Genomic DNA, 72089 nt, shown 5'->3' with positions numbered 1-72089 from the left:
CAGAGACCTCCAAAGCAGACATCCAAGCAACCCCTACCATGAAACAGTAGTCACGTAGCACATAGCTCACAAAGTCAGTGTGTCACACAGTCACAGCCCTTAAGGCTAAACAACACACCTAATACACTTGTAATAGGTGACTCTATTGTCAGACACACTGACGCCCCACTCACCAGGCTGAACAAGGAGAAGGTCACTGCAAGCTGCCTGTCGGGTGCCAGGATCCGCCACATAACATAAGCACTCAGGTCACTCCAAAGCAAGTACAAATATGACTCCGTCATTGTCCATGCTGGTGTGAATGACCTGAGACGTACCTCCCTGGACTACATGAAAAAAAGACATAGAGGAGCTCTTTGATCATGTAGCCCAGACCGGTATGACCCTGACCTTGAGTAGCATCTTACCCTCACCAAGAATGATGCCACAGTATAAAGACAAAATGATCAATTTTAACAATTGGCTAAAGTATTGGTGTCATTCAAAGGGGATGCAGTGTCTGTCAGCCTGGGATGACATGCTCGACAAGCCACGTTGCTTCGCTATGGACAGCTTGCACCTGTCACCCCTGGATTTTCAAATACAGGCAAAGGCTCTTGCCTCCCCCATAGTGCCTTTTTTAGGCAAGGCTCAAAAGACAAACCCATCTCCATAGACAACACAAAGTAAAAAAAAAACTAAGGGTAATGTTGCTCAACGCCAGAAGTCTAAACCTCAAGATGCACGCACTCGAGACTCTCCTCAGTATGGAGAATATCGATATCTGTGCAGTAACAGAAACCTGGTTCGAGGCTCCTGAGAGCACCCCAGCACTAACAGGTTATACTTCATACCATGCTTTCGGGCCCCAAAACTTGGACCGAACCACAAAAGGAGGGGGAGTAACCATATTTATCAAAGATACCCACACCTCCAGGTTAGTGGCACTGCACAAAGCATCAGAGACCATCCATGTGCAATTAACAGCGGGTAAAACTGCCTTTCAGTTTGTAGCCTGCTACAGATCACCCTCCCAAACACAGGAACCTCACTCGGCTTTCCTGAGAACACTGGAGAATATGAAGGTTTCTCCAAACACCATTATGTTGGGTGACTTCAACTACCCAAACATTGATTGGGAAAACTACTGAAGCCCAAACACCCTCGCTCAATGGTTCCTAGAATTTATAAATTCAAATGATATGGAACAATTGGTCACCACTCCCACAAGAGGGGAAAAGATATTGGATCTGGTCATCACCAACATGGGGTCTCTATGTTCCACACCAGAGGTATACCCCTCATTGGTAAGATCAGACCATAAACTAATCTCACTGGACATCCATATTCCGTCCCCACTCCTAGCCAAGGAAACCACGGTGAAGAACATCTCAAAAGCAAACTTCACACTTCTCAAAACCGAGGTGGAATCCTTCAAAGCCCCCGGGCCAGTGGAAAATACGGCCCAAAATGCAGAATCCTTTACAAAAGCATTCTATGGACACCTACAGGAATGCATGGAGCATGCTATCCCAAATAAAACCAAGACTCACACCTCCAAAGGCAGGAGACCTGTCTGGTGGACCCCGGCCATAAATAAGCTATACAACAGAAGGAGAAAGCTATTACATAATAGAGTAAAATCCCAAAAAGGGAAGGCGTCTCTGATCAGTACTAGCAAAAAACTACGATCCCTCATAAAATCATCTAAGGCCAGCTTCAAAAGAAAAATTGCACAAGACACTAAACATAATCACAAGGCCTTCTTTAGTTATGTCAGAAACCTGGGAGGCAACTCCCAGATATGCTCTGAGTTAGTGCAAAATGACAAAAAATACACTGAACCCACAGACATTGCCAACATCCTGGCAGAAAGGTTCAGTGCAAACTTCTCCCCCCTTCCCCCCCAAAAGAGCAAATGTCTATCCCAACAGAGTGTAGCCTTCCTGAGATCACAGATGCACAGGTGAGAGCTGCCCTCTCCAAAGCAAAAAACACAGCATCAATGGGACCAGATGGTGTCCCGGGCTGCATCTTAGACAAGCTCAAAGAAGAACTAAACACTCATATAAAGTCTCTGTTCAGTCTCAGCCTTACTACAGGATATGTACCCAAGGAATGGCGTACAGCAACAGTGGTACCACTCCACAAAGGTGGTGCCATAACAGACCCCGGACACTATCGCCCTATAAGCCTGACTAGCCTGGTCTGCAAAGCTATGGAATGTATCATCATGGAAATCATAAACAAAGACATTGGGTAGGATCCAGTGTCTGGAGGTTCCCAATTTGGCTTTAAGAGCAGATCTTGCCTCTTGAACCTGGTCGACTTCTTTGAAACAGTTACCAAAGCCATAGATGAAGAGAAGGTAGTCCACACAGCCTACCTGGACCTCGCAAAAGCCTTCGACACAATACCCCACTCGGGCATCATAAATAAGCTCACCAGCTTAAATATCAACCCCTATGTCACAAGATGGGTTGCAAACTGGCTCAGTGATAGAACCCACATGGTCAGAATAGCAGGTGCCATGTCAGACTCTAAACCAGTTACAAGTGGCTTCCCACAAGGCTCAGTCCTGGGACCTCTCTTGTTCGATATATATTTCTCAGAGGTACAGGCTAACACGGGTGGACTGTGGCTGACCAAGTTCGCAGATGACAGCAAACTGGGTGCCATAATCGACTCTCCGGCTGACACAAGCATCCTCCAAAAGGGTCTCACAGAGTCGGATAACTGGTGCCAGAGCCATGGCCTAAAGCTAAATGCCAAAAAGTGCATAGTCATCCCCTTTGGGAAAAACAAAGTGCCCACAAATTACCACATAGGTGGTAATCCATTAAGTACGGAAGAAGTAATTAGGGACTTGGGGACCCAAGTAGATAGCAATCTCTCCTTTGACAATCACGTTGCCAAAGTGGTTAGAAAGACCTTCTATATAGCCCACCTTATCATGAAAGGATTCACATCTAGATCAAGAGAGGTCATTGTGCCCCTCTACTCATCACTTATCAGGCCCATAATTGAATACAATGCCCCATTTGGGATGTACCTTACCCGACATCTGCAGCAACTGGAAAGACCCCAAAAGTTCCTCACCAAGAGGATCAAGGGGCTCAAACAGATGCCTATGCAGCTCGGCTCAAGAAACTCCAGCTCTACTCAGTTGTGTACCGCCTACTCAGAGGCGATCTGTATCTGACATATAAAGCCATGTCCAGCCCAGAATTAATGGACATGCTTCACCTCAGTAAATCCAAATCCCTTAGAGCTACACGCTCCAGGGACTTGAACCTCAGCACAGAAATAAATAGGACATGCTGGAGGGACAGATTCATATCCCAGAGGCTCCCCTCACTCTGGAACAAAATTCCAATCCATGTTAGGCAGAGCCCCTCACTGACCCTCTTCAAGAGAAATCTTGACGAGTGGATGGGAGATCGTAAGTTTACCCCTGGGATCTCTTCTGTGTCCCTGCTTGACAGAGGTACAGTAAACTAACCTTAAAAGGGCTACCTTCTGTGACCTACTATACAGAGGCACAGTCAACTAATCTAAAATGGTGGCAAAAGCCAAACACACTCTGGCTAGGCTTATAAATGCCCTAGGGCACATAGCCTAGTATGAACCTATGAACCTATATAGTGGTACCAGCTGAAACAAGGGAAGACCCTAAGTGCTTAAAACATAAACTTAGAGAAATGTGTAACCCCCAAATGAATATTACAATGGAAAGGCACTTGTTTTACAAGGGATCAAAAGTCTGTTGAGACTTTTGCAGCATATATATCAGCCTTATTTCTCAAGGCTAAAATGTGTAAATTTGGTGATTTTAGAGATGAGTTGATAAAGGACAGGCTTGTGTGTAGTATTAATAATGACACAGTGAGAAAGATTTTGCTTTGAGACAGTGATATGACATTAAACAAGGCCATTGAGATTTGTCAGATATATAAGTTTACAGAAAAGCACACAAGTAAGCTTACAAATGAGAATTGCAGTGGGAGGCACAGTGTAAAGTTCACATTGATAGTATGCAGCACGTGGTTAAAAGAAATAGGCCCAAGCACATGGAAGCTACTGCAGGTCCTGTAACAGTCCCTGGGAAACCCCGAGTCTTTCCAGCAAATTCCAGAGCATGCTCACTGAAGCATAAGGGTGAGTCAGCAAAGTCGAAACATGTGCCCCCACCCATCTTCATAGTTAACTGTCGTAATTGTGGTGATAATCATGAAACCAAAAGAGAAAAGTGCTTAGCTTTTGATCAGCAGTGTCATTCTTGCAATAAGTGGACTCAATTCAAAAGATTTTGTAAATCAAATAAGGCACATTCTTTTATTAAAAGAGGGCATTCCAAGAGGCAAGTTGATCAATTAGAAAGCTGCGACACTACTTCTTATGTTGATGGTGTGTCTGTGCTTGGTGAAACAGTCACTGCAGTAGATTTGTGGGCAAAGAATGAAGTCTTTTGTACTGTTTGGATTAATGGAAGTCCCATAGAACTCAAAGTAGATACTAGCTCAAAGTGCAATGTTATGTCAGCAGAAACATCTGCTAGAGTAAAAGCTATAGAACAGCTTGATTTGACAAAGTGTGTGAAGCTTGTTACTTATGGTGGCGAAGAGATTCATACTGAAGGCTCAGTAGTGTTTTAATGTTACTCTGCTGGGAACAGCTATGACTTGCAGTTTTACATAGTCAAGAGACACATGAAGTCATTATTAGGCCTCAGAGACAGTTTGAAAATGGGACTGCTTTCACTTAATAAAGAAGTCCACCATGTAAGCCTGAATGACAACAGCTCAAATTTCATTCAAACTACTTTTTTCTGAGTATGCTGATATTTTTGCAAACAATCTAGGCAAACTGCCAGTTGTGTACTCTATGAAGTTAGACCCAGAGGTCAGCCCAGTTGTCAGACCAACATGGAAAGTTCCAGTAGCTGTGCAGAACAGAGTCAAAGTCGAGCTAGACAAAATGGTACAGCTAGGAGTAATTTGGCCAGTAGATGAACCTACTGAATGGGTAGCCTCCATGGTAGTAGCTCATAAGAAAAGCACAGATATCAGAATATGTATTGATCCAGGAGATTTGAACAAACCCATTAAAAAGGCCTCATCATTCAATGTGCACAGTCGAAGTTGCTGCTCTCATGCCAAACACCACTATTTTTTCTGTCTTAGATGCAAAATGTTCATTTTGGCAAATTTTGATTGATTGAAAATCTTCATTGTTAACCACATTCGGTAGACCATCTGGAAGATACAGATTTCTGAGAATGCTATTTGGAATAAATTCTGACAGTGAAGTCTTTCAGCATGTGACAGAGCAAATATTTTCTTGTTATCCCTCTGCTATTATAGTAGATGATATTCTAGAAGGAGGGAATGTTGAAGTCAAACATGACAGAAACCTCAAGAAAGTTATTGAAAGGGCACTTGAAGTGAATTTTAAGCTGAATGCTCAGAAGTGCAGATTTAGACTATGAGAAGTTACTTATGTTGGTCACTTATTTACCAGCTCAGGTTTATGACCATATCCTTCAAAGTAAACAGCAATTCTCGATATGCCAGCTCCAGACAATGTTCAAGCTCTACAGTGTTTTCTTGGCATGGTCAATTATCTAGGCAAGTTCATTCCAGATTTAAGCCAATTTCAGCACCGCTAAGAGAGCTGGCATGCAAAGATATTATTTGTCCATGGTCAAAACAGCACCAAAGAGTATTTGATGTCCTGAAATAGAAAATTGCTAACCCACCAACTCTCAGCTACTGTGATGTTCACAAACCAATTACTCTTTCCTGTGATTTTTCCAAGTTTGGTCTAGGTGCAATCATTCTTCAGAGGGTAGACCAGTAGCCTATGCATTGAGAACTCTTACCCAGGCTGGCAATTGTGTTTGCATGTTTGAAGTTTCATGATTATATTTATGGTCAACCTATCCAGATCAAAACTGACCATCAACCTTTAGTTACTATTTTGAGAAAGCCTATGCATACAGTTCCAGCTAGATTGCAACATATGATGCTCAAATTGCAGAAGAACAATATCAGTCTTGTTTATGCAAAAGGCAGACTTTATCTTGCTGATATCTTATCCAGATCTCCCAGAAAAAAACACAGAACAGGATAACAATGAGCAACCTGATTTTGAGGCCACAAAAGTGAGAATTTTTTATTCCACATGTCTCAATGAGCTCAGAACTCACACCGTTTCAGATCCAGTTCTCCAGAAGCTAAACCTCTTTATCAGTTGAGGATGATCTTCAAAGCAATCTTGTTTACTGGTAGAAGTGCAACCATATTTTCCATACAGAGATGAGATTTTGTCAGACAATGGTAGCATCATGAAAGGTCCTAAAGTGACTATTTCAAAGTCGTGCAACAAGAGTATATTAAGATCTTGCATCATGGCCACCCAGGAACTGATTCTACCAAAAGAAGGATGAAAGGTCTAGTATTTTGGCCTTCTATGTCAAGAGATATTGAGAAAGTACTTTCATCTTGTTTGGTGGTGCTGCGGTAGCGTTGCTGCCTCAGTAAGACGCTGTCTGGTTCGATTCTCAGTTAGAGCGTCTTCTGCGTGGAGACATGCATGAATGGGCGTACCTTCGTTGAAGGTCGTACGTCAGGGCTGGCAACTCGGTACGTAAAAATCAACTGCCAATCATTAGCGGACCAGAGTTCCGCTGTGGCGACCCCTAACCGGGAAAAGCCGAAAGAAGACACACACACACTTACATCTTGTTCAGTATGTAATAGTACAAAGCCACATCAGCAGAAAGAACCACTTCAGTTTAGCCAGATTTCTGAATTACCTTGGTTGACAGTAGCCATAGATATTTTCCAGAAAGAATGGTCAACATTACTTGGTGTTACGATTTAACAACACAATTTAACATTACTTGGTGTTAGTAGACTCTTGTTCAAATTGGTGTGAGATTGACTTACTTCCCAACCTAACTTCCAGTACTGTCATTACTAAGTTGAAGTGACATTTTTTCTGTCCATGGTAGTCCACATAGAGTTATTTCTGACAATGGTGCACAGTTTACAAGTCAGCAGTTTAAGAAATTTGCAGAAGGGTGGGACTTTGTTCATATTACGAGTAGTCCTGAATACCCCCAGTCAAACAGCTTGGCTGAAAGTGCACTTCAAAGTCCAAAACAGTTGTTAGAGAAGTCCAGACATGACAATACCAATGTTTTCTAAACTTGTTAAATCTCAGAAACATTCTTTGTGTTAAACATCTTGAGTCAACTGTCCAGAGACTTATGTCGAGAAAAATCAGAACCACATTACCAATCAGTAGTAATTTATTGCTTCCATGTGCTAAAAACAACAAAGCAGTAGAAGCCTATCTGTTGAAGAAGCTTTTGTCCCAGAAGTCTCATTATGATAAAAACAGCAAACTGCTCCATTCTTTACAAAAAAGGGGAGATAGTGAGGATGCAGACATTAAAAGGTTTTGATTGCACTGGATTTGTGAAAAGTTTGTGTCTAGAGCCGAGGTTGTACATTGTGGAATCACAAGGAATAGAATTCAGACAAAATTGGAAGCATTTGTTACCAGCGTCCGAACCAGTGTTACAGCATCTTACCTGTGACTCTAGTTCTCAGTGTAACTTGTCCAATATTCCTGTAACAGAGAAAATTCTGTCAGTAATCCCCATTCCTGAGAAAATCCCTGAGATTCCTAAAGCAGAACATTCCCAGTGACTGTCCCTATTGCTAAACCCAGTCCTAACTATTGTGCCACAAGATCAGGTCTCATCTCGAAACCTAGTTCCAGATACATGGCAACCTGGACATGACTGTTGTTTTTCTTTATTACTGTTTGTATAAACTGCATGCATATTCAAATGTCATTAACTATATGAGACAGCTCAGTAAAGAGGGAGGATGTAGTTCAGTATGTGTGATACACCTTTAAGAAGCTTTCCAGTGAGCCAGCATGTGCATATAAGTACTGAGCACGTGCAAGCAAGAGTGCCATTTTGAGTGAGCAGCCAGAGTGAGAGCATGCAAGTATGCAGTCTGTCAGTTAGTTTAACTTCAATGTTCCTGCCATCCATCCTGATGTATTTGTATACAATAAACTACTTAAACAAACAACTCAAGCCTCATTGTCTTAATGCAGATAAGACGAGTGACTTATTGCACCTGTTTGTGAAGTATGTTGTGTGTTGTGATCCAGATATTACAGATATGTTGCATGTTGCTCAACTGCGGAAACATTTTGATTATGATATGATAGTATACTGCCTTCAGATGTGTAGTTTGTCAGGCTGCATTAACTAGTGTATGCATGGTAGCTAGAACTACACACAAGTCACAACTGCTTTACACTCCCATCACATATAAAAAAGTGAAACTGTGCATGCAGCAGTTGTCACATATTTGTTGTGATTACACCTCCTAAGGGCTTACCATCATGGGTGGTCGTCCTTTCACACATACCTAATTAAAGGCATACACTGACATTAGTAAACACACATCCCCGATGTTAATAGATTGCCTCTGCATAACTTGTATGTTTTAGGATTTCCATATTAGTATATTTATTATGATGTATCCCACATCTCCAATGTACTTGCATCCTCATCTGTTGTAGCTATACATCTGTACCATTATATTGCAGAATAATCTGCAAGTAATATTCTGTTCAAAGTGACAGTTCTGTTTCTATGACAGGTCATTGAGGATTGTGCTACATACAGATTTGGGATGTATTAACTATCTCAGTACCTAAGATTCCTAACATGCATGTTGCTACCACAATTGTTAGTATAGTTTTCACTATTATTTCTTATATGGGAGTTATGTCCAAGGGTGTTCCTTATTTTTCTCAACTGATCCACAATCTATGGTCATTTCCCATTACTTCTGCATTTTCCCTTCAGTACATAGAAGGCATGGGAATTTGTAAACTTGTGTTACCTGAATGTCTGTTCAAACATCACAGCTGAGTCATTTGGAATATTTACTACCTGTATTTTCTCTCCCAGTATACATGACAGTAAGTTAGATAAGATATGTGGGAGAGAAAAGGTACGGGGGGGGGGGTTAGAGAATGTTTATAGGTAAAGAGCATGTAACCAGGAGACGCTAAATTAAAGGATGTCATTAAGAATTATATTGTGTGGGTGGATATTTGTGGCATTTTGGAGGATGAATTTTAATGGGATTGAAGGAGTTGAGTTATTATCCTGGTGAAGGGTATGAATATGACCATGATTTCATTACATATTGCTTAAGATGTTTAAAGGTTAAGAGGTGGCGTTCCAAATTATAGATACATAGGTGGAGTAGGAGTCACCTGATGAGTTATTAGATTTTGTGACTAGCTTACTCTAAACCATACCGAGATCCTCAGTATTTACCAGTTTTCAGGGCAAAATAATGAGGTGCCACAAATTCCCAAGTGGCCTCCGTCATTCCAGAATTTCCCATTTTTTTTAATTCCCCCCTTCTGAAGTTGTCGCTGATGTCATTGCGCATGGGGGTATGCACGATGACATCAGCTTCGTGAGGCAGACTGCCAGCCAGTCAGAATTCATCTGAGTGTTTACTTCAGCTCACATACGTTGATCTGTTGAACTTAGTGAGCGGGATTTTTTAATTTTCTTCTGACTCTTGCACTCCTAGTCTCCCAGTCCCAGGAATCCAGAGTCCGAACCCAGAGTAGCTAGGAACCAGGAAAGACAAGTCACTCAAGGTGCAGAGGATGAGAAAATTTATCTCCATTCCGGCGACTCGATTTCCTCCTCCAGCAGTTGAACGAAAAAAAAAAACGTTATCGGTACACAATTTTCTAAAGCTTAATGGTCATGTTGTTTTGTGTACATTTCCACTTTCCTCCCCAAAATGTATTTACTTATTTAACTGGGTGGCTGTCAAATACAATGAGAGCTTTTCAATCACGGTCCAAACCACATGCCGTTATAAAGCTAGACAGTCAACTCTCAGCCTGTGTACATACTGTTACAAAATTCAAAGACAGGCTAAAGTGGGGAAATGTGTAGAGTCCATAATAAGGGCACAGTTTAACAGATGCTTAATGATTTTGCTAAAATATATTTTTCAAGAAATTTAGTTATTTTACATTTTACAGTTAATGTAGCAGTAGACTGTGTTTATAGTGCAATTGAGAATTCTACTCTTTTGGTGTATTAATTAATGGTCTCAGAAAGGGGATATGTTTTATTTAGAATGTTTAACTTGCTGTTGCCCATTACTTAGTACATCATTTGGGGAAAAAAACTTTTTAAATCTTAAGTTTGTCTTTTAGAAATCAACAGTGCTTGTCACCCAGAGATAAGTTTTACTTTCACAACCAAATATTAATAAACAGCCACACTTTATTCAATGCGTGCACCATTTTGAGCTATGAATTCTGCAGTTTCAAGCCATACTGAACACTGTCATTCAGGAAAATTCAAAAGTAAAAGTGTTTTGGACCCTAGTTGTAGCATCAACTTTGTTTACACTGAACTCTGATGTTTATTTTCTTCAAAAGTAGTAGTAAGGAATATATAGTATCTTTTGGGGTGCAAGACGGTTCAGATCTTAAAAATGTGGAACAAATGCATTTTGAAGGAACCTCTCGATTAATTTTTCCTTCAGAAATGGAAATTTCAAAAGATTCAAATACAGCTTTTAATTCCATCTGTTTACAACCACCTTGACTCCAGGTCTGGTCTAAGGATAACAACCCGCCCCCTTTGTTAGTCTAAAATTACAGCTCCACCTTCTGAAGTGTCCTGTGTATTGAGCTTTATTTTCTGTCATTATATTAGAGCGGCTGGAGAAGATGGTATTAAAAGGTTTTAGTTGTGCTATGCTACTTAGATGTTTGGTTTAGAGACGTGTGATTGAAGGGTGCTTCATACTTGGAAAAAAATAGTTCTTTATACTTAGACTACTAATGCTGTTCCTGTTCCATTTGTTTTGTAACCATTTCCGAAATTATGACCAATTGTTTGGGAGCATAGCATACCTCTGAATTTCTTTGTTCGAGTCGAGGACAAAGGCTAAAAATCAGGGAGAAATTAAATATTCCTCTGATTAATTTCAGAAATTAATTTAAACAATGTGTTTTGCATCAACATCATTTTCTGGAGAGTAAGAAGCATGAAACTGATCTTCAATGTCTGACATTACTGACTGACTTTAGTTGCCAGTTATTTTATTTATTTAGTTTGTTTACCAGGGTAGTAAACTGATCACAGTTGAGTGGCACACAGATGCAGTTATCACACTTCACAAGGGGGGATCCGCCTTGGATCCTGGGAACTACCGTCCCATCAGTCTGACTAGCCTGATCTGCAAGGGCATGGAATGCATTATCATGGAACATAAACAAAGACATTGGCAACCTTCAAACACTGGACCCTACCCAGTTTGGGTTCGTGAAGAGCCGATCTTGTCTCCTGAACCTGATTGACTTCTTCGAATCAGTATCCAGAGCTGTGGACGAGGGTAAGGCGGTCCACACAGCCTATATGGACCTCGCCAAGGCCTTCGACACTATCCTCCACTCTGGAATCATAGATAAACTTACTAAGATGGGCATAAATCCCTACATCACTCAATGGGTTGCCAAGTGGATTACTGGCAGAACCCAGACTGTAAAAGTAGCCGACTCCAAATCCATCTCCAGACAAGTGACAAGTGGAGTACCTCAGGGTTTAGTCCTGGGACCGCTCTTGTTTGGCATCTATTTCTTTGAAGTACAGGCCAACACTAAGGGACTCTGGCTAACAAAGTTCACAGATGAGTGCAAACTGGGAGCCATTATTGAATCCCCAAATGATGTGAATATTCTACAAAAGAGCCTTACAGAAACAGATGATTGGTGCCAGAGCCATGGGCTCAAACTTAATGCCAAGAAATGTATAGTTATCCCCTTTGGGAAAAAACATGTACCTATGAATTACCACATAGGTGGCAATACAGTAAACACCAAAAGTGTGATGAGAGACTTAGGGACACAGGTGGACAGTGGTCTCACCTTCAATAACCACATCGCCACAACAGTCAGGAAATCCTTCTATGTGGCACACGTCATCACTAAGGGTTTTTCATCCAGAAAAAAGGTCATTGTCCCACTGTACTCATCCCTCATAGACCCATTATAGAGTACAAAGCCCCATTTGGTATGTACCTCACAAGACATCTGCAACAGCTGGAAAAGCCACATAAATACCTCACTAAAAGAATCACAGGCCTAAAGCAGATGCCCTATGCTGACCATCTAAAAAAAATCCAGCTATACTCTGTGGCATATCATCTACTCAGAGGCGAACTCTGCTTAACATACAAGGCCGTGTCAAACCCTGAGCTGTTGGACATGCTCCACTTAAAAATATCCCAATCCCTCAGAGCCACACGCTCCAGGGATCTAAACCTTGTCATCACAATGAACAAAACATGCTGGAGGGATAGGTTCCTGACCCAGAGACTCCCCATATTCTGGAATAGTCTATACATGTCAAGCAGAGCACCTCCTTGGCCCTCTTCAAAAGGAACCTTGATGATTGGATGGAAAATAGGAAATTCACCCCGGGGATCATGTCAGTCGCCCTGCTAGACAGGGGTCCAAGGAAGTAAATATTGTGGGAAGAAATATCCAGGAATTGTTATGGCTAGGCTTGTATAGGCCCGATAGCCTAATACCAACCTATGAACAACAGATCATTTGCAAGAACAGCACGGGTAAAGAAAAGTAATCACAGAAGGTAGACAGTCCCATAGAAAGGTGAAACAATGCGCAAATATTAACAGAGCAGAGGAAAACAAATGTGGATAATTTTATTAGCAAATGTAGGAGATAAGCAGCAGGTGAGAAGAGAAGGTCAAAGTAAAAAAGATGTAGGTAAGGGAGAGTTAGGGAACATATTCATGATATGTAAAAAAATCAGTCTTATTTACAGATATGGCTGGGTACAGGAATTTAACTCTGCTAATTAAGTATATAAAGGTATTGCAAAAATGTTTTGGTTATGCAAGCTTGCTTTGCGCCTGAGAGTTTTTTTGGGGGAGTCATAGTTAATCTTGGGGCATCAGAACTTCTGACTAATAAATTTATTTTATTTATTTATTTTATTTACATTTGTTGACCGGGCTAGTCTAACTGGATACATGTCAATTTTCAGTAGAGGCCCGGGGAGAAAAGCTCCAAGCATAGACAGAAACTTATTATACAGTATTAATATAAAATATTAAGCTGTGATCAAATACAGATAATAGCAATATTTGAGATAAAAAATAATGTGTACAGAGTTATTTAGTGGGGAATGAACTAAGATCAAATACAGAAAAATAAACAATATTTGAGAGGGGGAAAAAACACAAAGAGTAATAAATTTTAAAAAATTCTAAAAATTTTTTTTTTTTTTTTTTTTAGGACAGAGGATGGTTTGAGGTTAGCTTAATTGTTAGTACAGGTAAGAAACATAGTACAGCAGATAAGGACAGAGAATGGTTTGAGCAATATACTACAGTAGAAAAGTGAAGTAAAAGGGAGAGCAGGAATGGGTAAAGTGAAAAATCAGTCAGGGTTTGTGCAGGGACAAAGCCAGTGAGTTTTAAGATGTTCTTTGAGATGTTTTTAAAAAAGATGTGTGAGAGAGAGAGTAGAAAGTTCACTTGGAAGCTGGTTCCAGGCTTTTCCCACTGTGTTAGTAAATAGTGAGTCCCCAGCTTTGTTGTAAGATTTAATATTGGAAACTAGAAGCTTATTTGCTGAGTGAAGAGTTATAAGGTTTTTGTAAGGGGTAGTCAGATTAGTGAGGATTGGGGTATTATTAGGGTGGTAAAGTATCTTTTGGGGTATAGTAAGTTGATAGAGTAGTTGGTGCTGCAGTTCTAACCATCCCAATTGTTTGCGGTTGAGACAGTGGTGGGTTCTGAAAGGGTTGCCAGTGGCGAATCTGTCTGTTATTATAGCTAGTGACAAGTTTGTTAAGGTTGTTTTTAGAAAGATTGGTATAAATGGCAGAAGCATAGAACAGGGTAGAGATCAGGTGGGTCTGGGCAATAGTGGTTCTGGCTGTTGGTGTAAGGAAGGGTTTGATTCTATACAGGGAACCTATTTTTTTGTTGACAGACTTTATGGTAGTGTTGATATGATTGCCATAACTAAGGTTGTTGTCTATGGTTATGCCCAGGAAATGGGTTGTAGTATCAAGGGATATGGTGGTCCCATTGTTACAGGTTCTTGTGAAGTTAATTTGTGGTGATTTTTAAGTAGGAGCAAAGAGTAATAATTTTGTTTTTTGGAGGTTCAGGAGGAGGCAGTGTTGCATGAACCAATTTTCCACAGTATGAAATACAGTTTGGGTGAGGGTCTGGAGTGAGGTTGAGGACCTAGCTGAGCAGATTAAAGTTGAATCATCAACATATTGTATGCAGGTGGCTTGAGGAATTTTAGTATTTAGGTCATTAATAAACATTGAAAAGAGAAGAGGGCCTAGGATTGAGCCTTGAGGTACTCCAGTGTTTACAGGGAGGGGAGTTGAAAGCTTATTGTCCCAAAGGACTGCTTGCTGTTGGTTGTCTAAATAAGATTTAAACCAGAGTAATGCCTGTGCATCCAGTGAATGGGCTTTTAGTACCTCAATAAGCAGATTATGGTTGACCATATCGAAGACTTTTGAAAGGTTGATAAATAGTGCGGAGGAAAGATTGTTATTGTTACAATTTTGGTTTATACAGTCAGAAAAGTATAGCAGGGCAGTTGTAGTACTATGTAATGGTCTGAAGCCATGTTGGCAGTTAGCAAGTAAATTGTTGTGGAGGAGGTGGTCAAGTAGTTGTCAGTGGATACATTTTTTCATTATTTTAGCTATAGGAGAGAGTAGGGCGATTGGTCTAAAGTTGGAAATGTCAGTTGATGTCCCACCTTTATGTAGAGGGATGATGTGAGAAACCTTCTATATAAAAGGGATTTTACTTTCTGTAATAGTTCTATTAATAAGGATAGCAATAGGGTAGGCAATGGCTTTAGCTGCAATTTGCAGGTATTCTGCTGGTAGACAGTCAGCAGAAGGGGTGCATGGTTTGAGTTTTTGAAGGAGGTTATAAATGAGGGATGTAGGTACTGGTTGTATGTGAAAAGAAGGAACTGGATTGGTTGTGGTATTAGGTGGAAGGGAGCTAATGGGTGGTAGAGTATTAGCTAGAGTTTGTATGGCTTCTGTAAAGTAGTTGTTAAAGGAATCAGCTATTAGCTTAGGGTTATTGTGGGTGATTCCTGATGGGGTAGGTGTCTTGGAGTGGCCTGGCTGAAGTAGTTTGTTCATAGCTGACCAGAAATTTTGTGTTTTTTGTTTGTGGGTTTGTTGGAGGTGGAGTTAAACGTTTTTTTTTTGTCTAGCAGAATTTCTTTTTTGGTGGCATTTCTTAATTGTTTAAAGTAAAGGTGATCTGATGGGCTTTTAGTGGCTCTCCACTTGGCCCAGATTTTATTTCTTAGGAGGATTTTTTTGCCTAGTTTGTTTTGTGAGCCATGGGGCAGTTTTGGTCTTTATTTGGGAAGAGCGATAGGGTGCATGGTAGTCTAGGATTTGAAAGAATTTAGTATTAAAGTAGGTCACTGCTTCATCAAGTTGAAGATGGAGCAGTGGTGACCAGTTGCATGCCTTCAGTTCTGTTTGGAAGTTCTCAGGATAAAAGTTTTTTTAGAATGGGAGGTTTTGAAAATAGTAGCATTAGGGCTATGAAGTTTTTGTTTAATTATATAGGTTAGAGCATGGTCACTGATGTCATCTGGAAGGGTTCCTGGTTTATAAGTAGTAGGGTGACTTTTTATAAGGATCCAGTCTAGGGTGGTTTCTTTACCACTTTCTTTGTGGGTTCTAGTAGGGATGGTTATCATTTGTGAGAAACCATAAGGATTTATGTGGTTAATGGGATTGGGAAACCTACAGGTAGCCCAGTCTATATTAAAGTCACCTAACACAATGGTTTCCTGTGGTAGGTGGGTAGACAGACCACTAAGTATATTTTCTAGTGTACTGATATTGCTTCCAGGGGGAAGATAGAAACAGATTATATAGATGGATTTATAGTTATTGATTTGAAGTTTAGCTGTAAGGGTTTCTGCAATGTAGTTTGTGGGAAGTGGCATATTGAAGAGCAACACTTGGAGTTCTGATTTATAAAACATGGCTACCCCCCACCATTTTTGGTAATATGGTCATATATCAGGATATTATATCCTGGGGGGGTAATCTCATGGTCTTTGGTTGAAGGTTTAAGCCAAGTTTCAGTAATACAGAGGATATCAAATTTGTGTACATCTAGGAGTGCATGAAGGTGGGATATTTTATTGTTAATGCTACGGATGTTAAGGTGAGCTATCAGGAGGGAGTTAGATGAAGTTGTTTGGGTAGAGGTGGTGTGGGGTTTTGGTTTAGTGGGTCACTGGGAAGTCTTGTATTGGGGCCGCGGTTTGGATGGATATCACCATCTAATAGGGGATGTTGTTGAGGTTTTTGTATTAGTTTTATGATTTTATAGTAGTTGTTAGGGGGTTTCTTGTCATGGAAGTAAGTGATATGGGTAGATCTGTGGTACTCTGGAAGTATATAGCTAGAAGTAGAGGTTATGTTAATGTTGTTGAGGGAATTTATATGTGATACTGGTTGAGTTTGTTGGTAGGGGTGGTGCTGTTTAAGCAGAGAAAAATGTTCAAAGAAGGTTAGTGAGAATGCTAGAGTTAGGGAAGCTAGAATAGTAGGTAAGAGTAGGAGGTATGTGTAAATAGAGTTATGCTTAGAGGCCATTGGGATGAATAGGAAAGGGTGGCATGAGATGATGTCTTGTATTATGTAGAAATAAAGGTGTCTAGTATCAGGTGAAAATAAAGGTGACAGAAGGAGGGAGAGTTGTAAGAGGTAGAGTGGACTGAGGAAAAAAAGTTTAATATGAGTTATTATAAGGTTACAGTATGAAAGGAAGTTAAGTTTAGTTGGTAAAAACAGGAGGTTATAGTAAGGACAGGTAAGGGGGAGGGTGTAAAGGTGTTAAGTAACTTTAATGAATAATTGTTGGCGGAGGGGGTGTTAAGTGGAGGTAGTTAGTGATAGGTAGATGAGGGGTAGGGGGTGTGGCTATGGAAGTGTAAAGCTAACAGCACTGGGGGTGTGTGGGAATTGGAGGTAGGGTAGGGGAGCAGAGTGAGCCCGCAGGGCGAACAGAACAGGTAGAGGAAGAGATAGAGATAATCAGAGAGTAGCAGGTTCCAGGTGCAGTGAAGGTGGTCAGAGGTAAGTAGAGTTTGGTAAAGCAGGTTGGAGGTAGAAAGGGATAGTGGAGTGGGAGGAAATAGAAGAGGTATAATGGAGCTATAGGGTTTGAAGGGAAAGGGAGAAGAGCAGCAAGACAATGCAGGAAGATTAGCAGCTAGTCAAGGGGAAAAATCTGAAAGAAGATCCAGAGAGGAAACTAGGGAAAGTGGGGGAATAGTTATAGCCTAAGGCTAGCTTGGAGCACCGACTAATGGGCAGAAAGCAGAATACAACAAGGTAACTGTGATAAAGGTAGCAGGTAGGGGTGGAACAGATAATGGGTTCAGGGGGTATGGGAAAATGGCAGTAGGAACACAGATAGATAGGAGTATGGCTGCTGGTTTCCTGACTCAGTGGCCTAAATACTATCTCTACTTGGTACAGGATAAATTACACAGAAACCATCTACAACCTATACTAGGTAAAGTGTAAATTAAACAGATACACTTGAAGAAGTTGGACTTGGGTATAGCATACTTTCTTAATCCGTTAGAAACAGGGAAGAAAATAAATCACTGGGGCAGCAGAAATCTTTGGCTAGGTGTTGGGATGGCTGGAATTGGATGAAAGGGGTCTTTAAAGACCAGGCAGGTCCTTTAGTGCAGGATAGGAGATAGAGAGCTAGGAGAAATTAGAAAGATAAAAACATATGAGTAAGTTAGGGGTTAAGGCAACAAGACTATTAGTAGTGCAGTTAAAACAATCCTGGTAAGATCCAGTTCAAGCAGTAATGAAAAATATGTAAGGAATTACTATAATGTCAGTCTACAGTTAAAGCTTCCAGTCGACAACTAAGGCATTCAATAAGTAAACAGTAATCAGTAGGCACAGGGGAATGGAGAAATTCCCTGAAATGTGCATTAATTAGGAGCAAGCAAGGTACTATTAATGCCTGTTAACATATAAATGGCTGGAATTACATTAAGCAAGTTAGATGGCAGTCTTATTACCTGGATATATATATATATATATATATATATATATATAAGCTACAGCCTAGGCAAGTTATAGTTGAACAAATAGTTCTAGACAAGTTACCAAAAGTAAATGTGCAAGGTAATAGCCACTTGGAAATAGGTTGTGTCTCCCATGGAGGTTACCCAAATGAGGACTAAATAGTCAGGACGCTACACAAAGGATTTTTCGTGAAGAATGCTAGGAAAAGGTAAGCAGGTCTAGCTTAAAGGGAAAGTAGTCGACAGGGGTGCTAGGCAAAAATTAGTCGATAAGACCAAGGTGCACACTCCAGAATAAGCAGGCATTTGCAGTAAAGTGTAGAGCAATTATTTAAACATGTAGAGTGGTTGGCCCAGTCTGTGTTCCACATTGAAAGGGTTCAGTAAGTCAGAAAAAAGCCTTACAAGTAGCTAACGCTAGCTGCAGTAAAGTAAATAAAACATATGTGTGCGCAGAAGGAGCGTGCACAACAATGCAGGGTGCCCAGGTACTGAAGTAAGCACTCAGAGAGGGGGTTAAGTTATCCTTGTACTATTCTTGTTTCAGATAGCACTACACATGCAGGATAGTAAAGCTGCATCAGGTTGATATTGGGGTAAGACGCCTAAGCAAAAACGCTATTATAGTCGTTTCTAGCACCATCTGCGAGTGAAAGAAAATGTACGCAGACCTTATATAACTACAGCAATAAACAGTACTTTCTTCCAATAAACAGCACCTTACACTAAATGGCATTAATAAAAAGGTTAGACTAGCAAAGGATTTCAGTATGCTGTGATTCAAGGCATGCTAAGTAGGGGGTAAAGATGACCACGTGGGAGGCGCCGCAAATCCAAGTAGCCATTTTATGCACTTGTATCCCTCACACACTTAGTTTTAATTTATGTCACAATTATAACCAGTTTGCCATGTAAAACAAATCATAGGCATAGGCTTCTAACACTCTACAGATAGCAATGGCAAATAATCAGTCATCAATTACAAGAATATAAGCAGCAGTGTTAGCAATACGTTACACATCAGATAAATATCTTCTTAGTTACATGAGTGAAAATCACTAGCATTGACTGTAGGTATTTGGATGGACACCTTATAAAAACATTAGCCATAATTTACAGTAAAGTCCAGGGTATAAGCAGCAGTGTTATCAATACGTTACACATCAGATAAGTATCTTCTTAGTTAAATGAGTGAAAATCAGTAGCATTGTCTGTAGGGGTTAGGATGAACACCTTATAAAAACATTAGCTGTAATTTACAAAGAATAACAGATATACCGCTATAGTACTTACAATACAAACATTCCTCTGGGACCAGGGACACTCAGCAGGCAGGGCAGGAACCGGGATAATAAAGATGGCGCCACAGAGGGCTTGCCTCCTAAATGCCCTTAGGGCAGGATGTGATGTGGGTGGGGGAGGAGACAGAGAAAGGTGGGGGCAGGTAAATGAGAGGAGGGGCAAAGGAAACAGATGATATATCGGGGATGGTAGGATAATCAGTGGTTCTACAGAAGAGAGTTTCTAAAGAAAGATAAGAGGAAGGGATAAAGTGATATTAGAAAGTGTGTTTGGGTTGTGGATACAGTTTAAAGAGAGTATAGAGATACAGAGGACCAGGTAAGAGGGAGGGCAAAGGAAGTTGCAGAGCAGGAAGAGGAAGAGTTAGCAGAGACAGTCGGAGAGTAGCAGGTTCCAGGTGCAGTGAAGGTGGTCAGAGGTAAGTAGAGTTTGGTAAAGCAGGTTGGAGGTAGAAAAGGATAGTGGAGTGGGAGGAAATAGAAGAGGTATAATGGAGCTAGAGGGTGTGAAGGAAAATGGATAAGAGCAGCAAGACAATGCAGGAAGATTAGCAGTTAGTCAAGGGGAAAAATCTGAGAGAAGATCCAGAGAGGAAACTAGGGAAAGTGGGGGAATAGTTATAGCCTAAGGCTAGCTTGGAGTGCCACCTAATGGGCAGAAAGCAGAATACAACAAGGTAACTGATAAAGGTAGCAGGTAGGGGTGGAACAGGTAATGGGTTCAGGGGGTATGGGAAAATGGCAGTAGGAACACAGAGAGGAGTATGGCTGCTGGTTTCCTAACTCAGTGGCTTAAATACTATCTCTACTTGGTACAGGATAAATTACACAGCTGCAACTGGAAAGGCCACAGAAATACCTCACAAAGAGGATTACAGGTCTCAAACAGATGCCCTACGCAGGCTGTCTCAAAAAACTACAGCTTTACTCCGTTGCATATCGTCTACTCAGAGGTGATCTCTGCTTAACACACAAAGCTATGTCAAACCCAGAGCTTTTAGACATGCTGCACTTAAAGAAATCCCAATCCCTATGAACTACACGCTCTAGGGACCTAAACCTTGTCACCACAATAAACAGAACATGCTGGAGGGATAGATTCCTGTCCCAGAGACTTCCCATACTCTGGAACAAACTGCCTATCTATATCAAGCAAAGCTCCTCATTAGCACTCTTCAAGAAAAATCTTGATGATTGGATGGGAGATAGGAAATTCACCCCGGGGATCACTTCTGTGGCTCTGCTCGACAGTGGCACCAGAAAATAATTTTCTTGGGTGGCGAAAGCCAGGGTACCTTTGGCTAAGCTTATATAGGCCCTAGGGCCAATAGCCTAGTACCTACCTATGAACCTATAATAAGCTATTCATTTCCCTGTTTCTCAGTTTTAATTTACTTGCTATTACCAAGAGTAAGTTTTGTGTTTTACAGTTCTGACATGGTCTCATACTTCAAACCACAAAACAATGAAATTAAATTCCTTTGTATTCCTATCTTAGTTGTGTTGCAATAATGCAGAACAACTATGTGCAGCAAATGCAAAGAAGTTTGAACTTCTTCAGTATAAAAAATGTGACCAAAATAATTACCTTTCTTCTTTTGAATGCATTGTAACCGTCAGTGTCATCCCCTTCAACATTCATCCCCTTCAACATTTTGTATATGGACACCTAGTCTATAAGCTCATTCTTGGAGAGTGGGCCTAGGGAAAAAGATCTGGGTATCCAAACTGTGCCTTGTGTTACTTGGCGCTGCTCAGAGTGGTGCTGAATATTTAGGCATGCATTCTCCATGTGTTGTTGTTTTAATAACCATAGTACTAGGATTGGTAAGACTAGTGAAGGAAAACCATTTCTATTTTGAGTACCAGTATATAAGAATAGGAGCGGTACACCACTAGAAAATAAACAGCGTGACTGACAAAATAATGAAAAGATTAGAATGGAGACTTGAACAGTTTTTATATTTATGCAGTGTGGAAGAGAAAGGGAGATGGAAACACTGTTTACACGGTTTTAAGGTTTAGATGGGGGTTGTGGAGTTAAATAGGACAAGAGGAGAAGGGTCTAAGGGGACAAGAAATGAACAGTTAATAGAAGGGGAGGGGCAGTTATGGAAATCTTGGGACTTTGGACCATTGAAACACAGCAATACTGATTTAATTATTATACTAAGGATAGTTGAGTCTAGCCTAGTTCTTTCATTAGCATCTTCATAAGCTGATAAACATCAGTGTGTTGGTTGCAATTGGCCCCTTACTTCTTCTGTTTGTTTCATTTTATTCCATTATTCCCACTACAGGCATTCACCGTGTCTGCCAAAGTGTTCTTGTAATGTGTAATATTTTCCCCAATGTTTTTGTTCCTTTGTACTCCCCCCCCCCCCACCAAAAAAAAAAAAAGAATCTGGTAACCTGCTCCAAAGTAAACCCTGTCTGTCTGTCTTCAGTGATTGCTTCCGGGGGAGACAAAGACTCAAACATATTGCCAGGTTTTAAATATTGTTCTTATAAACTTAGAATGTTAGACTAACACTTTTTCTGTTAGCTTGTGTTTTCTGAAGGATATGAAGTCTGAAACTCAAATATACATCATTATTTAGTGACTTCAATCTTCTGTGGTTTGCCACAAATTTTAAGAGATTCAGACCAAAAATAAGAAGTGAAAATCTGGTCATTCTGCGAAATCTGGATATTTCAGAGGCATGATGCCTTTTGATAAAATGTTTATATCCCACAATTCCACCGGAGTGGACAGAGTTACATAATTATGCATGTAAATATTATGTTAATCAGCATACAGATTTTTGGCCAGTTGTACCTATTTTTCAAGGGCCTTTGTCCAGATTTTTGATGTTTCCAGGTTGAGAGGTATGGTGACTAGTAATAGGTGTCATCTGTGGTGTGGTTCTGTTAGTAGAGTAAGTGATGAATTATGATGCTGCTGCTGGGACATTTATCTGATTTGGTTGTGTGCAATGACTAAATGAGAGAAGGTTGGCTATGCTGCAGCTCAGTCTGTTGAACTTGTTTTAGAGCTATGCAGTGGTGTGTTCTGCATGGAGTATTACCAACAAATTGTACTACTTTATTGTAGTATTGTTTGAGTATGTGGGATTGAGTGCAAATGTGAACACCACATAGAAAGGTTGGGTACATTGTGCCAATTGTTTTCTTACTGTCATTTACAATTTAGGGCTTTATCCTATACAGGGTACCAACTTTCTGATGTTTTTTTCTGCTTGTTTTAGATGATAGTCACATTTAAAATTTGCATCCATTATTATCCATAAAAGTTTTGTGTGGATTGCTACTTCAGTTTTGGTACATTTGGAAGATATTACATTAAAGAGATTCTTCTGGTGAGAGAACTGCTTCGAGTAAATAGGACTACTTTAGAATTTGGCAAGTGGGGTACAACCAGCTCTGAGTTATGGAACCAATTTTGAATAGATAGTAGGAATTCCTGCATTATCTGTTGCAGTTTTTCAGATTCTTGGCAGAGCAGATTAGGGCTGACTCATTTGCATATGGATGATGGTAACATGTTTACTTGCCATATGGAGGTTGCTTATAAATGTGTTGAATGTGTTAAAAAGGCTTTGTCCCAGAATAGACCCATGGGGGACACCCACTGCTACACTTAGAAAAGAAGAAATGTCTGTTTCAGGGGCAGCTTGTCATTCTGGCTGTTGCGCTGCAGTCCTCCCAGTTTCAGGAAAATGAATGTACATGAGCAGAGTTCTGAGGAGATTCGAGTTTTTAAAAAAAATCAGTACATTTCATTTGCTGGGCTCTTTTGAAAACAGCCCCATTTGTGACTTTGCAAATTCAATCCCACCATTCTGCACAACTGTTGAGGACATTTATTTATTGACATTCGATTACCAGGAAAGTCAGACTGGGTAGGAGCCCATTTTCAGTGGAGGCCTTGGGAGAAAAGCTCCAAAGTATTATAAAACTTTTTTAAGAACATTAACTCTACAGTCTTTAAAAATAATACAAAAAACAAATAGAACAACCAACTGCTCGTAAATGTAGAAAAACCCAAACTTTCTGCTGGCCAGATGCTTTACTCCTTTACCATTGCAAAACCTTGGAACTCCCTCTCCCCAATACTTAGATCCACCTGCTCAGTAACCCTCTTCAATGCATCTCTGAAACAGCACTTCTCCTTATCATGGCTATGCACATGTGCTAACATCACATCTCATATAACCTAACTTCAACCATCACAACTATTCTCACTCCCAATCTACTACTCTGACATCCTCCTTTCACATCCACCTGTTTTTTACTTACTCCACCTCTCCATCCTGTCCACTTCCCTCTTCTACTAACCCTCATTGTCCTACCATTGAGCCCTCCTGTCTACTTCTGTCTCTTCCTAACCCTTATAGACCTACCATTGAACAAGATGAGACATTCAAGTACTCTTGCAGCCTACCTTAATATCATACCACCACTTATATCTGCAACAATATTCACCGACTTTGCTGATTCCTGCAACAGGACTCATATAGCCTGTTGCTCAGCTATTACACCTCCTAAGCATGTGAAACATTTAAGTACATAGTCTCTAATTAATTCCTATATCTGCTTTGCACCCACTGCATGAAGTGTCCTATATAAATTTTGCTAGCTGAAAACTACTCATATGGAATGTTCTCATGTATGTACTTTGTGTTGCTTGTATAATATTGTTGATTTGAGAATGATTACTTATGTAGTTTTTTCACCAATTGTATAAGCTGCCAATAATATGTACTAAATATCTTTATCAATGTAAATTCTGTATTGTGTGTGAAATGTCTTTATATGTAGAACTTTTCTCCCCGGACTCCACTGAAAATGGGCACTTCTGGCCCAGCTGGACCATCCCGGTAAACAAATGCAAATAAATAAAATAAATAAATAAATACATTTAAAATAATTATACCAAATAAGACATAATATAAAAATGTTGTCTAAGAATAGATACAATTTTAATAGTTAGAAAAATTTTAGCCAGTTTCTAGAGAAATTAAATGTAAGTTAGTATAATACAAGCAGGAATTGCAATACAGAGTGAGAGAAAAACAGGGTTATGGTATATTTAGAGAGAAAGTTGGGGTGAGAAATTGATAGAATTAAGGAAGTGAGTGAAAAAAGGAGAGTAAGGAGATGTAAGGTATGAAAGGGCATTTGTTCACATTTAGGGATATACTTTATCTTGGTGTTGAGCAAGAACAGAATCAAATTTTGGCTAGGAAGTCTTTCAGAATGGTTTTGAAGGTTGAGAGGGAGGGTATTGACCTGATGAATAAAGATAAGGAGTTCCAGGCCTTAGCAACATGGTACGAGTACAGACAATCTCCAGCAGATTTGCTAGGTTTGTGGACAGACAGAAGTTTTTGGTCACTGTATCGCAATGACTAACTAGAAACGTAGTTGTGTAGAATGTTATTTGGTGCTGAGCAAGCAGATGGATTCTCGATAATTTTATAGGTGGTAAGAAACTGTGCATCAGAGATGTCACTCAAGTGCTTCTCTGGGGTGCTGCATGAAGCATCGAGCCCTTTTTATTGGCTCAGGATATTGTAGGTGACTGAGACACCCTGAAACTTAAAGAGAAAGAAAGTGTTAATGTAAGTAGCTCGGACAGGTGAGTAGGAATATGTATTTTTTTTTTGGCAGATAGTAAGCCAAGCCAGTATGTAGGTATGTTAAGTTCTTAATTTACCTAAAAGTGTGGGAGGGAGTAGTTGGGCATATCTCTCAACTGTCCCTGATTTTGTCAGATCATTTTGCTGTTTACCTGAGGGAAAAAAATGTTTTATTTATTTATTTATTATTTAAACTGAAAAAGGGTGATTGTGAGGTGGAGTTCAGGGAAGAGTTAAGACAGGCACTGGGTGGGAGTGAAGAGTTACCGAATAGCTGGGTAACTACAGCAGAGCTAGTAAGGGAAACAGCTAGGAAGGTGCTTGGTTTGACATCTGGACAGAGGAAGGAGGACAAGGAGACATGGTGGTGGAATGAGGAAGTACAGGAGAGTATACAGAGAAAGAGGTTGGCGAAGAAGAAGTGGGATTGTCAAAGAGATGAAGAAAGTAGACATGAGTATAAGGAGATGAGGCGCATGGCAAAGAGAGAGGTGGAGAAGGCTAAGGATAAGGCATATGAAGAGTTGTATGAAAGGTTGGACACTAAGGAGGGAGAAAAGGACCTGTACCAATTGGCTAGACAGAGGGACCGAGCTAGGAAAGATGTGCAGCAGGTAAGGGTGATAAAGGATAATGAGGGAAACGTACTCACAAGTGAAGAGAGTGTGTTGAACAGATGGAAAGAATATTTTGAGGGGCTGATGAATGAAGAGAATGAGAGAGAGAAGGTTGGATGGGGATAGTGAATCAGGAAGTGCAGTGGATTAGCAAGGAGGAAGTAAGGATAGCTATGAAGAGGATGAAGAATGGAAAGGTTGTTGGTCCAGATGACATACCTGTGGAAGCATGGAGGTGTTTAGGAGAAATGGCAGTGGAGTTTTTAACCAGAGTGTTTAATGAAATTTTGGAAAGTGAGAGGATGCCTGAGGAGTGGAGAAAAAGTGTTTTGGTACCAATTTTTAAGAATAAGGGTGATGTGCAGAGCTGTAGTAACTACAGAGGGATAAAACTGATCAGTCACAGCATGAAGTTATGGGAAAGAGTAGTGGAAGCTAGGTTAAGAAGGGAGGTGATGATTAGTGATCAGCAGTGTGGTTTCATGCCAGGAAAGAGCACTACAGATGCGATGTTTGCTCTGAGAGTGTTGATGGTGAAGTACAGAGGAGGTTAGAAGGAGTTGCATTGTGTCTTTGTGGACTTAGAGAAAGCATATGATAGGGTGCCCAGAGAGGAGTTGTGGTATAGTATGAGGAAGTTGGGAGTGGCAGAGAAGTATGTAAGAGTGGTACAGGATATGTACGAGGGTAGTGTGACAGCGGTGAGGTCTGTGGTGGGAGTGACAGATGCGTTTAAGGTGGAGGTGGGATTACATCAAGGATCAGCTCTGAGCCCTTTATTTGCAATGGTGATGGACAAGTTGACAGACGAGATCAGACAGGAATCCCCGTTGACTATGATGATTGCAGATGACATTGCGATCTGTAGTGAGAGTAGGGAGCAGGTTGAGGAGACCCTGGAGACGTGGAGATTTGCTGTAGAGAGGAGAGGAATGAAGGTCCGCAGGACTATGACAGAATAAATGTGTGTGAATGAGAGGGAAGATAGTGTAATGGTGAGGATGCAGGGAGTAGAGGTGGCGAAGGTGGATGAGTTTAAATACTTGGGATCAACATTTCAGAGTAATGGTGAGTGTGGAAGAGAGGTGAAGAAGAGAGTACAGGCAGGATGGAGTGGGTGGAGAAGAGTGTCAGGAGTGATTTTTGACAGACAAGTACCAGTAAGAGTGAAAGGGAAGGTCTACAAGAGGGTAGTGAAACCAGCTGTGTTGTATGGGTTGGAGTCAGTGGCATTGACAAAAAGGCACAAGTCAGAGCTGGATGTGGCAGAGTTAAAGATGTTAAGATTTGCACTGGGTGTAACGAGGTTGGCCAGGATTAGGAATAAGTATATTAGAGGGTCAGCCCAGGTTGTACGGTTTGGAAACAAAGCCAGAGAGGCGAGATTAAGTTGGTTTGGACATGTGCTGAGGAGGGATGCTCGGTATATTGGGAAAAGGATGCTAAGGATGCAGCTGCCAGGTAAGAGGAAAAGAGGAAGGCCTAAGTTAAGGTTTATGGATGTGGTGAGAGAAGACCTGTAGGTGGTTGGTGTGATAGAGAAAGATGCAAAGGACAGGAAGAAATGGAAACATATGATCCGCTGTGGCGACCCCTAATGGGGACAGCCGAAAGAAGAAGATTTATTTATTTTGGTAAATCACCGAGAATTAACGGTCAGTGAATAAAGCCAGATATTACAGCTTCATACTGTTTTTGTTCAGGAAATGTATTTTGATGAAAACTTCTTGCACTACCAACTTTTAAATGATAAAGAATGATTACTTTTTTTGGTCTTTATACCATTATTATTGTTGGCTTTGTCAGGAATTCTTAAAGGAAGTTGAGAGATATAAGAAGGTCTCAACTGTCTCTGTTTTTTCTTATTTTGGTCTGTTTTCTTGTAAAACTTGTAGTGTTCTGGCAAATCACTGAGAACTGCATTTTATAAATAATGCATTTGCTAAATAATGACTGACATTTGAGTTTCAGATGCATTTGCCTTCAGAAAAAGCATGCTAATGCAAAGTAAGCCTGTATTCTAAAAACTTTCTAAGATGTATATAAAGGCAGTAGTTGCTCCTGATTTTGGTCATTTGTTCTTAATTAGTTTTTAGATTTCTCAGTGATTTTTGGACTAAACTGTTGAGAGGTATTTGTTTACAGTGGGTCAAAGGCTGTATTCTGCATTCCTATGTGGCAGTTATTTATGTATTTATTCATTTATTTGATCACAATCAAACATCTGAGGTTTACAGTAATGGTCATATTATTGGCTGTAATTGGTGGACAAATATGTGTGTGTGTGTGTGTGCGTGTTTACACAGGAGGTTTAAAATGTTAAAATTAAAGTACTTCTTTTTTATTTTATTACATTTTTGTATGAGGTGTATATAGTCAGTAACACTGGCTTTTATTGCTGGGTACAGGGCTGTCTGTGGATGAAAGTAATTGACACTGTTGTCATTTGTTCAGTTGAAGCAGTCATAGTTTCATAGTTTCATAGTATAGTACTAGGCTATCTGCCCTGGGGCATTTGTAAGCCTAGCCATAGTGATGTGGCTTTTGCCACCCCATGAAATGGTACAAAAATGTACAGATAAAATCTAGAATACTGTGCCTCTGTCTAGTAGTGACACAGTGAAGGTCCCCTTATATAATAGAATTAGTTTACTGTGCCTCTGTCTAGCAGTGACACAGATGTGACCCCTGGGGTAAACTTACGATCTCCCATCCACTCATCAAGATTTCTCTTGAAGAGATTCAGTGAGGGCTCTGCCTAATACGAACTGGGATCCTGTTCCAAAGCATGGGAAGCCTCTGGGTTATGAATCTATCCCTCCAGCATGTCCTATTCATACTTGTGCCGAGGTTTAAGTCTTTAGCTCTCGTGGTCCTGATGGATTTGGACTTTTTGAGGTGGAGCATGTCCATCAGATCCTGATTGGACATGGCCTTGTATGTCAGGCAGAGATCACCTCTGAGCAGGCGGTATGCTACTGAATAGAGCTGAAGTTTCTTTAGTCTGGCAGAATAAGACATATGTTGGAGACCCTTGATCCTTTTGGTGAGGTACTTTTGTGGTCTCTCCAGCTGTTGCAAGTGCCGGGTGAGGTACATACCAAATGGTGCATTGTACTCAATCATGAGTCTGATGAGGGAGGAATATAGGGGTACAGTGACATCCTTGGATCTGGATGTGAAACCCTTAATGATGAGGTGTGCAAGGTAGAATGTTTTTCTAACCACATTGGCAACGTGGGTGTCAAATGAGAGGTCGCTGTTTACTTGGGTCCCTAGGTCTCTGATTACTTTTCCCGTACTCAGTGGGTTGCTGTCTATGTGATAATTTGTGGGTACTTTGTTTTTTCCAAAAGGGATAACTATACATTTTTTGGCATTTAGTTTAAGGCCGTGATTACGGCACTAGTTGTCCGTTTCAGTGAGGCCTTTTTGTAGGATGTGTGTATCTGCTGGTGTATCGACTATGGCACCTAGTTTGCAGTCATCTGCGAACTTTGTCAGCCACAGCCCTCCCATGTTTGCTTTAACATCTGAGAAATAAATGCTGAACAAGAGGGGTCCCAGGACAGATCCCTGTGGGACACCACTTGTGACTGGCTTTGAGTCTGACATTGCTCCAGCGATTTTAACTTTATGGGTTCTGTCCTTTAGCCAGTTTGCAACCCATCTAGTGACATAAGGGTTTACTTTTAAGCTGTTTAGCTTATTTATGATGCCTGAGTGGGGTATTGTGTCGAAGGCCTTAGCCAAGTCCAGGTATGCTGTATGGACTGCTTTGCCCTCATCAATGGCTCTAGTGACTGTTTCGAAAAAGTCAACCAGGTTTAAAAGGCAGGATCTGCCCTTTACAAAGCCGAACTGGGTGGGGTCAAGCGTCTGTAGGTCCCCTATGTCTCTGTTTATGAGTTCCATAATGATTCTTTCCATAGGTTTGCAGACCAGGCTATTTCAAGCTTATGGGGCGGTAGTTTCCAGGGTCTGTAGAGGCACCCCCCTTGTGGAGTGGACCACTGTTGCTGTACGCCAGTGTTCAGGTACATATCCCGAAGTAAAGCTAAGGTTAAATAGCATTTTTATGTGTGGGTTTAGCTCCCCTTGGAGTTCACGTAACATGCACCCCGGGATACCGTCAGGTCCCATTGATGCTGTGTTTTTTGCTTTGTTTAGGGCGGTTCTCACTTGGACATCTGAGATGACAGGGAGATTACATTCAGCTGGGATAAGTATTTCTTCTTTTGGGGGTGAAGGAGGTGAGAAATTTGCACTGAACCTATCAGCCAGAATGTTAGCAATATCTGTGGGTTCAGTGTATTTTTTGTTGTTGTGAACCAACTCTGAGCATATCTGAGGGTTTCCGCCCAGGTTTCTAACATAGCTGAAGAAGGCTTTGTGGTTATCTTTAGTGTCCTTAGCGATTTTTCTCTCAAAATTTGCTCTGGATGTTTTTATGAGAGAACGTAGTTTTCTGCTAATGTTGATCAGAGATGTCTTCCCTTCATGGGATTTCACTCTGACGTGCAGTAGCTTCCTTCTTTTGTTATACAATTTGTTTATGGCTGAGGTCCACCAGACAGGACGCTTGCATTTGGTGGAGAGGGACTTGGATTTGTTTGGGATTGCATGATCCATGCATTCTTGGAGATGTCCATAGAAAGCATTTGTGAAGGATTCGGCATTGTGGGATGTGGTATCCACTGGCACAGTGGGCTTAAAGGATACCATCTCAGTCTTAAGAAGAGTGAAGTCTGCTTTTGAGAAGTTTTTCACTGTGGTCTTTTGTGCTGGGGGTGGAGGTCGGCTATGTATATCCAGGGTGATTAGTTTGTGTTCAGATCTCACTAGTGAGGGGTATACTTCTGGTGTGGAGCATTTTGTCCCCATGTTTGTGATGATCAGGTATAGTATATTATCTTCCCTAGTGGGAGAGGTGACTAGTTGTTCCAGTGCATTTGAATTTATGAATTCCAGGAACCTTTGGGCTAGGGTATTAGGGCTAGAATAATGTACCCAATCTATGTTTGGGTAGTTGAAGTCTCCCAGTATGATGGTATTCTGTGATACATTCATATCCTCCAATGTCTTCAGGAAGGCTGAATGGGGTTCTTGAGATTGGGAGGGTGGTCTGTAACATGCTACCAGTTGTATAGCAGTTTTGCCTATGGTTAGTTATACCTGTATGGTCTCTGATGCTTCATGTGTTGCTACTAACCTGGAGGTGTGGGTGTCCTTTATGAATATGGACACTCCCCTCCTTGTGGTTCGCCCGGGTTTTGGGGCGAAAAGCATGATACTGGTATAGCCTGGTAGTGCTGGGGTGCTCTCAGGAGCCTTGAACCAGGTTTCAGTTACTGCACAGACGTCGATGTTCTCCATGCTGAGGAGTGCATCAAGTGCCTGCATCTTGAGATTTAGACTTCTGGCGTTGAGCAGCATTACCCTTAGTTTTTCCATTTTTGTTTTCTAAGGAGGTGGGTTTGTCTTTTGAGCCTTGCCTAAAAAGGCACTATGGGGTGGCAAGAGCCTTAGCCAATATCCGGAAGCCCAGTGGTGACAGGTGTAAGCCATCCCTTGAAGCAGCGTGGCTTGTCCAACATATCATCCCAGGCAGACAGACATTGGATCCCCTTAGAATGACACCAGTACTTGAGCCAATTGTTAAAGCTGATCATCTTGTCTTTGTATTGTGGTATCATTCTTGGTGAGGGCAAGATGCTGCTCAGGGTCAGGGTCATACCAGTCTGGGCTACATAATCGAGAGCTCCTCTATGTCTCTTTTCATGTAGTCTAGGGAGGTACGTCTCAGGTCATTCACACCAGCATGGACAATGACGGAGTCATATTTGTACTTGCTTTGGAGTGACCTGAGTGCGTGTGTTATGTGGCGGATCCTAGCTCCCAATAGACAGCTCACAGTCACCTTCTCCTTGTTCAGCCTGGTCAGTGGGACATCAGTGTGTCTGACTATGGAGTCACCTATTACTAGTGTATCAGGCAAGGTGTTTGGCCTTAAGGGCTGCGATTTGTTGACACACTGATTTATTGAAGTATGTGTTGCATGTGTTTTGTTTTGAGGTGGTGGATTTTTGGATGTCTGCTTTGGGAGCCTCTGTTGTTTTGGTAAGTTTTTATTAGAGCCTCCGAGTATGTCTTTGTGTTTTCATGTGTTTGGTTTGCAGTTGTGGTAGGTCTATGTGGGACTGGGATTGTTGTGTGTGTGATTGCCATCTCCTCCTGTCTGGTCATGCCAGCCCTGAGTTGAGAGAGTTCAGCCTCCAGTTTGGCTATATAGTTGCATCTCTCACATGTAATTGTGTTTGTTGGGAGGAGGAGAGGGTTGTCTGTGTACATGAGACAATTGTAGCATTGTCTCAAGATGCCCAGATTGACCAGCTGAACTGGAGACGACGCCAGTAATCTACCACTCGACATGGTAGAACAGTATAAGGGAGTGGTATACCTTTAAGGGAAGTGGGTATTCACAGGGGTGGTAAGTAGATGTAGTACTTTACTTAGTACGAGAGTGCTAACTTAGTAGAGAAGTATTGAGAACAAGTGCTAGGCTTATAATACAGTGAGTATTCTGGTTATACTAAGAGTAGAGCTTCCTTAAGGGAAAATTTGAAGAGCAGACTTGGCGGAGCCAGAAAAAGTTTGACCGGCGCTGCGCTATGCGCACGACCATGCAAACGTGGATTTTAAACAGTGAACTACAAAAGAGCTAGGAATGGTCCCAAACAACCAATTACTACAGCTTCTTGTGCTGAGGTCACTTCCCCCAAGGACAGGTAGGCTACTCAAGGCTCCCCACTCCCACTGGTGAGCAAAGAAACTTCCTTCTATCCAAGTAAGGTAATGGACAACACAGGAACTACACCACAGCCCAGAATACAGCAATGCCTGTAAACTGGTCTAAGCTAGTCGAGGAAGGCGGGAAAACAAGGATTGTTATTCTGAATTTGTAGAAGTAGTTTGCATTTTTTGTGAAATTAGCTGGAATACTTTACTCCATTTTTAACACAATCAGATATCTTAGGTGCACAGTTAATAAAGTGGCTATAACCGATGAGTATGGAGATTGTCTCTGATGAACCAAACCAAACAGACAGAGCAACCTTGGAACCAGCAAACTAGTAAACAGAAAACTGAAGTATAGGCAAGTCAATCCCAGAGATAAAAGACTTGCATGCTCAACAAAAAGTGAAGTAATTTATTAAAAATCCTTCAATAACAATATAATGTTCAGTGCTTTCATCCATTGAATCACAGGACTTCATCAGAGCAGTTGCAACATAACCAGGATGGGATATAAATCTTAACTGTATAGGTCACATGCTTCAAACCCTCCTATAAAATAAAAAAAAATAATAATAATCATTTAATTCAACGTTCAATAAAATGATTAAAAAATATGTGTATATATCTAACTTTGCCAGGTTAAAAATAAATGAATGTATATTAAAATATATAATAATCAATAAATGTCTTCAAAAATTTAAGAAAATTCTTTGTTCTTGTATATAAAAAAAATCACTGACTCCAAGGTTTGTAAAGAAAAAAAAAGCATAATGAGGAGCTAAAAATAAGACAAAAAGTGGAAAAGAAAGAAAGAAGTAATCTATCTGGATGATGTTGGGCCAAAATGAAGTTTGAAAGAGGAGAATGGCTCTGGAAAGGTGGGAGTAGTGTGCAACAGGGGGTCTTGTTGGTTAACATTAGATATTGAGGTGCACATAACCAGTAATGTGGCTATGATAAGCAAATAAATACTGAAGCAGTCTGTAGATTAAAGTGAATGACCCCATCTTTTGTTTGATGATTGGTAATGGTCAGTGACCTGATGTAGTAGAGCTCCGCCCTTTCAGTTTCTTCCTGCAACCTTGAATGCAGATGTGGGTTATAGACAATGTATGACTTACATATAATAACCAAGTGGTCGGTCACTCCATTTTCTATGGTTTTCCTCTTTAGTGACAGTATATTCTGTGAAACATTTTTAAGTGAATAACTGTATTTTTAGTACTAATAGTGTCTCATTATTGAAGGTTAATAACCTTTTAGTTATATATTTTTTTTTTTTTTTTTTTTATGAGACACAACTGTTTATTAATATTAAGTAAACATTTCAGATTATGGGAGAGGGAATGTATTCGACACAAGAGTTGTAGATGGTTAGCAGTGTTTTTTTTTTTTTTTAGGGAATGTCTTGGTTAGACTTTGTAGATTTAATTGTACAAGTTATAGGTTTTTTGCATGTTATAGGTAGTATATACTTTAAGGTTAAGAATGTATATTTTGAAGAGTCATTTAATCGGGAAATTTTTAATCATGCAAACAGCCTATGTATGTCCTGGTCCAGGGGTATAGTGGTTAGGCACTGGGATGGGACGGGATATTTAGAATGCTTCAAAACAATACAGATTATGCAAAAATATTGTATTTTATTACAGTTTTTCAAAATTAATGTACATTTTAACAAAATAAGGGTTTTAGTATGTGGATAATAGATTCATGGAATACAAAAGGACTCCAGAACATGAAAAAGAGGAAATTATTTCTTCATTTATTTTTGCAGGCTAAGGCTTATTTTATTTTACTTCAAGAAACTCACTTAACCAATGATCAATGGGCAGTTATTAAGGGTAAGAAATGGATTAGAGGTAGTAGCTTGGAAGGGCAAACCAATAGTGGTGTAGCTATAATTATAAAAAAACAGTATCAAGGTAATATCTTAGACTCCAAAATAGACAAAGAGGGAAGATGGTGTTACGTTATTCTGTCATCCACACCTTCGATAAACCTGTTTTACTTCTAAATATATATGCACCATGTACAAATCAGCAGCTTTTATAGCATCACTTTACCCTATTTTGAATCAATATAACAATTGTTGTATAATTATAGGAGGTGATTGGAATACCTAAGATCCTAAAAGGATAAATCAAGTTCATATAAGTTTTATAACAAGCAAGCTGTAATAGCTTTAAGTGAACTTAAAGTTGATTTTAAATTATATGATCCTTTAAATATGAAAATAATAAATATAACACTAATAATTTCACATTTTACTCAAGTTGTCATAAGATGTGGTCTAGGATAGATTTTTCTTAATTTCTGAGATATTGATTGATCGCGGATCCTTATGTACACACACAAGCTTGTGGAGATATTTATCGGATCATTCTAAAATAGCATTAAGTTTTAATAAAGACATTAGTAATAGTCTAAGACACAGGGGTTTAATTGGTCTTTAAATCCAAATTTATTGAATAAGGAGGACATAGTGCAGGAAATTCAAGCAATTCTTAATCTTCTATTAGTTAATTTCTCTAAACAGAAACATACACCTGATATTGAGTGGCGACAACTAAAACACAAGTAAGGGGATTTTTATTCAAAAAGCTACCTTTTATAAAAAGCACAGATTAGAGATACAAAGATTGGAAATGGAAATTAAGGCTTTGCATTATAAGCTATTACAAACGATAAAAGGTGATTTATTACATTAGAAAGCACTACTCTTTATTTAACATAACACTAATTAGATCAGTATTTGACTGAATATTCTATATGGCATATGGTCTAACTTAAGTAAAGGTTTAAAACAAAATTCCTTATGAATTCCAGGAACCTTTGGGCTAGGGTATTAGGGCTAGAATAATGTACCCAATCTATGTTTGGGTAGTTGAAGTCTCCCAGTATGATGGTATTCTGTGATACATTCATATCCTCCACTGTCTTCAGGAAGGCTGAATGGGGTTCTTGAGATTGGGAGGGTGGTCTGTAACATGCTTACCAGTTGTATAGCAGTTTTGCCTATGGTTAGTTATACCTGTATGGTCTCTGATGCTTCATGTGTTGCTACTAACCTGGAGGTGTGGGTGTCCTTATGAATATGGACACTCCCTCCTTGTGGTTCGCCCGGGTTTTGGGGCGAAAAGCATGATACGAGGTATAGCCTGGTAGTGCTGGGGTGCTCTCAGGAGCCTTGAACCAGGTTTCAGTTACTGCACAGACGTCGATGTTCTCCATGCTGAGGAGTGCATCAAGTGCCTGCATCTTGAGATTTAGACTTCTGGCGTTGAGCAGCATTACCCTTAGCTTTTTCCATTTTTGTTTTCTAAGGAGGTGCTTTTGTCTTTTGAGCCTTGCCTAAAAAAGGCGCTATGGGGGTGGCAAGAGCCTTAGCCAATATCCGGAAGCCCAGTGGTGACAGGTGTAAGCCATCCCTTGCGAACCAGCGTGGCTTGTCCAACATATCATCCCAGGCAGACAGACATTGGATCCCCTTAGAATGACACCAGTACTTGAGCCAATTGTTAAAGCTGATCATCTTGTCTTTGTATTGTGGTATCATTCTTGGTGAGGGCAAGATGCTGCTCAGGGTCAGGGTCATACCAGTCTGGGCTACATAATCGGAGAGCTCCTCTATGTCTCTTTTCATGTAGTCTAGGGAGGTACGTCTCAGGTCATTCACACCAGCATGGACAATGACGGAGTCATATTTGTACTTGCTTTGGAGTGACCTGAGTGCGTGTTATGTGGCGGATCCTAGCTCCCAATAGACAGCTCACAGTCACCTTCTCCTTGTTCAGCCTGGTCAGTGGGACATCAGTGTGTCTGACTATGGAGTCACCTATTACTAGTGTATCAGGCAAGGTGTTTGGCCTTAAGGGCTGCGATTTGTTGACACACTGATTTATTGAAGTATGTGTTGCATGTGTTTTGTTTTGAGGTGGTGGATTTTTGGATGTCTGCTTTGGGGAGCCTCTGTTGTTTTGGTAAGTTTTATTAGAGCCTCCGAGTATGTCTTTGTGTTTTATGTGTTTGGTTTGCAGTTGTGGTAGGTCTATGTGGGACTGGGATTGTTGTGTGTGTGATTGCCATCTCCTCCTGTCTGGTCATGCCAGCCCTGAGTTGAGAGAGTTCAGCCTCCAGTTTGGCTATATAGTTGCATCTCTCACATGTAATTGTGTTTGTTGGGAGGAGGAGAGGGTTGTCTGTGTACATGAGACAATTGTAGCATTGTCTCAAGATGCCCAGATTGACCAGCTGAACTGGAGACGCCAGTAATCTACCACTCGCCATGCTAGAACAGTATAAGGAAGTGGTATACCTTTAAGGGAAGTGGGTATTCACAGGGGTGGTAAGTAGATGTAGTGCTTTACTTAGTACGAGAGTGCTAACTTAGTAGAGAAGTATTGAGAACAAGTGCTAGGCTTATAATACAGTGAGTATTCTGGTTATACTAAGAGTAGAGCTTCCTTAAGGGAAAATTTGAAGAGCACACTTGGCGGAGCCAGAAAAAGTTTGACCGGCGCTGCGCGCACGACCGTGCAAACGTGGATTTTAAACAGTGAACTACAAAAGAGCTAGGAATGGTCCCAAACAACCAATTACTACAGCTTCTTGTGCTGAGGTCACTTCCCCCAAGGACAGGTAGGCTGCTCAAGGCTCCCCACTCCCACTGGTGAGCAAAGAAACTTCCTTCTATCCAAGTAAGGTAATGGACAACACAGGAACTACACCACAGCCCAGAATACAGCAATGCCTGTAAACTGGTCTAAGCTAGTCGAGGAAGGCGGGAAAACAAGGATTGTTATTCTGAATTTGTAGAAGTAGTTTGCATTTTTGTGAAATTAGCTGGAATACTTTACTCCATTTTTAACACGATCAGATATCTTAGGTGCACAGTTAATAAAGTGGCTATAACCGATGAGTATGGAGATTGTCTCTGATGAACCAAACCAAACAGACAGAGCAACCTTGGAACCAGCAAACTAGTAAACAGAAAACTGAAGTATAGGCAAGTCAATCCCAGAGATAAAAGACTTGCATGCTCAACAAAAACTGAAGTAATTTATTAAAAATCCTTCAATAACAATATAATGTTCATTGCTTTCATCCATTGAATCACAGGACTTCATCAGAGCAGTTGCAACATAACCAGGATGGGATATAAATCTTAACTGTATAGGTCACATGCTTCAAACCCTCCTATAAAATAAAAAAAATAATAATAATCATTTAATTCAACGTTCAATAAAATGATTAAAAAATATGTGTATATATCTAACTTTGCCAGGTTAAAAATAAATGAATGTATATTAAAATATATAATAATCAATAAATGTCTCCAAAAATTTAAGAAAATTCTTTGTTCTTGTATATAAAAAAAATCACTGACTCCAAGGTTTGTAAAGAAAAAAAAAGCATAATGAGGAGCTAAAAATAAGACAAAAAGTGGAAAAGAAAGAAAGAAGTAATCTATCTGGATGATGTTGGGCCAAAATGAGGTTTGAAAGAGGAGAATGGCTCTGGAAAGGTGGGAGTAGTGTGCAACAGGGGGTCTTGTTGGTTAACATTAGATATTGAGGTGCACATAACCAGTAATGTGGCTATGATAAGCAAATAAATACTGAAGCAGTCTGTAGATTAAAGTGAATGACCCCATCTTTTGTTTGATGATTGGTAATGGTCAGTGACCTGATGTAGTAGAGCTCCGCCCTTTCAGTTTCTTCCTGCAACCTCCCCTACCCTTGCTTTGAAATGACCGTCTGCCATTGTCTATTTGCCATTTCATGGCCTGTTGTCTGCAAGTGAGATAGTTGTTAAACCATGAGAAAGCTGGTAGGCCTAGTCTTATTGAAGAGAGCCTGTTTAGTAAAATTTGGTGAGACACAATATCAAATGCATTCGATAGGTCTAAAAATACTGCAGATACAGGACTGCCTGTTAAGGTTTTATATTGAAGAATAAAATGTAAAAGCTGGTCACCTATAGAGTAGAGTTTACTTTGTACATTTCCTTTTATGAGTGGTTTGAACAAATGTGTTCATGATTTTTTTATGTTTAGAGCAGTTTTGTGCTATAAAGTTTATGTACTGTGTGCTAGGTAAATGGCCTCTTGTGTTTTGCATGGGTGCTTGTGTTTAGCTCTGTGTGTTCAAAAATGTAAGGTTATTGTTTACATTTGAGATAATTTCTTGTTGTGTTTTTGGTATTCAATGTATGTAATTGTAGTTACACTTGATTTATGTATTGTGTCTCAATCAAATTCATATGGATAGATGTAAGCACAAGTATAATTATGTATATGTCAAAAATATACACACACACACATACACATATACACACACATGACTATATCTATCTATCTATATATATATATATATATATATATATATATATATATATATACATACATCTTTTTACACAATGTGAGTATTTGATGTGCTGAAACTACAATGACCACAAAAGGAAATGAAAGCTTTCATTTTGTGATCAGTCAACTTGAAAAAAAACCCTTACAGTAACAAAAATTGCTGTTACCCTAAAGTCTGGTTTAAACAGTGATCTTCCACATCTAGAATATTTAGTAAACTGTGTTGAATCTCTGGCCTTTCTTTTGGGACAGTCATTGCTGATTGCTGTAAAGCGTTATCTGGAGATAAAACTAAAGACATTTCTCTCTGTCTCCCTTCCTGCACATCTTCACTACCACAGTGCTTAAAGTCGCTCTATTCCTGGAACATTCACCTTGTACAGATAGCTGTGATTTGTTTCTATACAGCTTTCTACCTTCCTGAAAAACAGTATAAATTAGTAGTATTGGAATTATTTCTATTTAGTATCTGCTGATTTTTTCCAGCATTTCCTGTACTTTGTGCTGATTTTCAGGTATAATTTACCTTTATAATTCAGGTATAATTTATATAGCCAACATAGGAAATTTGATTTTCAGCTTATTCCCATTACCAGATGAACTGGTGACAGAGTTTATGTAGCTAAATATTCCTTCTACAAATGTGAGATGGCAGTTCTTGTAGCTTTTGCTACTGTTCTCATTAGTAGACTTTTCACTGTTTGAAATGTTCTAAGCACCTTTCCACTGGACTGAAGATAGTGTGAACTAGATGTTATCTGTCAATCCATTCAAAAACATGAATTTCTGACTTTTTATTGTGGACAAGTTTTCAGCTGTGACAACATCCTGTTTTAAGAATATAGACTGATCACATTTGTACTTTTTTCTGCCTGTCAGCATGGTTTTAAGGGACATTAGAAAAATATTCCTCACATACATGATACATGACTTCTCCAAACTGCACTATATCTGTGCCCACTTTTCACAGATGAAAATGTTGTTCTGTTCCAGAGTTACTAGAGTATTAGTTAACATTCCTTCTTCTGGAATGTTATTATAATATGTGTTGACTGTGACACAGCACTCCACTCTTCATTCTGTCAGAGCGGATGTTCCTGGTCAATGTCTATTGATTTTTCTTTGCACTTTACTATCCCCATATGTGAGCCATGTATCATATCAAGCATTAATATTCTCATTTAAATATGAACTACTACTGTTTAGCCTTCAGCTTTAAGATGTGGGCACAGTTTGTCTTCTTTTTAACAACAGTATGGCATAGTTTATTCTTAACTTATGATGTTTGCACAAGCCATCCATTCTTTGTAATTTCTTTCAATATCTGCATTTGAGCATCAGTGTCCCTTTGCAGTTCTTGTACTTTTCCAATTGTAAATATCTTCAATGTGTAGTTCCTTATCTAGTCTGCATGTCAGTCACTTCCAGATCACACTTCTGTAGATTAAATGTCATTCACTGCAGTCTCAGAAGTTCCTCATACTCAAGCTTTCTGATTGCATTCCACAAGGTTTATGACCTGCTTCTACTTGAAATTCATTACCATAAACATATTCATAGAATTTCTCACATCTGCACACCTTTGCTGATGACTCATTTTTCTGAGTATGTGTATCTTTTATACATCTGTAAAGTCTCTTGAAAAGATTATACTTTCTATTCAATATTGAGGACATCTGTTTGCAACACAATGAGCTTAATCACTCCTCAGTACTTTAAACTGGACCACCTAAAACAAGTTTCTTGAGTATTTCAAAACCCTTACTCTTTTCTTTTCTCTATATCCAGATTACACCTAGATCTTACAGCTTTCTCAGAAGTGCAGTTCGTTCATAACATAAAACTTTGAAAGACATTGCTTCATAACTAGAAATTTCTGTAAATACCTTATATTCTAGTCTTAACATTTTTAGTAATGTTCTTTCAGTCCTACATATCAGATTTGTCATTCTTATTTTACATTTGCAATTATTTAAGTTAGAATTATGCTAACTTAATCTACTCAGCAGCTGATCGGTCTAATGCTTTTTTTCTGACCCCATACCTGCAGAACATCAACAATGTTTTTATGACCCTCCAAGCCTTCAGTTAGTAATTCAACAGCTCCTTAGAATACCTCTGGTGCTGATAAAATATAAAATATCAATAGACGTTTAAGGGATCCCTATGTTCCTGAAGGTGCATTATGTGTGCACAATTTGGCATTTACTGCATCTAGATTTCACTGCTAGAAACTTAGTCTACATTGAGTGCTAACAATAACATTTGGCATACTTGGAAACACTCCCTCAACTGTGAGCATGAGCAATTTTCTTGTGTAATAACATTATTTAGATTTTGTGAAATGATATAAATGCAAATCTTGTCTTTCTTTACAATAGTAACCTTGCTACTTAACCATTAATTTTGGCTGTTTTTTTTCATCATAATGAAAGCCAGGCTTCAATTTGCTTAATTTCCTGTTCCAATTTAGTTCTTTAAGTTACTGGTACTTTCCTTTGAGGCTGCATCATTAACATCACATCAGGTTTTATATACATGTAATATTCCTCTGAAAAACTATCTAAGCTTTACAGCAAAGCTGCATAACAGGATATCATTGATATGAATCTGCACAGTAGCTGAGACATCTCTGTGACTGTGTGATTAATTTGGGATGCATTGTCTATGGTTTCAAATTGCAAATTTGTTTTACTATTCCTAGTTTCTCACAAACCAAACAAATCAAAATAATAGGAGAATTTACTTCTTTAAATGATATGATTTTGAAGAAGGTATTATACATCGTATTTAAGTTCATTTGCCAGCATTTTTTGATGCAATGGAATAACAAGTAGAAGAGCATGTAAGCAATGCACACAGAGGTATTTTTGGTGTTCTCTAATCCGGGCTGTTTAAAAGCTTTTCTCAGAAAATAATACTCAGTGCACCTGTGTCTAGTTTACCATGCTGGCCATTAAATAACACAGAAGTGCTGGATATGTGGTCTGTCCTCATTGAGGTATATATTTAAACTGATACTTTTCTAGAATAACTTTTAATCACATGTGTGCAAATTACTGTGGTTAGCTCATTAGCGTTAATGTTATACTTTACATATAACAACTACTATAAATATGAGGACCCCACTTTATCAGTAAATTGTCATAACTCCATTAATTCTTTCATTAAATCATTCATTCATTCATTCTCCAGTACACACATTACCATAGTCAGAGTTGTGGGGAAGTATATTGGTACTAAATAGGCGTACATTATTAAAATAATTCTGGATGAGACATACACACACACACACACACACACACACACACACACACACACACACAAACAAGCAATTTGCAGAAGTACCTACAATGTGTCTTTGGGATGTGTGAGAAAACTTGAGCACCTAGCAAAAATTCACATGGACACAGGTAGGACATGCTGACTCTATACAGAAGGGACACCAGCCAGGAAATGAACAGGAAAATAAAGTTCTTGCATGGCAGCAATACTAAATATTGTACCACTTTGCCACCCTGTCCAATACAAATAGTATCCCTATATTATAATGTTTGTAAATGAATTTGCAGGCCTGTGCAATGACCTCGGAAGCGTCTTTCACCAGTCTTGGAGATCTTTTCCTTTCATCTGGATTCAGACTGCTGTGTTTTTATAAAGCAACCTCTCACTCTACACACCTCACCCTAACCACCTGGTAGACTACATCTATGGATCCTTGGTCAGAGTTCATAGAGAGGCACTTTATTATGGAAATGGCTTGTGCTGCATATAAACAATAAAATGATGTGCAAAACAGACATAAATATCTAAGCTGGAACATTTTGTGAGAGTAGGTATAATATATAGCAATTCTTTAGTGAGTTATACACAGCAAGAGGGAAACATCAGAAGTGAAGCACAATTATGTAACCAAAAATATATGTAGCAGAGCAGGGTAGCAAACTCGCACTCTTTTCTGAAAGGCTTGTGGGAATGCATAGCAGATACCATGAGTAGGTGCCAGTGGTAGCAATTGGCTGCTATGAGCTGCCCACCAGCAAGACATAACAAATGGTACAACATAGTCAGTTGGTGCTCAGCTAGTAAGCCATCTTACTGTTTCCAAGATTGGGGTGGAAAGAGGAGCAGACAGAAGTAGGAAAAGGGGTAGCAAGCAGAGGAACACACTGTAAGGACACATAAGGGGAAAACAAGGTTGGAGAGGCAGGGCACATACATTTTGAAGTGAAAGTCCCATGTTACATATACTTATGTTTTATAACTATAGAGGATTATCTTAAAACCCCGTCTCTATACTCAGTCTCCTACAGGTTACTAAGAGGTGATCTATGTATGACATACAAGGCATCCTCGGATCCAGCTCTGATGGACGTTTTCAGCATCCACAAAACAAAATGAAAAGCAACAGAATCACTAGATCCAAAGATTTAAATTTTGCTTATGACATCAGTACGATGTTGATGAGACAGATATGTGTCACAGAGAATCACCATGCCATGCTCTGGAACAGGCTCCCCATCCATGTGAAACAGAGCCCATCCCTGACCCTATTTAACTGTAACCTCGACCAGTGGATGGGAAATCGGAAATTCACATTGCATCTGGCCCCTGTGTTGCTCTCAGACAGAGGAAGACAGCAGTGGCCAAAGTAATATACCCCCTCACTTAACCTCTGGAAACTTCCTAACCTGCCCCTTCCAAATGCCCATGATACATGAAGATACAGTTTGGTTGGGTTGCACAGCTAGGCTTATAAAGGCCCCGGTGGTTGTTAACCGAGTATATATATATCTATGGACCTGTTAGTGAAGAAAAGAAGAGAAGTTTGTTTATATATATATATATATATATATATATATATATATATATATATATATATATATGTGTGTGTGTGTGTGTGTGTGTAAAATATACAAAAAAGAGACATATTTAGACCTAGGAAAGCCCTTTTTCAGCAGGCTCACACACACGCATGCATGCAGAAGAGAAGAAAAAGAAGGTGAAAGACATGAAATGAGAAAAAAGGAGGGGAGTTTAGGCAATTGGGGCACGTAAACACACATGAAATAAGACAGATAAATAGAGATGGATGTGAACTCAGTAGGAGGTAGAGACACAGACAAACAGAGGGAGACAAAAGACATGGAAAAGAGTGGGATACATGCAACATGCTGACTGCTGATAGGCTGAGAGGAAAGATACTTGGACTTAATAGATGAACGTCTTTGGTCTCTGTGGCTAGTGGCATGGGCCACTGATGGCCCAGTGCATAGGCCAGATGATTCAACAAATCCAAAATCTGCTTTAAGAGTAGTTGGTTTGAAATGAGGCTGTGTGTTAACATTCAGCCAACCAGAGGCATAACTAGGGTGGGACAAAGGGGGCAGCTGTCCCCGGTGCAGGGTATTGCGGGGGGGTGCAGTCTGGTGATACAGATCAATCAGTAGTGCAGTGCAGGCATTCATTTCCATAACAGCATTTCTAAATGCCAGTACAGAAATGAAAGCTGATAGTACTTTTGCAGTTAGAAGACAATATTGCTTGTGTGTGGTCTAAGTTGTAGCAAATCAGTTTGCTACAGTATTTCAGTTTTCAAACATTTCAAAGTAGAGAGAGCTTTTTTGTTAATCAGGAAGATGGACTTGGACTCACATCAGAGCTGAGGAGGTGACAGATTGGGAAATGGCACTGTATACTAAATTAACCAGTTATGGCTCTTCACCCAGTCACCAACCACAATCCAACCCCCAGTTCTGAGTGAGCCAGGCAAGTGATTTGGGAGAGCTACTTGCCCATGTGGAGCCCCCAGCCTGCTCACCCACCTCAACCAGGCCATTGGAGGTCTATGATTGATGTGTACTGAGGTACATTTATGACCTGCATGAGGGAGAGTGGAAGGGAAGGGTGAAATTTGTGATGACAGTCTATAGCTGGTATATATTGTGTGTAGTACAGATGATGACAGAGGTTCATTAACCCTTCTGTACCATAGGTTCATAGGTTGGTACTAAGCTATCGGCCCTAGGGCCTATACAAACCTAGCCATAACAATTCCTTGGCTATTTCTTCCCACATTATTTACTTCCCTGGACCACTGTCTAGCAGGGCGACTGACGTGATCCCTGGGGTGAATGTACTTTCTCCCATCTAATTGTCAAAGTTCCTTTTGAAGAGGGCCAAAGAGGCACTTTGCTTGACATGTATGGGCAGTCTATTCCGGAGTCTGGGGAGTCTCTAGGTCAGGAACCTATCCCTCCAGCATGTTTTGTTTATTGTGATGACAAGGTTTAGATCCCTAGAGCGTGTGGCTCTGAGAAATTGGGATTTCATTAAGTGGAGCATGTCCAACAGCTCTGGGTTTGACATGGCCTTGTATGTTAATCAGAGATCACCTCTGATTAGATGATATGCGACAGAGTATAGCAGGAGTTTTTTAAGGCGGTCAGCGTAGGGCATCTGCTTTAGGCCTGTGATTCTTTTAGTGAGTTATTTCTGTGGCCCTTCCAGTTGTTGCAGATGTCTTGAGAGGTACATACCAAATGGGGCATTATATTCTTTAATGGGTCTAATGAGAGATGAGTAGAGTGGGGCAATAACCTCGTTTTTTCTGAATGAAAAGCCCTTAGTGATGAGGTGTGCCACATAGAAGGATTTCTTGACTGTTGTGGCGATGTGGTTATTGTAGGTGAGACCACTGTCCACCTGTGTCCCTAAGTCTCTTATCACACTTTCAGTGTTTAGTGTACTGCCACCTATGTGGTAATTCATGGGTACATGTTTTTTTCCCAAAGGGGATAACTATACATTTCTTGGCATTGAGCTTGAGCTCATGGCTCTGGCACCAAGCATCTGTTTCTGTAAGGCCCTTTTGTAGAGTATCCACATCATCTGGGGATTCAATAATGGCTCCTAGTTTGCAGTCATCTGCAAACTTTGTTAGCCAGAGTCCCTTAGTGTTGGCCTGTACTTCACAGAAGTAGATGCCAAACAAGAGCGGTCCCAGGACTGAACCTTGAGGTACTCCACTTGTCACTTGTCTGGAGCTGGATTTGGAGTCGGCTACTTTTAAAGTGTGGGTTCTGTCAGTAAGCCAATTGGCAACCCATCAAGTGACGTATGGAGTAATGCCCAGCTTAGTAAGTTTATCTATGATTCCAGAGTGGGAGATGGTGTCAAAGTCCTTGGCAAGGTCCAGATAGGCTGTGTGGACCGCCTTACCCTCACCTATGGCTCTGGAGACTGATTCAAAGAAGTCAATTAGGTTCAGGCGACAAGATCGGCCCTTCACAAACCCAAACTGGGTGGGGTCCAGTGTTTGAAGGTTGCCAGTGTCTTTATTTATAAGTTCCATGATAATACATTCCATGGCCTTGCAGATCAGGCTCGTCAGACTGATGGGGTGGTAGTTCCCAGGATCCAAGGTGGATCCCCCTTTGTGGAGTGGGATAACTGTAGCTGTGCGCCACTCAGTAGGCACGAAGCCTGAGGTGAGACTATGATTAAATATGACACTTAGGTGAGGTGCCTGTTCATTTTATAGTTCATGTAGTCCACAGCCCGGGATGTCATCTGGTCCCATGGATGCTGTATTCTTAGCTTTGGAGAGTGCGTTTTTTACCTGTGTGGCTGTTATTATTGGAATATGGCAATCTTTTGTTATTGAGATGGGCCATTTAGGGAGTGAGAGGGGGGGTGAAGTTGGCACTGAATCGATCTGCCAGGATATTGGCAATATCCTTGGGATGAGTATATTTAATGCCATTCTGTTGTAGCTCAGAGCAGATCTGAGCATTGCCATTTAGATTCTTGACATAGTTATAGAATGCCTTGTGGTTGTCTTTGGAATCTTTGGCAATTTTATTTTCGTAACTAGCTTTGGAGGATTTTATGAGGGATCTCAGCTTCTTACTGAGGCTGGTAAGGGAGTTTTTTGCATCTTAGTTCTATTTGGGATGGCGCAATTCACGCATGAGTGGATGTGCTCATACAGTCCCTTAGTGTAGGCTTCAGCAGTCGAACTTTCAGTTCCCGTCTGCATGTGTCATGAAGTTTGTCACTTCTGACTTGAGTAGCATAAAGTTGGCTTTGGAGAAGTTCTTTATGGAGGTTTCCTTACTGGGGGGTGGGGGTGGGATGTGGATGTTAAGGGTGATTAGCTTATGGTCAGGCCTGACCAACGAGGGGGTGACCATAGGTGTGGAGCATCGATTTTCCATGTTGGTAATGACCAGGTCTAGGATATTGGAGCCCCTGGTGGGACTATGGATTAGTTGATCCAGGGCATTAAAATTTATGAATTCCAAGAACCGTTGGGCAAAGGTGTTGGTACACGAGTAGTTTTCCCAGTTAATGGCAGGGTAGTTGAAATCACCCAGTATTAGGGTGTTTGGTTGTATCTTAATATTTTCCAGTATGTTTAGAAAGGTGTATTGAGAATCTTGGGGCATGGTGGGGGATCTGTAGCAAGCTACAGTTTGGATTGCAGTCTTACCTAGTGTTAGTTGCACCTGAAGAATTTCAGACACATTGTGTTGGGCAACTAGCCTGGTGGTGTGAATATCCTTAGTGAATATGGACACTCCTCCACCTTTAGTGTTTCGGTCCTGGTTTGGTGGCCGAAACGTGTGGTAAGAGTTGTAGCCTGGTATTGCAGGGGTGCTCTCTGGAGCCTTGAACCATGTCTCAGTTACTGCACAGATATCGATGTTCTCCATTTTTAGGAGTGTCTCGAGAGAGTGCATTTTGAGGTTTAGATTTCTAGCATTGAGTAGCATTACCTTCAGATTTTGCATGCTTGTACCTGTTACGGTGGTGGTTTTGTCCTTTGAAGTTTGCCTAAAAAAGGCACTATAGGGGTGGCAAGAGCCTTAGCTAGTAACCTGAATCCCAGGGGGACAGGTACAGACCATCTCTGCAAAGCATCGTGGTCTGTCGATCATGTCATCCCAAGCAGACAGAAACTGGATCCCCTTTGAATGACACCAGAAGCGTAGCCAATTGTTGAAGTCAATCATTTTGTCCTTATATTGTGGTATCATTCTGGGCGAAGGCAGGATGCTACTCAAGGCTAGGGTCATACTTGCCTGGACCACATGATCCAAGAGCTTTCCCATGTCTCTTTTCATGTCATCCAGGGAGGTACGTCTCAAGTCATTCACTCCAACATGGACATTGACAGAGTCATATTTGTACTTGTTGTGGAGTGACTTGAGTGCATGTGTTATGTGGTGGATCCTGGCACCTGACAGGCAGCTGACTGTACTTTTCTCCTTGTTCAGCCTGGTGAGTGAGACATCAGTGTGCTTGACTATAGAGTCACCTATGACTAAAATGTTAGGTACGTTGTCTTGCCTTAGGGGCTGTTGCTGGGTGACACACTGGTGTTGTGAGCCATGAGATACTTTGGTTGTGAGTGGTGTTTGTGTTTCAGCTTCGGAGGTCCTTGTTGCTTGAGCAGGTTACAGTTAAGGGCCTCCGCATATGTGGATTTAGTGTTGCTATGTGTGCGTGTTGGTGGTGTAGGTTTAGAAAGGCTGTATGTTGCTTGAGGCGTAGTGCTGGTGTTAACGTTCTCCTCTTGACTGTCTAGCACAATCTTGGGTGGGTGTTTGCAGTAGCCAGGAGCAAAGTGTTCCCACTCTTCCGATGCTGAAAGGTAGCAGGGACATTCATGCCATCACATATAGTTATGAGGGAGAGAAAGACAACAGAGCAAAGCTGCATCTCCATATGCATGTGCAATTCAAACACAAGCCTGAGATAATACCACAGTCTGACAGATACTACACTATCATATATATGTGCAAGGAAGCGGAAGCAGAAGATGATGCCTATAGCTTAAGAAAAAACTACACTACCATGATGCCTATAGCTTAAGAAAAAACTACACTACCATATGTATGTGCAATGAAGTAAAGCCATCCGCCCTAACAAATGCATGTCTGATACAGCAGAAGTAGGAAATGGTGCTCACAACCCATGCAGGAGTAGCCATGTGCTCTGCCCAGAAAAACAGAGTGCCGCAACAATGCCAACACAGCACACATAACAAACATATAGTCAGTTACCCACAGCAGTTAAATAAGCACATCCTGACATCTGTCAGGGGAAAGAAATTTTTATTAAAGACAGTAATCTGAAAGACAGAAAATGAGCTGGAAACTACAGTATGAAACACAGTAGAAATGGCAGACCCTTATAAAACCATTTGGGATATTCCTGCTTCACCTCTACTTACCATGCCCGGAGATCATGATGGAGTCAGTGACACAGGTCTTTGTATCACTGCTTACACTGCTGACCAATATGGGGGATGCTGGTCATCTTTGAACTGATTTGTCAGGATGTACCACGAATTCCCTTTATGGAACAGACCAGCATAAAGTCACAGCAGTCACTCAGTGAACTGGTGCTGAAGGTACAACATTATCTTACTGTCCTTGACTCAGCAGACATGCTGTCTCTATGGGGCAGTACCATGGGCAGCCATAACATAAATATGTAGCTAAAATAAAATAGCAGCTTATGACTCATACTTTAATCCTCCAGTGTAGAACACCTTTGCACCACAGTGTAACATGATCCATTTACAGGCACAGCCTTCCTACATGAACAAATGTGCACAGCAAGGCCATGATATATAGCCTTACATTGGTAATGTGTTTCTGTGAAACACAGTCATTCATAAACATTGGCAGAACTCACATTCTTTAGCTTACATGTGGCACAGACTAATACTGATCTGTGACTTTTATGGTTGAGCTGCCATGTTATTACACAGCAAAGAAGAGAAACAGTAGTGGTATTTGAGCAGCCTAAAACACAATCTGCAGAAGCAGTAATTCCACAAAGCAGAGCCCAAAAGAGGTTTTTAGTGTCCTGCAGTACTGTGGTGTGGTGCAGTACACCAGTGTCCTATATATCTGACTGTGTAACTGGAAATAGTCTACGGTAACATTACAATTCTTATGACATCACTATGTGTACTATGCTTACCTGCAACCTTTGCCCACAGTTAAAAAGCATGTAGCTTATTTACCTGTATGCATATACATAAAGTCATCTCTATGGGCATATATATAAAATCATCTCTAGCAGATAGACTACAACACTAGTGCCTCCCTCTTGTATGACCTATCACGTTATGTTACCAGTATCTCATGCATGTGGGTATTTTTCTGGGCATAACCAATGGTAACATTACTGTAACCATGAAACCACTACCACTGTGTACTGAGATTAATTGCAACATAAACCTATAGGTATGGATTCTGTAATGTATGTACCTTTCTGTATATATGTGTATCTGTGGGATGTCAGCTCACAACACCAGGACTGCCTGTTTTTCCTCAAGTCTGCCCTACACATATGGTGTAAATCTGTACAACTGGGGCACCTGTTGTAGATGTCCACATACAAGTTCACTTTACCACTGTCTTACTATTGTAAAATACTATGGGTCTAAACTTAATCTAAACACTCATTCTGATTTACCTCTGAATGATTTTTCATATCACTGAATTGCCTGTATCGTGATTATAATATGTTTGTATGCTGAATATGCATATGTATCCTGTCAATGTTTTTTGTTTTCTCACTATTGTATGCTCAAACAATCATTGTTTTTTCTCATTATTGTATACTCAAATGATTCATCACAGTATGTATGTTATGTTCTCTGTACCTTGTTGAGCTTTTTTCCCTATACTGCCATTGAAAAGGGGTTTCCATGGGAGTTATTAGAGAAGATAGACATTTCTTCTGAAAATATAGCTAGGGAGTGGGATAACATTAAAGTAGAGTTTAAATAAAAGAAAGGGAGATATGGTTAAGAAGTGACAAGAATTATGTAGTGGGACTAACAAAGGTTAAATTATTGCAGAATATGGGGGCATTTCACATAACAGAAGGAGCAATTGCAGAGTACTAAAGGGAAAATAAGGGATTACCTCAATGATATGCATGAGTTTAGAAAGACTGGTGTTAATAACTCCAGAGCACAAAAACATTTAGCACAACGACTTAGGCAACAGAAAGCAGAAAGGGTTGTCGCCAATTTAGAGAGCTTATAACTAGGAAGATAACAAGAGATCCTGTACAGATACTAGAAATATAATCTCCATAAAGCAGAGAAATATGTAAATCAGAAAAAGGTACAAATGGAAATGGTTATGGAAGAATTAAATAATCCAATGTTAGAGGTAGATGAGGCTCAAATTCTAACAGTTAGGATAGGAGGAGATGAGATAAAAAATAGTGATGTATGACCAATCTACAGGAAAGTCCCCAGTTACAGATGGTATTCTTGTGGAAGTTTAGAAGCTAGGAGGGAAAACTGATAAAGATCTGGAAGGTTTTGTTTAACAGTATTTTAAGAGGAGGAGAAACACTAACACCTTGGGAAAAAGCAGTGGTGGCTGTAATACCTGAAGATGGTAAAGACCCATCAGATCCAGATTCATATAGGCCTATTTCAACTGCTTATAAAGTGTTCATGCCTATAAAAGAAAGTCAAAGATGATACCAAAATTCATAGATATGGATCAGTGTGGTTTTCTGGAGGGGAGGCAAACATTTGACAACATTAACAGAATAATGAGGATTCAGAGGGAACCAGAATGTAAGAAAATACCACTGCAGTTGGTGAGTCCTCATGCAGAGTGAGTATTTGGCAGAGTAAGTTGGGATTTTATGAGCAGGGCAATGGAAGCATTTGCATTCCCCTGATAAAATTGTAAGGTTGATTAGGGGATATATGAAGGATTGGAGGTGAAAATTAAAGTGAGTGGGTTCCTCTCTGATGATTTCTGTTTGAACAGAGGAACCAAGCAGGGCTGTCCTATTTCTCCTTTATTTGCATTATATATAGAACCAATGGCAAAGAAAATAAGGGACTCTGAAATTCAAGGATATAATTGGTATGCTAGTCAAGAAAAGCTGGCTTTATTTGCAGATGATATTATTTTATACCTGATAAAATCAGAAAAGGACATTGCAGTGTTGTGGAACATTTTGAGCTAAAACAAAGGGAATAGCTGTAAACTATGTACCACACATGAACTGGTTCAGCAATCTATATTTGTGAAGACATGATAAAATTAAGTATTTAGGAGTTTGGATTAAAAAGGGATTCTGTTGTGGCAGCTAAATATATGGGAGAAGAGGCTAAACAAAAGATAATGCAAAAACTGAGAAATTGAAAGCTCTGTTTTATGGATATGGATAGCAAGATACAAGCAGTTAAATGTTTTAGTCCCTTTAGTTTTATACACAGGTCAGACATAGTTTTATCAACCAGAGGAGAAGTTGTGAATAACAATAAAAAGTTGAATGATTTTATCTGGGAAGGGAAGACGTCAAGATTCTAGTGGGAAACATTGATTCTTCCAGTAGAACAAGGTAGCTTGGGATTACCTGATTTGTAGGGGCATTTCACAGCTGCACAGATAGGGCTCCTATATGTAGCACAAGCCAAATGTTACAATTCAAAGAGAAATGGGATAATAACAAAATGGGGGAGGCTCAAGAAACAAGAAGAGACTGGCATTTTGGATGCAGATCCTCAAAGAAAATAACAATAACCATACAGAATATTATATTCATAAAATAGCAGAAAGTATTCTAAGAACTAAGCCCATACAGTAATGAAGAAAGGAGATTCTGCCAATAGGGATCACTGTAATTAGGGATACAGACAATAAGCAAGAGGGGGCTGGAATTTACTGGAGAAAACTGGCAAAGGAACCAAGGTATTGGGAGCAAAAAGTTAGAGAGGAAAAGGTAATAGAATGGGAAGAGACCAATAATTTATTTGGACTGCAGGCTAGAGATTGCCTTCCCTATCAGGAGTTGATAAGAGAGTATAGGCAAAAAAAAAAAAAAAGAAATAGGGGGATCCTAAGAAAAACACCAGCACTGGTAGAGTTTTTAGTAGACTCTAGAACAGAAGCTGATGTTAAAAAAGGGATAATTAGTAGAGCATATAAAAGATTGCATGATAGCCACAAGAATCAATCAGTGGACGTTAGAAAGGTTTTGAAGAGAGGCTGTATAAGCAAATCACAAAGAAACAATGGGGGATATATGTATGTCTCCCAGATATGCAACAAAGTCTGGAAGATTTAGGATCTTTGATTGGAAGTGTTTACATAGGTACTTTATACCCTATATAGACTAAAACAAAATTTTCCATAGGTAGATAGCAAATGTTGGAGGTGTGATGGGGAAGAAAGAGGTAATTGGGCACATATTTTTTGGGAGAGCAATGAGTTGGCAGTCATTAAAAATTTCATGCAGATTGCTCTATCAGGAATACTGGATGAGCAAATTGGTATAACTAAGGACATGATTTGTTTGAACTGTGATACAGAATCGGAATTGCCTAGATGTAGTAAGGCCTTGCTGAGTCAAATTATGGTGGCTGCCAAAAAAAAAAAAAAAATCAACTACTAGAAAATGGAAATAATCTAAACCAACTGTACTAGAAGCTGTGAATATAGTAACAGAGAAAACTGAAAATGGGATCTTTAGAAAAGGGTAGAAGCAAGTTACATAGAAAAAAATGTGAATTATGGAAATAATACATTCAGAATAACGTTTTGGAGGAGGAATGAGGTTTAAAAGAAGGCAGGATTTGAATTAATTATGTAATGTTTGACTGACAATTACTGGATAGATTATAAGTGATGTACAAACTTTGCAACTAAAAATTTGTCAATATGGTTTGTTTTCATTTATATCAATGTATATTTGCCTATGTCATAAGTGATAATTGAATAAAGATGTTCCTTATTTTTAAAAAAGGGGGGGGGGCGTTTCCACCTAGTTAGACTTTCCCTGTCAATAAAAGCAATTATAAGTAAACCCCTTTCAACACAGCCTGTGTCATTTATGCACCCTTCATGACCAGTGCTAATGCTGTCTGTAAAGCCCTGTACTTCCCCGTGAACCTCTGTGTGTCACCTACCCCAGCTGGATACCTGTACGGGTACTCCCATACCACCACACGGTTTGGTATCTATTAGGTTACCTCACTGTCTCTAACATAACTGTGGAGTGTACTGTCTTTCTGGGTCTCTGCAGTGTTGTCCTGTTGAGTATTGCCAATCTAAAGTGCTATGTACTATTGCTATCCTACTGTACCCAGCTATCACTGGTCTAAAGCTATGGTCTCTTCTCCTTGTAGGTGTACACATGTCCTCCAGAGATGGTGGATAGAAGATAGTTAGAGAACTTCAGCCATGCTGAGAATGATCCTGATACAAGCGCTCAGAACCTATGGGCAGTGTCTGTTGCAGAGAGTGGGTACCTAGCAGCCTCTAAGTGACTACAAATAGGACACAGTGGCCTATGAACTCACTGCATTTGGTTGGAAGAATCACTCAAGACAGCAATGTTGTAATAATGCCAATAACATGATATGATGGGCCTCAGAGAAGGCATGCAGCCAAACTACAAAAAGGTCTGCAGCTGGAGGGGGCCACCTACCACTGCAAGCCTTGTATATGATGAGTCATTCATAACATTCCTGCATGGCGATGATGAGGTCATGGGCATCATAGTAGGAGGGGTGAACACTGGTTTTGGGAATGTTCAAAAGTCATGTATATCCCAGGATGACCAGCCAGATTCATAACCAAAATATATGCTATACATCTACTCTGCACAGACAGACAGACTCTAGGGAGCACAAAATGGCCATTGCTTGTGTACCTCACAGGTACATTAGGTGTTTAGACTCAGGGCTACTAGCATAGGTATGTACATTTTGTTTACCTGCATATGTCCACCTGCCAATTGCATGCACTCCAGTGAGCATCTCATGTTGAAGGGCTGATCGCTGTCACTCTTTCCTTCTTGTTTGATGTATTTACACAACAGACCACTGCTACGGTGACATCTAAAGGCAACACATGTGTGAGGTGTGGTGATGATGCCAAGCCACAGATTGAATCACTGCCCCAAAACACATCAGCAATGTCTCTCTTTCTCCTGGATGGTCCTACACCCTTTATCTGAGGTGACAATGTGGCATGACACATACCAACTCTACAGGATGCACAGCATGGGGACTCACCATTCTTGTCCAGGGGTGCCCCCTGTGACTGAGAGTACCAACACTGCTCCCGCTAGGCCTGCAGAGGTACACAAAAACACTAAATTGGATGCTTGTGTATCCACCATACAGCAGTCTACCAGGGGTTCCTGGGTCTGTCCACTGTCATAGCCAGCTAATATATGGACAGCCCCTTGAAAGCAATTGCCAGATGTACAGGGGTGATACTTGGACACTGTATGTGGCTATCCATGCTGGCATAGAGTTGGTTAGTGATGGGAGGCCCCAGTGAGGATTATACTCAGCAGTGCCATTGCTTCAGAAAGCAGTCCAGAGATGATGCCATGATAAGTCTTAAGAGAGTAATGGTGGCATAAATCAGTACCATGTCCACCTCCATGTAGAGCACAGAAAATGATACTATCTGTGTTTTATCAATGAACCTGCATACCTGGAGTGAATGCATGGGGGCATCACAGGGAACCAAGACTGCACCTGTAACAATAAGGGTGTTTCCCCCCTACCCAACGTCTTTGGTGGCCATGACACAGAGGTGCCAAGTTTTAGGTGCCTTGCTAATGAATTCCCTACAGGTCACATTCTATCAGTACCTGTCACATCAGTGATTCAAGGGAGAAGAAAATTGTGCTACATCCATCTATCACAGTAGCCCCAATGCAGAGTCAGAGTGTCTGCCCCACTCAGTCTATGTTGGAACTTGTGTACAAAACTGATTCCTCCCTTGTCTGTCACTGAAAAGTCATTGTAGCTAGAATGAAGAGTACTACACACACTTAGGTATCCACAGGCATGAGATGTCCATGCATTCCTTCAGATCCAGTTTATAGGCCATATAGCTCAGCCAACAACAATAAAAAGTCTCAGGGCCAATCAAAAATGGTTCAAGAGTCGCTAATCCATCAACTGATGAGATGCTATTCTATGTTGGTAGTGAATTCACTTACACTGTCTAACACTGCATCACACTTCTGGGTGTTAGCTTGTGGTGTTTGCATTGATCAGATGCTGCTATGCAAAAGCTACTGCTGCTACAATCATTTTTGTAGGATATAGCTCCCCAAGTTTTTGCCTTTATACTCAGATGCAGCTACTTGAGTTGTTTTGCATCTGATGGCTGCAAATCATAACTTACATTCACTGGTCCTGATTTACCTCTCATTAAGCACTCATTTCAGTGCACTTCTTAATTTGCATGATGTTATACACATTTACAAACCCCTTTTTTTCATGCTTGCTGCCTTATAGTGCTACCTGTTCTGCGAGTCACTGTGTAGCTTTGCATACTTTTGGCTTGATCTTACACTATATACTGTTTCACAACTGTGGGACAAGTTATATAGTAACTTTGATTTCAACATTTAAACAATGAATTAAAAAAATGGCTGTTAGAGTATTAAAACATTCCTGTGGGTTGTGGGGTAGTTGCCCCAGACTTCTCAAATGTCCCTGTTTTGGAGCCACATACCTATTTTCAAACCTGATTTACCCTGCACATGATGTCCCTATTTTCAAGCTTAATTTACCCTTCACACAATGTTTTGAATCTCCCTCATCACAAGTGACTTTTGAAACCATCTAATACACAGAAACCCATAATACATGACCAAAATGCTAGTGATACCACACATCTTACATCATAACACATGACCAAGATGCTAGTAGTACCACAAGTCTTACATCATAACACATGACCAAGATGCTAGTGGTACCACATGTCTTACATCATAACACATGACCAAGATACTAGTGGTACCACATGTCTTACATCATAACACATGATCAAGATGCTAGTGGTACCACACTTCTTACATCATAACACATGACCAAGATGCCAATGGTACCACATGTCTTACATCATAACACATGACCAAGATGATAGTAGTACCACACGTCTTACATCATAACACATGACCAAGATGCTAATGGTACCACACATCTTACATCAAAACACATGACCAAGATGCTAGTGGTACCACACGTCTTACATTTGTCTTTTTAAGAAGCAAAAATAAATGACCTGAAGTGGTAGAGTTTTGCAGTACAGTTATTTCAAGTCTGCAATTTTACACTGTATCTTTGTTAATATTGTTATGTTTTTCCATCATTTCTATCACTCATTGTTTTTTAAACATGTGTTTCTAAGTAATATCCCTCATTCCTAATGGAAGTGGAAAGAGTTATGTGCTATTTGGTATTCAGATTTTATGCCAATTAGAAGTGCAGACTTTTGGATGTATGCATAACTCAAAACCTCTTAGAACAAGAAATCTGGACAAAGCCATAAATAAAATAGGACAAAGGGCCAAAAATATGGACAATTTTTAAATATTGCTCTTGCAAACTTAGAAAGTTGATAGAATAACATGTTTTGCATCAATTTTCCGAAGAGTAGGAAGTCTTAAAGTCAAATTTTTGTCATTATTTTCTAAAGTCAGTCTTTAATGATTTGCTACTTATTTGCCAGAAAACCACAATTTTATGAAAAACTGACCAAAAATAAGAGGCAAAAATCTGGACATTCTGTGAAAATCTGTACAGTTGAGAGGGATGGATGTATGCTCCTACTTTTCAAGGGTCTTTGTAGCTATTTTCAATGTCTGCAGGTTGAGACATATGAGTTTCCCCAACATGGATGCATCTATGCTCCTACTAATTATACTCAGGTTCCGCATTCTCAGACTTTATATGTAAAAAGTCTGTCCTTATTGTTGTAGCATGTCTTTTACATTTAGAGCAACTTGCAGAGCCAACAATTAATTTATAATGTGCATGGAAATGCATGATAAGTAACTGTTTTTTTAGACATACTTTACCATATTCTGTGATCGGTTTTGTAACTTATCAGCATGAAAATGGTAATAAGGTTTAGAAACATAAAATAAACTAACCAAACAAACTAAATCCACCTACTTCAAAGAGACAGCGAAACACATGGGATAAAGTAAACTAAACTAAATCCATCTGTTGCCAAGGCACATATACAAATCAATGCTAGTTATCTAAAACTTCTCACTGGTTGCAGTGGCCAGATGTCTGACTTGGTGCACAAGAGAGGGCGTTCATACTTTGTTTGCCAGCACTTTTTCATATGCCATTTTATCATTGAAATAAGCCTGAGTGTTGTAAAATTGAACATTGCCACAGTATTGTGTCAGAGACTGTTTGGTGGAAAAGGAGTATTATTTTAACCCAGAGTTGGATAACTTTAAGTATATGTGCAAATGTGGTGGTGTATCTTACCATTTGGGGTTGAATGAGGACTTTTCTTATGTGTTTGTTAATACTGATATTTCTGAAATAGCAGTATAATTTCCTTTATGTTGTTGGCCGCAGTGTTTTTGCACTTAGAGTCTCAACATAGTTTTAGAAAAGGCCGCCCAAAAGATCTAAACAGCTTAAACAAAGATACTACAGAGATATTGATCATTGACTTGTTCCATAAACTTAGATTTTAAAGTTTATTTATTTATTTATTTTTATTTATTTATTTCAGTTTGATGACTGTGGATGTCCAGTTGGCCAAGAAGAGCCCATTTTCAGTGGAGGCCTGGGGAGAAAAGCTCCATAACAATAGCAAACATGCATAACAGAGTATATTATGTATGCAAAGAGTACAATTAACAAGTATGAAGAGAATAACATTATATATAGAGTAGTTGTAGTGACAGTGGACATTCATTCTGTAATCTTTACATTTGTTCAGTAATCTTTATAGAACACATTTACAGTGTTTCATAAGATAAAAATATAAGTTAGAGATCCAGTGAAAAATGGGGGTAGAAGAGCTGTCCAGCAGTTGTAGAGTAGAGGAGTAGTACTGGAGGGAGAGAGAGTAAGAGCAGGGAAAAGAAAGATGAATGAGGGGGGGCTCATGTAGGGGAAGAGCAGTGGCAAATCCATTTAGATGATAGGTAGGAGTGTAAGAGAGATTTGAAGTTGGTGTGGTTTGGAGTGTTTCGAAGGGAGGAGGGGAGTGAGTTCCATAATTTGGCAAGGGAGTATGAAAGCAGAAGATGGCCAGGGGGCCTGGAGAGTTTCAGGATTTGTAGGAGGTTCTGGTTTTTTGATCGGAGTGAGCGGTTTGGAATATAGGGGGTTAAGGTGTTGGGGAGAGAGAGATAGTTGGATAGTTTGAAGATGAGCTTATGGGCTGTGGTGAGTTTAAGTAGGTTTAGGTAGTTAGGTAGTTCTAGCCATTGTAGAGATTGGAGGGAGAAGCAGTGATGGGAAGAATTCTTGAAGTTGGTATCAAATTTGCTGATTTTATTGTAACATGATTCTAATTTGGATTGTAAGCCAAGTTGGAGATTGGTGAATAGGGGTGCTCCGTATATGAGAGAGGGGAGGAGGTAGAAAGCGGCTAAGGTTTTTCTAGTGGAGGGAGTGAAGTAAAGATTGTGCCTGTACAGGAGTCCTAATTTTTGGTGTTTTTTTATGGCTGTTTGAATATGGATGTCTAATTTTAGATGCTTATCAATGATGATGCCAAGCCACTTGGTATGAGATACTATTTCAAATGGGGTATGGTTCTGGCTTAATATGGTAAAGGAGGTATTGTCGAAGGAGGAGATTCTAGACGGAGTAAAGATCATTACTTTAGTTTTGCTTGAGTTTGGGGTGAGGTGGTTATTGTGCATCCAAGTTTCTGTTTTAGTAAAGGTTGACTGGGTTTTTAGTAGTAGGTCAGATGGGGAGTCAGCAGTGCAGATGATTGTAAAATCATCTACATACTGGATTAGAGTGGTATTGGGGATGGTGTGGTGAAAGTTATTGATGAAAATGTTAAAAAGTAGTGGGCCGAGGACAGAACCTTGGGGAACTCCTGTGGGTGTGTGTAAGAAGGGGGAGGTTGAAGATTTCCATTTTACAACTTGCTGTCTTTTGGAGAGGTAGCTAGAGAACCAGGATAAGGTAGAGGGAGATAGGTTGAGAGAGGAGAGTTGAGATAGGAGTGTGGGGGTGGGAGACGGTATCAAAAGCTTTGGATAGGTCTAGGAACAGGGTAGATATGAGTTTGCCAGAGTCACGGGCATGGTTGATGGATTTGAGAAAGGACAGAAGGGCAGTGATGGTACTGTCGCCAGGATGGAAGCTATGTTGGGTGGGGGTGAGGAGGTTATTGTGTGTTAGATACGACATAAATTGTGTATGAATACACTTTTCAAGGATTTTTGAGAGTGGGGAAAGGATGGCAATGGGCCTGAAATTGGTGGTGTCAAAGTTTTTGCCTCCCTTGTGGAGTGGGATGATGAAAGCATGTTTCCAAATTGAAGGAACATTGGACTGTTGGCTGGATATGTTTATTAAAATGGAGATTGGCAAGGCTATGCTGTCAGCAGATAGTTTGAGAAAGAGGAGAGGCAAGTTGTCTGGCGCAGTACAGCAAGGTTTTAGCTTGAGGAAGTGTTTTTTTATTGTGCTTGTGGGGACATGGTTCAGCTTGAAGGTGGAGGATAGCTGTGTGTTATCCGTAGGGTGGGAGGAGGGTGGGGGGGTGGGAAGGTGTTGGTTAGTTTAGCTATACACTCCACAAAGAAGGAATTAAATGATGTGGCTGTTTCTAGGTCGGAGAGGTTAGGGTTAGGGCAAGGGTTATCTTTGCTACCAGAATGGAGGAGAGAGGAGATAGTATTCCAGAACTTTTTGGGGGTGGTAGAGTGCTCAGATTGGAGCTTGGTGTAACATTATTTGCGGTCCCTAGTTACTAGTTTTTTTACGGTATTGTGCAATTGAATTCAAGTAGGGTAATGGGTAGTTTGTTGTTCTGGTATTGTTTCCACTTTTGTCCCTTAGGAGCATGGTTTGTTTTCTTTTGATAGCCAGGGGGAGATTTTAGATTTGACCCATTTGGTTCTGAGAGGAGCATGGATGTTGAGTAGATTTAAAAAAGTTTATTTGAAGTAGTTGATTGCTTGTTGAGGGGCAGGCTTTTTAGGAGGGTCCAGTTGATTAGTTTTAGACAGTCAGTGAAAGCTTGAGGGTTGAATTTAGAGAGGTTATGGGTTTGAATGTAGTGATGTTGCTTTTGGAATGGAGAAGAGTGATGGTCAGCAAAGGCTGGTAGGTGGTCGCTGATAGGGTTGGGAGGGATACCTGAAATTGAGATGAGGTTGGGCTGAGATACTAAAATCCAGTCAAGGATGGTGCTGGAGGATCCATTTTTATTTGGCCTGGTCTGAGAGTTGATTATCTGGGTGAATTTAAAGAGGTTGATTGATTGTGAGGGGGATTGAGAGATGATGGTGGACCAATTAATGTGTACTTCACCTAGGATATAGGTTTCATTATTTATGTTAGAGGAGAACCAGGATAGTATATCTTCTAGTATTGGAATGTTGTTATTGTTGCTAGGGAGGATATAGAGGGCAGCTATACAAATAGATTTATGGTTGTTGATTTTTAGGTGGGCTATGGTAATTTCAGAGTTTGCAAATGTAGGAATGGGGTTGGTGAATCGGGTAACTGTATAGGCAGTGGAGTTGACAATGGCTACGCCACCTCCTTTCTTACTGGGTCTGTTATTACAGATCATTTGGTAACTGGGTGGTAGTATTTCACTATCTTTTATGTATGATTTAAGCCAAGTTTCTGAGATGGCGACAATGTCAGGGTTTTTATGGGAAAACCAAGCGTGGAGAGAAGGGATTTTATTATGAAGGCTTTGAGCATTAATTGTGATGAAGCGAATAGACTTGGGCTTGTTAGGAGGTGAGGGTATGGTGGTTTTGGTGGATGGGGAATTGTTGGGGCCAGGGCTGGGATGGATATCACTGGAGAGAGAGAGGGAAAGTTGGTGTAGTAGGTGTATTATGAGGTCAACAGTAGATTGAGGTTTTAGGTAGGGTAGAGAGGGGGTTTGTTTGGGTGTGTGCGGCAGGGTAAGTGAGTTGATAGTAGGAGTGGAAGGATTTTGGGTTTATATAGTAGGGTTGATGTGGAGGAGTAGAGTTCTGGAGGAACAGATGAGAAGGATGGTAAGTTTGTGTGATGGAAGATGGCGGTGTGATGTGAAGGTGGGGTAAGGGAGGGGTATGAAAGTTGTGTTAAACAGGTAAGGGACGCAAGTAGTGCTATGAGTACTGATGAGTGTAGAAGTGGTATGGAATGAGCCATAATGTACCTGGGAGGTGTTGTAATGTGAGAGGTGGGTGGGGTATGTGGTGATTGAGTAGTGGGAGGATTTAGGGCTAAATGTGCAGGTAGTCGGGACAGGTGGAAAATGGAGACAAGGAGGGGATCAGAGTGAGCCCATAGAAGTTTTTGTATAGAAACAGATATATCACATAGCTTTAAGTTTATGGTTATTGAATTGGTACATTTAGGTAATGGGGGGGGGTTCTGCTAGAAATAAGGTTGAGACAAAAGAATTAGAATGAATCATTCGGATGCATGCAACCATGGGAAAGGGACTGAATGACAATATGTCTCTTAAACCTGTACTAACTAATAGACCTTTAAGTAGGTGAATGTGTTTTTATATATGACATTTTTAGATGCTTTTAGAATGCTATACTGGCCTTTAAGCAATAATGATTGATTAATTGAATTATTATTTAATTAACTGAAATGTGAATGCCATTGGAGAGGATGTATTTAAAAGTCAGTGCATGATTTTATTAATTGTCTGATGAAGCAGCCTTGTTTGCGAAAGTGCTCATCTTTTATGTGATTGTGAATAATGTTTTTATGCTTTTATCTGCCATGGTTTGGTGCCTGCCAGTTTTTTACACTGGATTATTTTTACTTGTGGAGGCCCAATCTACCTGCTACTACATCCTATTTTTTTGCTTGACGGTAATAACACACATTCTTTCATTTTTTTTCCTTTGTATAAAAGATGTATAAACAATATTTGTGATTATACAGTTGTTATCATGCAGTTCCACAGTACTATTTCAATGTAAAGTGTTACAACTTGCAGTTCTACCCCAGCACAAGAATGGTAAATCACTATGTCAGCTATTTATGGCTGTTATTGTCGCACATATAGCTTCATGCAGTGAAATACAGGAGGAGTGTGAATGTATCAGCTAGTGAAACACAACTAAGGCAGACAGCTTTTAACAACTAGCGGTACACACAGCAAGAAGTATCGGAACACGTTTAGCATAGGATAAAAACATTGGCAAGACCTAGTACAGAATGCAGACCTATCGCAATGAAAATACAGTACAGGAAGCATTTAAAACGCCTTACCGGCATGCACATTGCATAATTATAAAGCAGTTCAGACACAGTAATGGAGAAACTAAAATAAGAAGTAAAATGCCTTACCGAGGTGCATACTACACGCAGGGACTGCAGTGAATCCTAAGCTGAGTATGCTCTTTAGGGATGGTACGGCGGGAAATGGCATATACAAATAGTGGGACTATGAGCTGAGACCAAGCGAGATGTATTTAGTGGCAACAGCACACTGTCTACTGTGGGTTCTTTTGGTTTCCTGGACAGGGAGGGTGTTGAGACCATGCAAGACATATTTAGTGGCAACAACATACGTGTCTACTATGGGTTCTTTTGGTTTCCTCAACAGGGAGGGTGTTGAGACCGTCCGAGATGTATTTAGTTGCAATAACACACATGTCTACTGTGGGTTCTTTTGGTTTCCTGGACAGCGAGGGCGGAGACTGTGCAAGATGTATTTAGTGGCAACAACACACGTGTCTTCTGTGGGTCCTTTTGTTTTCCTCAACAGGGAGGGTGTTGAGACCATGCGAGATGTATTTAGTGGCAACAACATACATGTCTACTGTGGGTTCTTTTGGTTTCCTGGACAGGGAAGGTGGAGACTGTGCAAGACGTATTTAGTGGCAACAACACACGTGTCTACTGAGGGTTCTTTTGTTTTCCTCGACAGGGAGGGTGTTGAGACCGTGCAAGACGTATTTAGTGGCAACAACATACATGTCTACTGTGGGTTCTTTTGGTTTCCTGGACAGGGAGGGTGTTGAGACCATGCGAGTGAGGTGCACACTAGACGCAGGGACTACAGTGAATCCTAAGCTGAGTATGTTTATCTAGAAATGGCTAAACTAGAATGCTGAGACTAACCATAAAGGTTTTTCTTCATGGTGCAGTTTCAGACATGCACAGATATAACAGTCATAACAGTGTTTCTGAAGTTAAAAAGAAGGGGTAATCCACACGGCTACCATTATGTGGACCAACTGACTAAATTATGGACTATGTGACTGTTACTGGCTTTAGGTAAACCTTTCATTCTAATCTTTTTTTCCTTATTATTGCCTGTGTTAGCTGATGATATTAATGGTACGTTTGCTAGTAACAGCAGAGGCAGACGGCAAAAACTTGCCTGAATTTCTAATACAGCAAGCATTGTTCACCTTATGTTTAGAAAAAGGCTACCAAACTGAGCATCATTTTGGTGTGGTTTGAGGTCAAGCTTGCAGAGGAGTTATGGCAGAAGTAATTGCAAGTATGAGCTGGCCTTCAGTAGTGTGTGAAACATTAAGCAACCCAGTGCTTTGTCATCTTAGCCACATACTAAGCTTTGCATACATTTAGCTTAATGGCAAAAATATCAGTAAAACAAAAATGCTAAGACTTTTTTTTATTCTGTTCTCATCAGCTGCATCCACTTAAATCATTCTATGGTTATCATATTTGAGTAGAAAACAGCTGTCTTTTTGTGGCAGATGATCTTGGAAGTTCCACAGGTTAGCAAGAAGCAGTTCCTTGGTATCCAGAGCAAAGTGGCATTGGTAGAGGGGGATGTAGAACTTCAACCCCAACTGCTGGCACCCTAAGGAAATCTGACTGCTATTCTGAGACATGTGGAAGTTACTCAGTGTGTGGTGTGTTGTATAGGTCTCGGCCAGGCCTTACAATTAATCTTTCTGGCAGCACTCCATTCAGACAACCTGCAGTTTTATTTCCTTTGCACATTTACACAAATGATGCATGTCTACCAGCTGACAGGCTTTTGGAAACACTCCAGCTGATGACTGAATTATTTGTAAGTGTAGAGTCCAGCATTACTTTCTGACCTGCTTCCAGAATTCCTGTTTAAATATACTGAGAAACAAATCAAGACACACTATACTGAGTAGTTTATGTGTTAATTATGGTACATGCAAATTTTTTCTGCTAAAATGGATTTTGTTTTGGCAACACTCTAGTTTGTTCACATAAAGATGCCTTTCAGTTTCTGCTTTCATGCTGTAACTCGAACCTTTTTTGTTGTGTGTTGTGGATGGCTGGTCCTGCACTGACACAATGAGATACTGCAGTTGCTTTAAGGCACACATTTTTATTTGAATAATGTTAACGAATAAGGTTAGTAAGGGCATACTTCATTTACAGGGCTGTTAGTACATGCAGTAGCAACTAGTCATCCCCAAAACAAGGGGTCTCATATTTATTTATGTATTTATTTTCTGTGTTAATTGGGTATGTGAGCTGATTTAAAAATGGTGTATTTTCCAGCTACTATCCAAACCAGGAGCACAACAGGTTATTACTATTCATATTCAGGGCCAAAAATACATATTCTGTGTGTGAATATCCTCATTGTGTCCATGTAAGTTTTGCGGGATGCACCATTTTCATCCAAAACATGATAGACATGTTCTAAATGAATTTCCTGTAGGTGTGACTTAAGTTTGTGTGTGTGTGTGTGTGTGTGTGTGTGTGTGTGTGTGTGTGTGTGTGTGTGTGTATGCATGCCCACATGTGTTCACCCACTGACTGCAAGAATAAGCTCTGTCTCCTCCTTGACCCTGAATTGTATTTAAGTTTATAGTTGACATGCAAATTGGGAGACTTTAAGCTACAGAGTTGCAGAGCAAAATGCTGAAAGTATGTATGGTTATAAAGTTATTACCAATAAGAAAAGCAAGGATGAGTGCAGAGCTGTGAAATATTAGGAGTGAAGTAGAAGGTCACTGTGTTCCTGATAAAAAGGTAGTTGTAAAGAGGCAGACGGTGAATACAAGCAAGGAGCTTTCATATGAAAGTCAACAAATGTTAAGGCAGCATGTTTAGCAATAGTGTGCCAGCCTATTTTTTTAGCTCCTTATTGAAATGTCAGCAATTGAAATGCTGAGTGCTGAAACACAGAAAAGAAAGATTGAAAATGCTTGAGCTGAACGAATCTTGAACATTGCTCTTTGCCTTTAAAGTTCTATTTTGCAAGCCCTCCTGCACTCCCCAATGTGGAGGGGCAAGCTCCCCCACCTTCCAAAAATGTATATACAAAAAAATATATATATATATATATATATATATATATATATATATTTACATACATCAAACTCTGAGATTGTCATATCAGGGAGAAAAAGCAATATTCAAAGAAATGGCCATTTCTGATTTAGTATACATAAGTCTTTTTTGGGCCATTCAATCTCTTTGTTTCAGAACTTGTTCAGTGGGTCTAGCACTTTAAATGGTTACCATTTTTTAGCAGTTTACAGTGATTTGACCGGAAGTGTAAATATCACCACATTGGGGAAAGGCAACCAGTGGTAGTCTATATTCAGGCTGAACACTAAATATTCCTCTTCCAATGATCTCCCTATCTTGGGGGCCAGGGAAATGTCTTCAGTGCTGGCATGCACCTAAATGGCTGGTTAGCTTGAATAAAAAATAGCGTAATCCTTAAGGTTTAAGTTAGTGTCAGTGGTTATGACAAAATATTTATATAACATTATATAACATTGCAATGTCAAGAGAACAAGAAATAAAGAACCAGCTGAGGATGTCATAATATATTTATTTACTTATTTTATTTCACATGCTGTGGTGGTGCAAGAACATACAAGAAAGAAAGAACCAGCTGAGTATGTCATAATTTATTTATTTACTTATTTTATTTCACATGCTGTGGTGGTGCAAGAACATACAAGAAAGAAAGAACCAGCTGAGTATGTCATAATTTATTTACTTATTTTATTTTACATTTAGGGTGGCCGTGGTGGTGCAGAGGTTAGCATTGTTGCCTCACAGCAAGAGGTTCTCTGGTTCGATTCTCGGCTGGGGTGCCTTCTGTGCAGAGTCTGGATGTCCTCCCTGTGGTCGCATGGGTTTCCTCCCACACTCCAAAGAAATACATCAGGTGGATTGGACACTCTAAATTGACTCTAGGAAGTGAGTGTGCGTCCGAGTGAGTAGTACAAATGAACCACTGCAGCAAGGCTAGCCTCCCAGTGGTGTAAACCTTGCCTTGAGATGATTGTCGCTGTTGAAGTGACACCCTGACCCCATGTTCAAAAATGGGAAAAGGGGTTGATAGATGGATAGATGGATTTTACATTTGTTTAACGGCAAAGTCCGACTGGACAGGTAGCCCATTTTCAGTGGAGGCCTGGGGAGAAAAGTTCCAAATAGAATAGACACAAACCAAAGGAATAGTAGTGCAATTAAAACAATAATATATTACAATAATAATGAGGAAGAAAAGTTCTTGTTAATACAGTACAAATTACATACACTTACATAACTATTTTGAAGAAGCAGAGTACTGCAGTATAAAACTTGATGTAGCTCCTGAATGTTAGTGATTGCCTTTCTGGGTTAATGCAAACAGAGTCTGAGTAACAGAGTTGCATTGGGATTTTCCAGGATTCAGCAAAAGCAAATTGCCTTTGAACAAGAAATACTGTCTTGACTATTTACTAAAGTTTACAGATCTAGTGCTTATATGTAAGAACATGACCTCAGTTCTGAGAATAGAGTGAAGTCACAAAGGCCAGGATGAGCATCTCTAAGAAGATGCTGTTCCAGAAAAGTACCTCAGAAACTCCTGTATTGATTATAGAAGGAGAAGGACAGGATATCTTTGTTAACACTCTGACAGAACTTCCTGTGTAGTGGTCATGGAACCACTGTCTGGGTCTATCATTTAGACCTAGTGCAATACATTTGGACAGCAGCAGCTGTAGTTAACTCTGTCAAAAGCTTTGCAAAGATTATATTACATTGGCAAATAAATCTGTATGCTTATCTAGTAACTGGGAGGAGAGTCTGGTTACCAGATAGAGATAATAATAAATTTAAGGGTTGAATATGTACATAAACCACTGGTTCCAAAGCATCCATGTTGAATCAAATAGCACAAAAAAATGAATTCCTTCTCTTCTGAACAGTGGCTAGATAAAGGTCAAAATTATGGCCTTAGTATAATACCAAATGCATAACCTCAGTACAACAGTAAAAAGTCCAATGCAGTCTTACCTCTGAATCTTCTTAAGAAAATCTCACCATCTGAGCAGCAGAATGACTTGATAGAATTTTGATACACATGCAAGGGAAGTAGGATACAGCACGATATATCATAGCTTGTTAAGGAAATAATGTCACCATACATAAGTAAGGTGATTAAAATCAGAAACTGCATTCAGTGAAACACAACAAGTTTAAAACTAAACATAGAAAACCCACATACACAAAAACTTCAAACACTGACTACAGCTGCCATCAGTTATAATGTAAAATATATGACAAAAACATATTAGCTCAGCAAACTTCTTATAATTTCAACCCCCATACTCAGACCCGCACGCACCCCATACTTGTGTACACTAACTCCAGGTTTGCACAGTAGCGAATAAAATAAAAATTGTTACTTTAAAACTAAACATGTAGGTGTCTTTACTGAAACATAGATTGGAGCATCAGTGGCTCATTTGGTAGCACACCACCTTTTGTGCTGGAAGATCAGGAGGTTGTGAGTTCTATTCCCACATCAGGTACTTGGATTAATATGCCAGTGCTGACAGTGCAGTGTAGCATGGAGGGGAGATGCTGCACACCTTAGTTTGCCATCTTTCAGGTGAGACATTAAACCAAGGCCCCATCTGCTTGTGTTAATGGATGCAGAAGATCCCATGACACTTACTGAATAAAAGATTAGGGAGAAGTTCCCTGATGACTTGGTCAAATTTCCCCTAGTCATCACCTTGTATCTTCCCTAAAAAGGGACACCGGCCTAGTGGGACTAACCTGGTCAACAAAGAGTAAATAAATAAACTGTGCAGGAGACTTGCTAATTATTCAGTGCATCTGAGAGGATACTGTTCAGCTCTGGAATTGTAATCAACATACTCTAATGCGTAGATCCTAGCAATCATTGACGTATGTGTCCATTACAAATCCAGACAAAAACAAAGTTTGATTAAACATGCTTCACTGATTAGCAGCACTCTGGGGTGGAATTTGTCTCTCAAAGGGCAACTTGCACTTACATGGACCATAGAGAAAAACTCGACCCAGAAATTCTTGTATGTTAGTGCTGAATATCTCTTAGCTTGGCTAGTTAACTTAAAATATTTCAATATTGTTTGTTTTACAAACAGGCAATGAGCAGTTTTCCCTGGGGCTCATGACTTATGGCTATCTTTCTCTGGATTGTTAATTGACTCCTAGTTAAAAACACTGACTATGGGAACATATATTTTCTAAATAGTGTATGTTAATTATTTAGTTAATTTTTGGCTATTTTTTGACTAAGTAGGTGGGCTGGTCCAATGACCTTTTTCAGCCATGTCCTAGGCTCAGATAGCAGTTTTATAATATAGTTTTAAATTATGCAGAGTTTACACTGTTGCTGGAAGAAAAAAATTGCAACAGTATATAATATATATATATATATATATATATATATATATATACATGTATATATATATATATATATATATATGTATACAATTATGAATGTGTGTTTGTTTAAAGTGGTGTAGTGAATGTTAAGTAGTTGTTAAAATGTGATTTTTGTTGTGAAAATGATGTATTACTTCAAAAATACTGTATTATTTGAGCTGCCATGTTGATATATCCTTAATATACACCATATATTATAGTAACGCAATCAGCAGACACCATGCAGAAGAATGGTGTGCTAATTTGGGAGAATTGCAAAACAGACAGCTAAAAAGAAGGGCTTTAGCCCAGTACAACAGAGACATCTGCCTCTCAGTGCAAATGGAATATTTGGTGAGTAGAAACTGTTGGCGGTTGCCAGTCAGAAAGCTTACTGGAAGAGATGCATACCTCTCAATTGTCTAGATTTTTGCAGAATGCCCAGATCTTTGCCACATATTTTTGGTCTGTTCATTAAATGCGTAGCTTTTTTGCAAACTACTAAGGTTTGAAGTCACTTAATAATACTAAATAATGTCAGACATTTGAGTTTTAGACTTGAAATCCTTCAGAAAATACGTAATAATTCAGTACCTGTTATTATAGAAACTTTCTAAGTTTATAGGAGCAATTTTTAAAATGTGTCCCTATTTTTGGGCCTTTGTCCCTTCATTATTTCTGGCTTTGTCCAGATTTCTTGCTGTGAGAGGTTGAGAGGTATGAAGATATGTTTGTCTCAGTGCAGAGGTTGGGAGCATTTGATTAAGGGTAGAGATCCTTAGAAGTTGCCAGGTGGAGAATTTATTGGAAGAGATTGTGGAACAACAGAAGGATACCTGAGGATCTAAGTGAAGGATATTGTGATATTTACCTCCAGAGACAGTGGTGCTGCGGTAGCGTTGTCGCCTCACAGCAAGACGTTGTCCCGTTCGATTCTCAGCTAGAGCGTCTTCTGTGTGGAGGCATGCGTGAATGGGCGTGCCTTCATTGAAGGTTGTGAATCAGGACTGGTAACTCGGCACGTAAAAATCCACTACCAAACATTAGCGGACCGGAGTTCCGCTGTGGCGACCCCTAACTAATAAGCTGAAAGACACAACAACCTCCAGAGACAGTTTGGAACATTTGGTGAATAAGAAACCAGAGGTGTATGAATTTGCTTTTGCCTAAGACTTTTTTTTTGTGCTTCACCTTTTTCAGCTGTAAATAAAGTGCACTGAGTTAAACAGTTCTGCCTCCAGCATAAATATCTTCTTTAAGCTAACCTCTTGCAGCACATCCTTTTGTAATATTTGCTCTCTTTCTCTCCATCTCTCACAGCAGATTTTTGCTGGCTCACTGAAATAAACTCCACAATTGGAAACAGATTCTTCACACTGTTTTTCCTTAACTGCCCACAGCTTTAGTTCCACTTTCTTTTCTCACTGGCCCTTCCTGGCCAAAACACATAGACCCACAGATGCCCATAATGAGGACTGTAAAGCTCTGCTAACAACTTAAATTGTTAAATCTGAGTGTACTATTGTAAAGTAACTGCCTGTTGTTGCCTTATTGCTTACCCTAGAATCTCTACTTTTCTCTTTTTCTAGTCAAACTCTACATTTACCTACACTAGCATACTGCAGCTCCTGCAAAACAGTGTCTTCGGGATTGCAGTTGGCCACCACAGTCTTTAACAACAAAAACTTTTTCTCTCACAACAATTAAACAGTGTAGGATACAAAAATAAAAGACGTTTATTAAGCTCCCTTTTACCGTGCTGTGTAACAAAGCGAGTCACCATTTTGGTCTTCTGCTTTATTTTTTGCCTCCTTCCCCATAACTAAAGTAAACCGAGTCTTACATTTGTCTCTCTGACCCTAACTTTTACAGCTATACCTTGTACCTGTGTGGCTTTCTAACACATTTCTAAGACATAGATTCTGTTTGAAAGTTTTACTTATTTGTTTGACACTTGAACAAGTAACCCTGATAAAAACTTCAAAATTGTATACTGTTGATCTGTCTTTCCTGCTAAAAGTAAGTAAAATTAAAGTGCTGAGTGCAGGTTTTAGGCCCTTATATTAAACTTACCTGTGGTGTGGTGTGGTTCTGCCTGCTCTGCAGCTCCTCGCTCTGCTCGGACTCGCTTCATTCACCTCCCACCCCTGAATCCCAGCCACCCCAAGTATCCTCAAATTTATACTTTCACCTTATTGTCTGGTCTCTCCCACAGCCCCCTCCCACCACTATGACTTGTGCTCTCACCCTTTCACTCTTCCCACCTTGTCACCAATCTTCCCCTTTTCCCTGTCCACCTTGGGCTGCCTCCTCTGTGGCTTTCCTCTCTCCCACTCCCCAGCACACCTATCTCCTCACATACTCACTGTTTCCACCCCGTGATACTGATCCTTCCCTCACACTGCTTATTCCTACCCACCACCCTTCCCTAATATATTTCTGTATATTTTTCCCTATAAC

The sequence above is a fragment of the Protopterus annectens genome, chromosome 16.part0 (genome assembly GCF_019279795.1).
Source record: "Protopterus annectens isolate FY-2018-M chromosome 16.part0, PAN1.0, whole genome shotgun sequence".
In the NCBI taxonomy this organism is placed as follows: domain Eukaryota; kingdom Metazoa; phylum Chordata; order Ceratodontiformes; family Protopteridae; genus Protopterus; species Protopterus annectens.
The sequence above is the reverse complement of the archived record's forward strand: the minus strand, read 5'-3'. Positions refer to the sequence as shown.